The sequence below is a fragment of the Myotis myotis genome, unplaced genomic scaffold (assembly GCF_014108235.1).
Source record: "Myotis myotis isolate mMyoMyo1 unplaced genomic scaffold, mMyoMyo1.p scaffold_m19_p_18, whole genome shotgun sequence".
NCBI lineage: Eukaryota > Metazoa > Chordata > Mammalia > Chiroptera > Vespertilionidae > Myotis > Myotis myotis.
Genome location: NW_023416322.1, coordinates 16,669,306 through 16,730,253, shown reverse-complemented (window position 1 = coordinate 16,730,253; position 60,948 = coordinate 16,669,306). Strand labels below are relative to the sequence as shown.

At 38.8% G+C, this 60,948-nt stretch overlaps 1 protein-coding gene across 1 annotated transcript; it reads right to left on the bottom strand.

Annotated features, from left to right (window-relative positions):
- Positions 1-23,059: 23,059 nt before the first annotated feature.
- PDC (phosducin) lies at positions 23,060-28,963 on the bottom strand. Its single transcript, XM_036343564.1, has 3 exons — positions 28,903-28,963; positions 26,287-26,438; positions 23,060-23,584 (listed from the first exon to the last, which is right to left on the bottom strand). The coding sequence occupies exons 1-3, from the start codon at positions 28,961-28,963 to the stop codon at positions 23,060-23,062; spliced, it is 738 nt and encodes a 245-aa protein (XP_036199457.1).
- Between the last annotated feature and the right edge of the window lie 31,985 nt (positions 28,964-60,948).

Genomic DNA, 60,948 nt, shown 5'->3' with positions numbered 1-60,948 from the left:
TCTACTATTGATACTTTCAATGGTGTTTTTTATTGCAGCTATATCACTCTTCATTTCTTCTTGGGTCTTACTTAAGTTGTTGATTTTTTCATCTGTTTCTTCTAGCTTCTTCCATATGTTATTGATTTTTTCATCTGTTTCTTCTTGCTTCTTGCATAGGTAGTTGACTTTTTCATCTGTTTCTTCTTGCTTCTTGCATAAGTTGTTGACTTTTTCCTCCGTCCGGTTTATGCACTCTAGGACCCTTATTCTGAATTCTTTTTCTGTCATGTTGCATGCCTCTGTATCATTTAGCTGCTTTTCTGGCGAGTCCTCTTTTTCTTTCCTTTGGGGTTTTTTTTGGTCTACCCATGTTTGATCTCACTGACATATCTAGACGTTGAGTCATTCAGTGGCTGCTCCCTGGGTGGCAGTGACTCCTTGGGCTGTGGTTGCTCTTCGGGCGGCTGCGGTAGCAGCTGCTCCTCAGTTGGCAGCAGCTCCTCTGGTGGGTGCTGTTCACAGCTGTGGTGGCTCATCTGGCTGGTGGGGGGGAGGTTTCACGTACAGCTGCTGTTCCTCAGACAGAGGGTGTGGTGCTCAGGAGGCTTCTGTTGCTTGGATCTGCTGTGTTGATTTAAAGGCACAAAATACAACACAACAAGGCACCACGTACCAGGCACTAAACACAAATATATTCACGATATTAATAACCCCAAATAAGGGTGACCACCCGAATTAAGAGAATTAGGGGATAAGGAAGAAAGAAGAGAAAAAGATAAAAGAGAAAAAAGAAAAGAAAAGTAGGGACCAAAAAAAAGGAATTCAAAAATGAAATTGTGAAAAAGGAGGGGGGAAAATAAAAGAGAGAAAAGAAAAGAAAAAAAAAAGAGCGAAAAGAGAGAATGAAGTGGAAGAGGGGAAGAGACTATTAATATGAGGAGAAAACTCCTATAGAACTGCCACTAATACCAATAAATTCCAGCAACAGCTCCCTGGAGATGAATGTAAACTAGAAACAACCAATAATATCAAGAGAGGCAAGGGAAAACAGAAGCACAAAAATAACCAGGGGGGATGGGTGGAGGGAGGGGAAAAAACAGCAGAAAAAAAATAAAAAGAAAAAGCAAAACAGCCTCACAACAAGTCCTAAAACACACACACACACACACACACACACACACACAGACACACACAAAAAAACAAGCAACAACAACAACAAAAACAATATACTCAACAATCAAGCAAACAGCAACAAAACAATAGAAAGATAAAAGAAGAAAGAAAAAAAATTTTTGGATAGTGAAGAAAGATAAGGGGTATGTGTATAAAGATTTAGAGCAGTGAATTGGAAATAGGATATATAAGTAGGGTGAAATTTTGACAGGAGGTAAACAGAAGGAATAGGGAAAATCTAAAGCAGGAATAGGATAAGAGAAACAGGACAACAAAAGGGGAAAAGTGAGGGAGAGGGTTTTAGCATAGAGGTAAAATTGAGGTAGGGAAAATTGTTGCTAAAGGAACGATGAAAATAGAATGGAGAACACTAATCCCAAAATAAAATAAAGAGAAAATAAAATGGCACTTTAAAAAATGGTAGCAGTAATAATACTGGTTAAAAATAAGAATGTAGTAATTAAAAGGGTAAAATCAGGTGATGGAAAAAGAAGAAAAGAAAATTGGTTTCTTAGTTAAAAGGTGAAAAAAGAAAAAAAAATTTGCAGTAGTGGAGGTCCTTCGGTTCTTCTACTCGTCAGTCTGGCTCGCCTTAGTCCTGCCAGGTATTCAGGAGAGTGTTGAATTTCCCTGCGATACCCTGTTCCTCTGTGTTGTAAACCACAGTCCTTATTTTAAAGCAGGCCGTATTTGTTTCCCAGACTGCCTTATTTTGTGTTTAGCAAAGAATCAGTTTGTGGCTCGGCCTCTGGGTGGCAGTGTTCTGGGGTTGGCCTCTGAGGCTATATGGCTTCTCTATTGCTGGGATTGAAAATCCCTCTATAGGCCAGATCCTGTTAACTCCCAGGGACTGATCAGATTATTTTAATCCTTGATCTCGTTCACGGTGGAATCTGGGTGTGGCTGTGCTCCTTGCCTGGGGGCTAGGTAGGGGAGTCCCACCCTCCGGAGAGAATGGCTGCCCCGATCCTGGGCCCAGGGGTGTCTCAGCACTCAATTCACTGCCACCTCTCCCGGCCGCCCCCCCACCCCACCCCCAGTCTCTCCCCAGATTCCACTCGTCCGCACCTTCTTCCTCTCTTCAGCACAGGTGAGTGTCTGTATCCGCGATGTCTTATGAACAGGATTCAGTGAAAATAAATAAGGAAACGCTGGCCGCGGAAACGGGGAAGGCTGACTTTCTTACAAGCTCTTCTATTATCGGCACTGCATGCTCTGGTCAGCTCTTCAGGCTGCCCCCTTTAGGCTCAGTCCTCCGTGATCACAGAACCCAGCTCTCAAATCCCCAGGCGGTGCCAGGAATCCCACGGATCTCCTTTCCCCAGTCAGGGGCTGTGCCTGTCCCAGGAGACGCGGCTGTCTGCTGTGCGGTCTGCCTCTATCCCTCTGGGCTCAGAGGTCTGGCAAACTTTCCTGCCCAGATCCCTGGTTTTTTACCTTTCCAGGGGAGCTCTGCCCTTCCCGGCTGCAGACCGTCTCACCAGCTGAGTAGTTTTGCCAATTTGGGGTGGGTTTTATTAGTTTCAGCTGCTTACTCCATTTGCTCTGGGAGACGACCTGGGACGCGTCTGCCTATATCGCCGCCATCTTTCTTCTCCTCCCCTCACAAAGATTTAAACTGGCCCCCAGTACCTTAACAGACAGGATCCACAATTAAATTTCTGAAATCAGTGAGAGAAAACAGAGAAAGAGTGAGAGAGAGAAAAGAGCCAAACTTCCCACCGGATACCACTCAAACAAAATTTTAAAAGCAATCAAAGTGAGGAAAGGATCAAGGAAGATGAGACAAATACTGAGTAGGCTTCTTTATGGCAACAATGTATATACCCAAAAGATGGTAAAATAACACCTTCAAAATTCTAAAACAAACTAATCAACTTAGAATTTGAGCCAAGCAAGACTGAAAGACATGTTCAGACATGACCATAAAGACATGTTCAGATGAAAAACAGATTTTGCCATCAGTAGACCTTCATTAAAGAGACTGCAAAAGCATGATCTCAAGAAGGAAAAGGATTCCAAAAAGGTGATTGGAAATTGAAGAGCTAGTGAGCAAATAAAATAATAAACATGGAAATCAAGTGTTCTTTAACACTTGTAACGAAAACAATTGTAACGAAAGAAGTGTTTATAAGAAGTAAAGTTGTAAACAAATGTAAAACAGTATTTTATGCAATATTAATGTGTACTTTTAAAATAGAATATAATTAAAAAACGACAATGGCTTATGAGAGGAAGGTGATTAGGATTAAGGTATTTTGAGGTTCTTTTATTCAGAAAATAGGGAAGATATTGTTTAACTTTAAAATTGTTAAATATATATGGTAAAATGTTCAAGTATAACTGCTAAAGAATAGATATGGGATGAATCATTGTAGAGGAAAATAAGTTTAAAATATGGAATAGGAAGTACAAAAAAGGGGAAGAAATTATGGGTGGGAAGAACAAAAGTAGATAATAAGACATCAAATAATTAAAATATATATGAATGGACCAAAATAAATTAACCAACAGGTTGATTTTTAAAAATTTTGCTGGGTTAAAAAAACAAACATTAGGCAAATAGCAAAAGAGAATACGTGTAGTTTTAATGATGTTAAAATTAGATTTTATGATGTGTAAAGATGGAGAAGGTTACTAAATGGAAAAGGATAAATTCACTAGGAATATATAACAATTTTAAATTTGTATTTCCTCTATAAAATCACCTCAAAATGTATGAACTATAGGGCTAAATCAACAAATTGAACAACATAATGGGAGATTTTAATAGCTCTTAATTATAGATAAATCAGGCAGACTGAAAAAATTAGTGAATATAGATTTGAATTTAATTTTCACTATTGAGCCAGTGAACATATTTAGAATAATCAACAGAGAATATTCTTCTTAATCATTGTATATCAGCAAAAAATGACCATGTGCTACACATGAAATAAGTTATAATAAATTTCAAAAAGTTAATGTTAAATGGATAATCAGAAATAAGTTAGAAGTCAGTAATAAAAGTTAATTCTTAAAAATCTTATATTTACAAGTTTAATAAAACTTTACAGATGAAAGAAGAAAGCATACTTAGAATCTATAAGTACTACATTTGGAAAATTGGGCGGTGCAGCAGAAACTGCACTTTGAGGGACATGGTTTTAAACTAAGGGACAAAACTAAGTGTGTAACTTAAGGAAAAGAACAACAGAATAAATAATGTAGAAGCAAGGAGACACAGGCAATGGAAGAAATGAATGAGTTTGAAAATAAAATCACAATGCCAGAGTTTTCATGACGGAAAACAGGACTCAAGTAAACAACATAATGATTGAAAAAGGATATAATAAAGTACCTATAGATATAATAAAGATGAAAATGATAAGAGACTACCAGGAGCATCTTTATTTAAAAACTTAGACAAAATAGACCATGGTCTAGGAAAATGCAGGTCCAAAGAATAGATAAAGGAATACTCCAGCTCATTTTATGAGGTCAGTATAACTATTATTGTACTGTATTCAGACCCATTCATTAGGAGAAAATAAAGTTCCAGATGAATAGCACTTATGAACATAGATAAAAAGTCAAAATACTATTAAGTGAATTCAGCATTATGTAAAAGAGGATAATGGGAGAACCAAGATGGCGGCATAGGTTAACGCCGGAGTTTGCTGCCTTGAACAACTACTTCAAAAGTGAAACTAAAAGACAGAACGGACATCACCCAGAACCACAAGAACGCTGGCTGAGTGGAAGTCCTACAACTAGGAGGAAAGAGAAACGCATACACACACTCAGAGGAGGCGCAGTGCTGAAGTCAAATTCTGAGGTGCGGAGTGCGCGGAGTGGGCTGGCGGCGGAGGGCGCAGTTGGCGTTTTCAATCGGGAGGGAGTCGCAGACTCTGAGCTCCAGATACGGGCGAGTCTTTAGGGACCCAGACTCAAACGGGAGAAGCGGGACTGTCTGGCTTCGGTCAGAGCGAGTGCAGCTTTCTCTCCGAGGTTTGCAGCGGTTGCTGGGACTCAGAGAGGCAGAGCCCCTGGGGACAGGACTGAGAGCCGCCATAACTGCTCTCTCCGGCCCACCTGGTTGATCCTGTGCGACCCGCCCCGCCTAAGCCCTGCACAGAGGCATTTGCCGGATAGCCTCAGGCAAAGGCTAGATTAGCACCTCCCTAGAGGACAGAAGTTCTCTCACTGCAGACACAGCTGATTCTCACAGCCACTTGGCCTGGAGGTCAAACCCTCCCTGGTATTAGCTACAACAGTCGAGGCTTAACTACAAGACTGCGCACAAAGACCACTAGGGGGTGCACCAAGGAAGCATAACAAAATGCGGAGACAAAGAAACAGGACAAAATTGTCAATGGAAGATATAGAGTTCAGAACCACACTTTTAAGGTCTCTCAAGAACTGTTTAGAAGCCGCCGATAAACTTAATGAGATCTACAAGAAAACTAATGAGACCCTCGATGTTATGTTGGGGAACCAACTAGAAATTAAGCATACACGGACTGAAATAACGAATATTATACAGACTCCCGACAGCAGACCAGAGGAGCGCAAGAATCAAGTCAATGATTTGAAATGCGAGGAAGCAAAAAACACCCAACCGGAGGGGCGGAATGAAAAAAGAATCCAAAAATGCGAGGATAGTGTAAGGAGCCTCTGGGACAGCTTCAAGCGTACCAACATCAGAATTATAGGGGTGCCAGAAGATGAGAGAGAGCAAGATATTGAAAACCTATTTGAAGAAATAATGACAGAAAACTTCCCCCACCTGGTGAAAGAAATGGACTTACAGGTCCAAGAAGCGCGGAGAACCCCAAACAAAAGGAATCCAAAGAGGACCACACCAAGACACATCATAATTAAAATGCCAAGAGCAAAAGATAAAGAGAGAATCTTAAAAACAGCAAGAGAAAGAAACTCAGTTACCTACAAGGGAATACCCATACGACTGTCAGCTGATTTCTCAACAGAAACTTTGCAGGCCAGAAGGGAGTGGCAAGAAATATTCAAAGTGATGAATACCAAGAACCTACAACCAAGATTACTTTATCCAGCAAAGCTATCATTCAGAATTGAAGGTCAGATAAATAGCTTCACAGATAAGGAAAAGCTAAAGGAGTTCATCACCACCAAACCAGGATTATATGAAATGCTGAAAGGTATCCTTTAAGAAGAGGAAGAGGAAGAAAAAGGTAAAGATACAAATTATGAACAACAAATATGCATCTATCAACAAGTGAATCTAAGAATCAAGTGAATAAATAATCTGATGAACAGAATGAACTGGTGATTATAATAGAATCAGGGACATAGAAAGGGAATGGACTGACTATTCTTGGGGGGGAAAGGGGTGTGGGAGATGCGGGAAGAGACTGGACAAAAATCGTGCACCTATGGATGAGGACAGTGGGTGGGGAGTGAGGGCGGAGAGTGGGGCGGGAACTGGGAGGAGGGAAGTTATGGGGGGGGAAAAAGAGGAACAAATGTAATAATCTGAACAATAAAGATTTAATTAAAAAAAAGGATAATGATTAAATTATATACATAAAAAATCGGACACACAACAGCAATGCCTGTTATCACTACTTCTATTCATCATTATCCTGTGTAAAATGAGCAAAAGACAGAAACCAGATACTTTCAGAGGATATGACTGAACACATGAAAATATGTTTAATCTTGTAAGTGATTGAGACTACAATGAATACCATTTTAGATTGAAAAATTAAGAAATGATATGGCTATGTGGTTGAGCATCGGCCTACGAACCAGGAAGTCACAGTTTGATTCCTGTTCAGGCACGTGCCTGGATTTCAGGCTCGATCCCCAGTAGGGGATGTGCAGGAGGCAGCCAATCAATGATTCTCACTGATGTTTCTATTGCTCCCTCTCCCTCTTCCTCTTTGAAATCAATTAAAAAAAAAAAAAGACATCTATAGGTGGGATTGTAAACTGATACATTGGAAAGCAATTTGGCATTATCTTGTAAAGTTAAGCATTCACATATTCTAATACCTAACTATTCTACATATATACCTTAGAGAAATTCATGCATATGTGCACAGTAGTGCAAGTGAGAATGTTCAAGGCATCCCTATTTGCAATCACCCAAATGTCCATCAAAAAGAGAATAAAAAATAAATTGTGGGTTTTGTATTCAAGGTCTGATGTTTACTGGCAGTGTGACCTTGGGCAAGTTACTTAACCCTCCTGTGTCTGTTTCTCATCTATAAAATGGAGATAATGGTATCTATCTCATAGAATTGAGTATTAAATTACTTTGTATATATCAGGCATGTAGAGCAGTGCCTGATATGAAGCAAACATTCAATAAACATGAGCAGCTATTGAAAAAATATTGTGTGTTTTATATTTTATTTAGCAGGGAGAATTACTGAAAAATAAAGTGATAATTAAATCCAGTCTCAGAAGCCTACATGTAGTGTGATACAATTATTACAAAGCTTAAAAACAAGCACATTTAGCCCTGGCCAGTGTCACTCAATAGTTAGAAAGTCACTTGCATGGAAGGGTTGTGGGTTTGATCCTGGGTCCCAGTCCAGGCACATGCAGGAGGCAACCAATCTCTCCCACTTTCTCTTCCTTTTCCTCTCTGTCTCTCTCTCACTTTCTCTCCCCCTCCCCCTCCCACCCTCCCTTCCACTCTCTCTAAAAGTCAATGGAAAGTCTGGCTGGCATGGCTCAGTGGTTGAGTGTTGACCTATGAACCATGAAGTCACAGTTTGATTCTTGGTCAGGGCACATGCCCAGGTTGTGGGCTCAGTCCCCAGTGTCGCAGGGCTGCAGGGTTGACAGGCAGCTATTTCTGTTTGCTCTGCCCTGGTGATTCCCTGAGACCCCACCCCATCCAATTTGCAGCCTCACCCAACCTGTGTGCAGTGGCTTTTGCATATGAGTGGCCTGTCCTTGCTCAGGCTTCAGACTTGGCTAAAATCTCTCAAACAAGCAGCAGCTGGGCCAAAGAGCCTCAAACCTATCAATAAAAGGCCAAAGATCTAGCACTAGCACCAACCTGCCTTGCTTCACAGTTGGGTCTTGCCTGGGCACTTCTAAACCAGATACAAATAGAAGGAATATGCAGATTGCTCTGTAGCTCCTGCCTGGTGGCCCCAGGCAGTGGTTGACTTTGCACCTCCCTGAAGACCTAAGAGCCAGTGCACTCAGTGGTCAGGGTCAGACCATAGAAGATTACAACTCTACACATCCACAAGCGACATACTCAAGGGGCTGACTTAATGAGCACCAAAGTCCCACTGAAGCAAGTCCTGCTCCATGGGGGGTTGTCTCCTGCATATCAGTTCTCCCACTGTTGTTGCAGTTGGTCCTCACAGCCAATTGATCTGGAGGTCAATTCCTCCCAGTGACACCAACAGCAATCAAGTTTCAACTACAGTAAGACTGTGCACACAGCCCATAAAGGGGTGCACCTAGAGTGCTCAGCTTAAGTGATGGGACGTTAAGCCACTTGGCCCTATAGGACACCTACTATACAAGGCCACTCTACCAAATGAAGGAGACAGCAGCTCTACCCAATACATAGAAACAAACACAGGGAAGCAGCCAAATGGGGAAACAAAGAAAGATGAAAGAAATAGAAGAAAGCAAACTAATGGATATAGAGTTCAAAACCACAGTTATAAGGTTACTCTAGAATCTTCATGAGACCTTCAGGGGACTTACTGAGACTTTTAAGGATCTTAGTGGAATGTCAAAGACATGAAAAAGGATGAGTCAGAAATTAAGCACACACTAACTGAAATAAAGCATAATTTACAGGGATTCAACAGTAGAGTAGAGGATTCTGAGAAATCAATGATTTGGAAATGAGGAAGCAAAAACCCAATCAGAAGAGTAAAAGGAAAAAAGAATCCAAAAATATGAAGATAGTGTAAGGAGCCTCTGGGACTTCAAGTGTACCAACACTCGCATTGTGGGGTGCCAGAAGAAGACAGCAAGATATTGAAATCCTATTTGAAGAAATAATGACAGAAAACTTTCCCTACCTGGTGAAAGAAATAGACTTACAAGTCCAGGAAACACAGAGACTCTCAAACAAGAGGAACCCAAAGATGACCACACCAAGGCACATCATAATTAAAATGCCAACGGCTAAAGACAGAGAATCTTAAAAGTAGCAAGAGAAGCGCAGTTACAAGGGAGCGCCTATATGACTGTCAGCTGATTTCTCAACAGAAACTATACAGGCCAGAAGGGAGTGGCAAGAAATATTCAAAGTGATGAATAGCAAGGACCTACAACCAAGATTATTCTACCCAGTAATGAACAGAATAAACGTGAATAAAATAGAATCAGAGGCATGGAAACATGGGACAGACTGATGAATCTCGGAAGAGGGGAAGGAGGAGCCAGGAAGAGATTAACCAAAAATCTTACATGCATATATGCATTACCTATGGATACAGACAATAGGGTAGTAAAGGCCTGGAGTGGGGCAGAAACCTGGTGGAGGGGGGTAATGAGAAAAAAGAGGGGCATCTATCTCAACAATAAAGATTTTTAAAAAAAAGAATATGAATTGAGTAATCACATGGTTGGCAGTGTATCTGTTTCTCCTTCACATGACCTTTCCATAGGGCTTGAGTTCTCACAACCTGGCAGTTGAATTCCAAAAGGAGGAGCCCCAAGAATCAGTGTTCAAAGAAGTGGAATTTGTTAACCTATTAAGGCCTGGGCTCAGATGTCTCAGGGTGTTATTTCTCGGTACTCTATTGGTCAAAACAAACAAGGCCAGACTAGTTTCCATGGACGGGAAAGAAGAAGCACATTTCTCAATGGGGGAATAGTAGTACATGCATATAGGGAGGGAAATAATTGATGACATTCATCACTGTATATTCTTTAGTATATGTCACATTTTAAAAATGACAAAAATACAAGAGAAAGGAGAGACAATTAAGTTCCCTAAGGCACAGCTCGTATGGTTCAGTGGTTGAGCATCGACCTATGAACCAGGATTTCACAGTTCCATTCCTGGTCAGAGCACATGCCCGGTTGCAGGCTCCATACTCAGTTGGGGGTGAGCAGGAGGCAGCCAATCAATGATTCACATTATTGATATTTCTATCTCTCATTCTCCCTCTCTGAAATAAAATTATATAATTATATTGAAAGTATAAGTATTTTTATGAATATTTATTAAAGGTAACCAATGAGTTCTCATACAATTCATAACCTATTATGAGGTAAATTTATACATTAATACATTTTGATTTATTGATTAAGGACAAGAGATAAAAGTGGAGTTAGAAATCACCAATGTTTGTCTCTACTTTTGCCATTTCTAAAATGTTGTCACAGACGTTATCTCTGGGTTTTTACAACACTCATGTAGTAAGCAGGGCAAAGATTTGTTGAATGTGTTCAAATTTGATGGATACAATTGAAGGGCACATTAATTGCGTATTGTATCCAAGGACCACATAATTAGGAAGAGTAGACATTTGTTTAGCTATTATCTCAATAATTGTAAATAGATTATTTATTTTTTCACCTTTGCAAAAATATTTTATAAATATTTAACATACGTAGCACCATCAAGTGAAGTTAGACTTTATACTGTACTGTGAAACTTCTGAACTTTTGATCCCAAAAGAGTCCTGTACAAAAATTCTTAATTAAAAAGACGATCCTTTAGGGAAAGATTTTTCACTCAATTTGTTCAGTTTGTTAAGGAGATCTTTTGTTTACAGAATTGTGAAGGGGAACTTCATGATAGGGATGAAGGTAGTTTAATCAGCTCTTAGGTTCTATTTTAGTCAAATCCAATTTAGTTGTAGATATACCCCAGATGCCAGTCCTCAGGATTAAAATTCTGAATGTCAATAAGCTAAGATATTAGAATGTAATATCAGTATTTAAACAAAAGTAGCAAGGTTTAAAAGTATTCCTATGCTTTTAACTTGGCACTATTGAAAGTATTTTCTATATTCTAATTATAAATGAAATAATAGCTAATGATTATGGAGAATTGAGTAGTTATATCCTTAGATTTTTCAATGAAGAAACAATAAAGTCTTGGGAAGTTGCTTAATTCCTTTGATTTTTAGGTAAAACAATTTTTTAACAATATGAAACTAACTCATTATATAGTATAGTGCTTTACAACTTATGAAGTATTTTTATTTTTATCATGCCCTTTTAATATGTAACTGAGGTTCAGGAAAGTGACTTGCTAAACCTAGTAGCCAGTGGGGCATATACACAAGGATGTGATGAAAAGGAGTGATAATTGTATATGTAGAGCAAGAGGGATGACTGTATATGAAGTAAAAAATACAACAAAACATGAGTATAACATTCCTGAGAAAGTGAGAGGGGATGGTTTCTAAAGCATTGGCAGCTACTGGCCATGGAAGAAGGAGCATCTAATATAAAACTTAAAGAGAGGAGAAAATTGGTGCAGGTGTTTATGGGCTTGTAGGTTTGGTAGTGGAAAGCTGACGATGATTTCATCTGATGCCTTCAGATTTCTATGAAGTCAGCAAGGTTATCTCCTGATAGTGAAGAAAGAGAACAAAGACTTCAAATCGTTGTTGCAAAGAATGGGAGATCAAGTTGACCAAAGAAACATATTGGGGTTGCCAGATAGTGGCAAAACCCCATTTGAGGTTAGTAATAACAAATAAATGAAATTGTGTGATTCCCCCTTGCCCCAGTAGTCTTTGTCTTCTCAGTTTTAAGAATAGAAAAATTGAATAGCAGTATTTGGAAGTGTTGTCTAACAAGTTGAAAGCAAAGAAGGGCTAGGATATTGGCAAGAATTTTGTTTAAAGAATATTTAAATGATGAACTATGAAATCCAAGCTCAATAAAAAAGGAAGGGAGGGGGAAGAGAGAGAGAGAGCGAGGGAAACAGAATGATTTGATGAATTGTAAATGCTATGTAAAGGCATCAGTGTAGTGATAATCCAGAAGAAATCAAGGACCCAAAATTGTGATAATAGTTGAAAATAAGGAGACATGATCGTGATTGAAAGTAAGGATGCTTGGAATAATTATTTAGGAAAAAAACAACACACAGATGCTAGCAAATGAAATGAGTGGCAGAGGTGAAGTATGCTACTGAAGGTCAAGGAACAGAGAGTCCAGATTATGGATGGGTGATCTGTTTGAATAATGTGATAGAACGTGAATCAAAGGAAGGCTGTGTGAGTTAAGTATCTCATTTTTGAAAAGTGAGGGAAAGCGACTAGGTCAGTAGCTGACAGTTACAAGGGTGGAGGAAAAGTGATACAGACAAATACCCTGAGTCTTTTAAAAATTAGATAGACTTTTACACAGGCAAGTGAGAATAATGATCTGGAGTAAATAATACTGTCAAGAATGATGTTTGGATTTTGAAAGAATAAGCAGTCACCACTTGAAAATAAGAAAGGGAAAGTGAATCTTCTTTGAAGAATCAGGTTTCAGTTATGGCAAAGATGTGGAAGAAATGCTTAGAGAAAAGATTGAAAACAAGGAAATGTGCAACTTTGAGAGAGAAAGGGGAATGGATGGGGATGGAGATGATGGTGCAGTAGAATATTATGGCAAATAGCAAGTTGGGAGTGGGCAAGTAGTAGTCAGTGGGAAGAGGTGCTGGAGCTTTCACTTTATTTATTTTTTAATATTTTTATTGGTTTCAGAGAGGAAGGGAGAGAGAGAGATAGAAACATCCACGATGAGAGAGTCTTTGATTGGCTGCCTCCTGCATGCCCCACACTGAGGATCAAGCCCATAACCCAAGCTTGTGCTCTGCCTGGGAGTTGAACCATGACCTCCTGGTTCATAAGTCAGTGCTCAACCACTGAGCCACACCAGCCAGGCTAGAACTTTCACTTTAGATGTTGACTGGATGAATGAAAGGTTAAGAATCACGGCAGATTTAATCTCAGTGTTTTTGAGGAGATTGGATTCTGGATCCAACCATCAGAGGACTTGGCTCACTCAACCTGAGTTAGTAATTATTGCAGTTGACATAAGTTTTGGTAGCTGCACCTATATTGCTTGGAGGTGGGAAGGGGCTCAAGTAGTGATGCCAGCAACTAAAAACAAGCTAGGGTAGGTGCATAATCTGAAGTTATGAGCTTGATATAGTCAGCCTTAACTTCCAGGCTGAAATCTAACTTGGCCATGTTTTATCTTTCTCATACTGTTGAACTCTATTTGCTTATATTTTATTTAAAATTTTTACATCTATATGAGTAAGTGACATTAGCCTATAATTTCCCTTTCTTGTCCAGCTTTGGTATAAAGATTATACTCATACTAATTTCATCAATGAGCTGGTGATTATTCTCTGTTTCTGTCCTCTGGAAAAGCCTATATAAAATCATCTGTTTCTTGTGTGTTTGATAGAATTACATGTAAATACACCTGGGCCTTTTTTTTGGGGGGAGTAATATTTGTAAATACTTTGCTAGTTTATTTGCTTAAAGGATTACTCAGACTTTCTGTTTTTAAATCAATTTTGGTAAGCTGTACATTTTAGAAATGTTTCCATTTTACCTGTTTTTCAAATTTGTTGGCATTAAGTCGTTCATAATGTTTTGTATTTTTTTAATCTCAGGTATCTGTATATATTTTTTAAAATAATTACTAGCATTATTTATGCTCCCCTTCCTTGCATCAATCTGGCAGATATTCCTCTATTTATTCTCTTAATTTATTTTTAAAGAACTAACTTTTGGCTTTTCAGATTCTATCCGTAGATATAGTTTATGTTTTATTCATTTCTGCTCATATTTACTCATTTTTCTGCTTTGTTGGTTTGCCTAATTTTTTTTTAACTAGACACTAATTTTTTTAAAATTAGACACTGAGGTCATTTATTTTTTTCTTTATTCTTTTGTAATTTATGTTTTTAAGAATAAAAATTTCCCTGAGATAGCCTTTTTGCTCTATCCCAGAAGTTTTGATGTAAAGAATTTCTATTATTTTTCAGTTTTAGTTATTTGGAACTTCCAGTATAATTTTATTCCTTGACACAGAGTTGTTTAGTAGTATATGTATATGTATATGTATATGTATAGGTATAGGTATAGGTATAGGTATAGGTATAGGTATATGTATATCATTAGTAACAAATTTATATTGATTACTAATTTCCACTTAATTGCATTGTGGCCCTAAAATGTAATCTGTTTTATAGTGCCCTGGTTGTTAACTTTTAAAAATCTTGTTTTTGTGCAGAAGGAGGAAATGATTAGTTCACTAATTATTGGTTGCAGTGTTTTATATGTTCCTTAGATCAAGCTTGTTAATTATGTGGCTAGTATCTACACTGATGCTACTTTTTTGTTACTTGATCAAAAGAACTGTATTGAAATCTCTGATAACGGAATATTCATTTTCCCTCTGTATTCTACCAGTTTGTACTGTGTATAGTGAATGACTTTTTATTAGGTATATATAAGTTTAAAACTGATAGATCTTGCTGCTGAAATTTTATTATTATGTAACAACCATTTCTGTATTTACTAGTAATAATGCTTTTTCGCTTTAAGCTTATTTGTCTGCTATTAATTTAGTGATAATTGCTTATAAAAATAATTAGCTTGTTATAGCTTTCTCATCATTTTACTTCCAGCTTTTATGTATCCTGATGCTTTAAATGTATCTCATAAACAGCAACTAACTGGATTTTTTAAGTCTAATTTCACAATATGTGCCTTTTAACTAATGCATTTATATCATTTAGGTTTCTTATTATAGTTATGTTTGGCACAATTTCTATTTTAATTTTCACTGTAAAACTGAGAATAGCAGTACAATCACTGTAGTTTCAACTGTATAGCAATTCACTGCTGCTCAATCTCAGAAAAAGTCAAATGGAGGTTTAAAAGTTGTCATTCACCCACCAAAACTTAAGCAAAAACTAAATAAAATTAAACATCCTATTTACCTTTAAATGCTCAAAGTAGGAAAAATGATGGGCAAAAATGACAATGATCTGTATTGCTTTTCAATAAAACATAAATGTAATGTACAGTTGTAGTCTTATGCTTCTAAACTTCTGTAGAACTTACACAATTTATTGTGTGGCTCTCTGTAATTCAAGATACCTGGCAAGTTCAATTTTATGTGATTAGTATAGCCTGTTGAAAGAGCATTAATTTGTTAGAACAAGAACCATGTATGGGAGATAATTATGTGTTGTCAGTGATGAATAAATGTCAACCTTTAAAAATGAAATATTGTTTTTGAGATAAGATGAATAAATCAAGCTAGTATGTGTTCAAGGATTGGGAATTGGGAGTGGACACTCTGAGAAATAAAATTGCCTAGGGTGAAACACCTGGTTTTATGAAAACTAATTTTTAAGAGCATTGTCTTATGTACTATGGCACAAAAGCGAAAAAACAAACCTGAAAGAGAAAAATAATTTGATACTTGTTACAGCTAAGAGTCTCAAGTAAAGATACAATTTAATGTTTTCCTTAAATGCTATTGCCCAAATAAGGAAATTCCATAATTGAAAACTGGGATTACTGTATATGTAGTCTTGTTGTCTCTACCAGGGTCATGGTCACTACATTAGTTGTTGGAGTTATGAGACCTCCTGAAGCTTTATCTAGTAACTTTGTGTGTGTGTGTTTCTAAAGAATTTACATATAGACTTGAAATATATTAAGAAAGATCTTCTAATCTTAGGAAAATACCAAATTTGGTTATTAATGTATTTTTTGTGTTAGAGTCTGCTAGGTAAGGACTATGATATAATGTAAAGAACATAGGCACTAGGATTCTATACTTACTAGCTGTATAAGTCTGGACAAGACAACTAACCACAAACACTTCAATTACTTCATCCTTTGTGTTACTTAGCTGAACTGGGAAGGGGGTGTAATCCTTTCACAATGTATGTGTATATCAAATCATTATGTTGTACACTTTAGATGTCTTACAATTTTATTTGTCAATTATACCTCAATAAAACTGGAAAAAAATCTTCATTCTTGAACTGGACATATTAAAACCATTGCTCTAACTCACAGAGCAATTGTGAGAATAAAATGAGATAATGTATGTGAAATTGTTATCCTATATAATAAAAGGCTAATATGCAAATCGACTGAACAGCGGAATGACTGGTCACTATGACACACACTAACCACCAGGAGGCAGACACTGAATGCAGGAGCTGCCCCTTGGTGGTCAGTGGGCTCCCACAGGGAGAGTACCGCTCAGCCAGAAGCTGGGCTCACGGTTGGTGAGCGCAGTGGTGGTGGCAGGAGCCTCTCCTGCCTCTGCGGCAGCACTAAGGGTGTCCAACTGATGGGGAGCAGGCCTAAGCCGTCAGTTGGACATCCTCAAGAGCTCCCGGACTGCGAGAGGGTGCAGGCTAGGCTGAGGGACACCCCCCGAGTGCACGAATTTCATGCACTGGGCCTCTAGTAATACTATAAAAATGTTAGCTATGTTGTTTGGGGTCTCCAAAGTCACTGTTTCACAGCACAGATGGCCTGGCCTTCATGTGAATTCTTTTAGTAATCATGACTTACATAGTATTTTGACTTCTTCAATGTTTCAGGAATTTAATATTTAACTTCTTTGTGAAGTGTTTTATTTTCATAACAGGATATGCAAACATCTGCTCATAGCACATGTATTTGTTCTTAAATAACTTTTCATAAATTTTTTATTAAAAGCACTGCGGTTATTAAAATAAATCTACCTGCCATAAAAATAATTACTTTTGTCATAAAACTACGTATCTTTATCTAAATTTATGTCAATGCCATAATAATCTTTATGATCTTTTCAGGTTTCAAACTTTCAATTAGAGATCAAACTCTTGAAAATTGACTAGAGAAAGATTGCTGTTAAATTTATGGTTTTTTTGAAAGAATATATTTTTTAGTAATAGGAGGTACAATATTTCTGTACACAGCCTCTGTACTCCCACAAGTCACGGCTCATTAAGAAGTGTCTATATCTGCAAATGTTTCATTTACAGGTCTACTTCTTTTTATTTGTTTCACAGATGTTCCAAGATACCTGAAAGCTTTGGGATTTTCTTACCCACCCACTATCTTTTTTGGAACATAAGAGAAGATCTATATTTTATAGGTAAAGGTAAGTAGTTATTGAGTGGAGGGTGATTTTGACTTCCAGAGGACACTCAGCATTGTTTGGAGATAGTTTTATTTGTTGCAGCTGGACTAGGGGTGATACTGGCATCTAGCGGGTAGAGACCAGGGATATTGCCAAACATCCTACAATACACAGGACAATCCCCACAATGACGAATTATATGGCCCCAAATATCAATAGTGGCAAGGCTCAGAAGCTGTGTGTAGGTGGTACCTGAAGCCATCAGAGTGGATAAACAATACAAAGGGCTTGGGAAGCTAATCCTATAAAACATCAGTATGCCAAGGAAGAAGAACCAAAAGGTAAAACTGAGAAAGAATGGTTTCAGAAGCATAGGAGAATCTGGATGGTAGTATCATGAAAACCAAGAGAATATAAGCCCTTAAACAGTAATAAAGAAACAAAAATAAGCCCCCAACTCTTCTAATTTCAGGAATGTGTGTGTTCCCTTCCTAGACTGTAAATCCCTTGGGAAGAAGGGATGATTATATCTTACCCATTTTTATCACTCCTCCTCTATTATTGGACATAATTCCTTGTATATGTTAGATACTCAAACTTTATAGAATATTTGAAAAAGAGAACAAAGAAATATAAATCCATGAGATAATTTTCAGCATTAGATAACAGTGTACTAGATCTATTTGAACAGACAATTATAATCATAATTTTATTCTGCAATAAATTCAGTATAAATTCCTTAAAATTTTATACATTTCTTATTTGTGTTTTAATGTTTATTTTACACTTCTAGTTTTTATAACTAATTTAACTTATACTTATTGTGGTATCTACAGTCAATTTTATTTTTAAAAAATATATTTTTATTGATTTCAGAGAGGAAGGGAGAGGAAGAGATAGAAACATCAATGATGAGAATCATTGATTGGCTACCTCCTGAATACCCACAACCTGGGCATGTGCTTTGACTGGGAATCGAACCATGATCTCCTCCTGGTTCAAAGGTTGACACTCAACCACTGAGCCACGCCGGCAGGGCCTCTGCAGTCAATATTAAATGGCAGTTCACTTTCTTACAATTCAAATATATAGAATTTTTAATAAGGTCCTCCTATTTGGAGGAATGTGGATATTTGTATCTGACATAGATAAGTTGCACCCCAACTTCTTAAATTACCTTTATTTATGTATATTTAAGATCTTACATCAATATAAGCTATGCACCATTTTGCTTCATATATATCTATTAATAATAATAATCATAACTAACATTTGAGTAAGACATTATGTGACAGGCACTATTCTAAGTAGTTTACACAATTTACTTATTTTTTTCTTCATAACAACCCAGTGAGGCTGAGCCTATTATTATTTTACTAGTAGCCCGGTGCACAAAAAGTTGTGCACTCGGGGGTGAGGGTGAGGGGTGGGGCCAGACCTCTCAGCCCGACCTGCACCCTATGTCATGTTCCGGGACCCGGGCCACTCCTGGCCGAGGCACAGGCCTATAGGCTTGGGCAGCCTGGCTCCCGAGGCCCCATTTTATCAAGAGAACAAAGTCGGCGTTAGTTACAGCCCTCACCGAACCCAGTACAGTGCATCTGTGCATACAACTGCCTTGTTCATGTGCCTGCTTCGCCCTACTGAATTACTGACATCTTGAGGACATAGCTCTGTCTTATCCTGCTTCACCTTCAGTGCCTGGCCTGGTGCCAGGGACCTGAGAGGGTTTGCTGAGTGAGTGAATAATGAGTGAGTGAATGAGTGAATGAATGAGCTAGTAAGTGAATGAGCAAGCAGCTACAGGGTGGGAACTTCTGCCGCGTTGCCATGGCAATACGGCAGAAGTTCCGGCCCCACTCCTGGCTGCCTGAAGTCCACCCCGGGAAAGTTCCCTCCCTGCTCCCAGCAGCCTGGTGCCCCTCTCCTGGCTGCATACTGAATTACTAACATCTTGAGGACATAGCTCTGTCTTATCCTTCTTCACCTTCAGTGCCTGGCCTGGTGCCAGGGACCTGAGAGGGTTTGCTGAGTGAGGGAATGAGTGAATGAATGAGCGAGTGAATGAGTGAATGAATGAATGAGTAAGTAAGTGAATGAGCAAGCAGCTACCGGTCGGGATAGTTCACACTCCGCTCTGGGCTGCCTGACACAAACCCTGGGAAGTTCCCGTCCTGCTCTCAGTGGACTCTCACCCCTCTCCTGGCTGCATAGTTTGCACTCTGCTCTCGGCTGCCTGATGCAAACCCCGGGCAGTTCCCGCCCTGTTCCCAGCGGCCCCACTCCCCTCTCCCACCTGCATAGTTTGCGCAGGGCAAAGGCGGCCCGGGTGTGCGTGTTGGCAGATCGGTGCATTAGCAACTGCCAGCCTTGGTTCCCCGCGGGAGGGCCGTTTGTGGGCATGGCCGGTGGCCAGCTCTGGGTCGGGTCCTATGTGGGCCGCCTGCCGCCCAGGTTGCAGATAGCAGGCCCGGATGGCAGCGGGGCAGGCGGGATGGCGCTGTCCCGCCCTGCCTGCAGTATGCAAATTAGCCAACATCTTTGTTGGCAGTTAACCGCCATCTTGGTTGGCAGTTAATTTGCATATCGTCCTGATTAGCCAATGGGAAGCATATCGGAGGTATGGTTAATTACCCTATTTGTCTTTTATTAGATAGGATAGTTGAGGAAACAGGTACAAGAGAGGATAATGAATGTGCTCAAGGTCACAAAAGTAGTGAGTGCATTCAAACCTAGGAAGTTCAGGATACCAACCACCACTACTAATACAGACATAGACAGAGATACAAATGTAGATGCACTTGTCATCTATTCCTTATGTGCCTGTTTCCTTTACTTTGTGCTCCTTAAGGTCAAGGACCCTGCAACTTGTCAATAAATATTTTGTGAACAAATGAAGGAAAGATAATTTTGCTATTCCCTACAGATTTTTTTATTATTTTCATTTTATTTTACAAGTAACACTTTTGGCTGTTATTTCAAGTCTATTCCAGTATTATTTGGGTGGTTTGTTATGACATGTTATGACACTTTAAACCTTTACATTTAAGACGTCACTCTTTTGCTGAGACAAAAATGAGCTCTTCCTCTCCTCCTGCCTAAAATAATAGCAGATTAAGTGTTTACAGGAGGCGAGTGTGTAACCCAGGATTTCTGCAGCAGCGGGTTTCAAATATTCTAGTCAAATCCTGCCTTTTGTCCGATTCTTGCTGACGAGTGTTACCATCAAGATTTACTTTGGTATCCATTAGTCACCAAGTACTTATTTTGAGAATGGTTGCTATCATCACTTATTCCCTACAAAGGTGCCACCTAGTTACTTTTGTTTTGGCAATTATGGGTTAAATACATTCCTGGGGTTAGTCCTGCTGAAGTTTGCATTAATTTCAAATTAATGCTTGGTAGGTTATTTCTCATAAGAGGAAAGCTTTCATTGAACAGGAATCTTTCAAAGCTCTTGCTTTTACCCTTCTTTTCCATCGATGAGAGCCTTCTTTCACTGTGTAGCTATACTTTTCTACCCCTGCCCTACAAAGCTGTATTATATTGTGGTTCATAATGACTAGTGATTGAAAGGAACTTATGTTTTCTCTTTATAATATTGTTCTCTTTTGAGATACCCACTTGACTGTTCTTCTTCACTGCTTTGCTATCATCTTTTACTTGCTACCCATCCATGGAATTAATGTCAATCTAAACAATTGTTCTAGTAAAGAGTTTTAAGATGATAAATATCTCATATAAGGCTCCTGTGTTTTTTTTGCTGTGGTTTCTTTAAATTCCAGTAATTCCATTACAGAGGACTCTGTAAGGGATTAATTAAATTTGATATCAATTAGTTGATAGGAGAAAACATGTTTTTTAAGCTCCTTATTTTATATATCTATATTACCTTGCATGTCTTCATTCTAGGACTTTTCCGCTTTGTGTCTAGTATTCATCAACCATAGGGTATTTAAAATGCCTTTCTCTATTAATAAAGAGGGATATCATGAGCAAAAACAGTATGTATTGTAGCAACTGTATGTCAGGGACTGGTCAATAATAAGGCCTGATTGAAATGGATGAAAAAATGGGAAATGAGGAATAAAGATAGAGACTTTGGATACTTCTTTCAAGAGACATGATCATAAAGAAAAAGCAGAGAAATGAGGGATGGTTGGAAACTTTAAATTATAGATGGGCATATTTTTTAAAAATATATTTTTATTGATATCAGAGAGGAAGGGAGAGGGAGAGAGAGATAGAAACATCAGTGGTGAGAGAGAATCATCGATTGGCCAGGCTACAGGTACACATTTTAGATTGGTAATGGAGAGATGAGGTAGGACTCATCTGATAACTTCTATCTTCTCAATGAAGTATGAGCAAAGTGAAGTGTTTAGATTGGGGGGAAATGGTATTAAAGGTTTAAGGAAAGAAGAGAAGCTATAAAATAATAATTTAGAAGGGTGGAGACAGAATTTGTTAGAAATATCTGTTTTCCACATTGGTTCACTAGGGGAACATGTACAAACCTGAACTCCTACTTCACTTCAGTTTCATCATTTATAAAGTGAGAAGAATATTATCTACTTGCAGGACTGTAGTTAAGAATTAGAGATTATATATATATATATATATATATATATATATATATATATATATATATATATATAAAATTACTAGCCCATAATTGGAGATTATTATTAATATACTAAATGTTATTCTTTTGTCCCAAGAATAAAAAAGCCTTGCTTCTACACTGTCTTTTTAATAGAGAAGGTTAACCTCTGAAATTTTATGTCTAACAAATATTTCTTTTTTTCTTTCTTACAACTTTAATGCTCTACAAAGTTTCTAAGTTTCTTGTGCATTACTTTGGTTGGAATATATCTTTCTGAATGATATTTCTAAAATTTTAGGTTATATAATGTTTTTAGGACCTTGATGTTGTGATCCCTGAGAAAGAATAGACTTCAAATAGAATATTTATTTCCTTATGAGACTTTATTCTTATTACATAGACAAAATGATAATTAATGATATATTTTTTATTTTTTTCGCATATCTTTATTGATTTCAGAGAGGAAGGGAGAGGAAGAGAGAGACAGAAACATCAATGATGAGAGAGGATCATTGATCAGCTGCCTTCTCCACGCCCCATGCTGGGGATCGAGCCCACAACCCAGGCATGTGCCCTTGACCAGAATCAAACCCGGGACCCTTTAGTCCGAGGGCAATGCTTTATCCACTCAAGCCAAACCGGCTAGGGATTAATGATATATTTTTTAAAGTCCAAATAATAACCTTGCAGAAAATAAAAGAAGTAAAAAAGTTAATACATAACTTGAAAGGGATTTTTTAAAAATATATTTTATTGATTTTTTACAGAGAGGAAGGGAGAGAGATAGAGAGTTAGAAACATCGATGAGAGAAACATCAATCAGCTGCCTCCTGCACACCCCCCACTGGGGATGTGCCCACAACCAAGGTACATGCCCTTGACCGGAATCGAACCTGGGACCCTTCAGTCCTCAGGCTGACGCTCTATCCACCGAGCCAAACCGGCTAGGGCTTGAAAGGGATTTTTGAAAACAATATTATCCATTTTCTCTTTGTCTACTAACATGTTTCTGAAGACTACAGTATTTTGTAATAAAGCATTATATCAATTTTAGTAACTAATACTAAGAAATGCTATTCATACAACCTTAGTGTCAACCTGATTTTATTTCCACATTAGACTAGCTATGTCCATACTTGGTATTCTCTAAAAGAATATGGAAACTACCAAATCAATGTTCAATATGTAAAAGAGAAATATGAAATATTGACATAGGGAATCTTATTCAATATCTTCTTCCATGTTTTTCTGCTCTAGGGCATGTATCTCTCTTTCAGGTAGTAACCCATATTCGTTTAGGAAAGACTCCACATCCCCAGCAAAAAATTCTTCAGCAAACTGTTCAGCAACACTAATAAAATTGCTTATGAGTTCCCCACCCTTGTAGACGAGCAGTGTGGGGAGTACATCAGAGGAAAAGCGGTCCTGGGCCCCTGTATGAGAAGCTTTTATTTTACAAAACTTGACCATAGGGTATTCGGCTGCAAGGCATGTTAGGCTACTGTTTAGAGCATCACAGCCTTTAATGCCCTCTTCATAAATGTGAACAACGATGGTGGTGATTTTCTTCTCCTTTTCAATGGTCTCCAGGAATTGCTCCCCAGTTTCCAGCTCGTACATAAGCCCGTATCTAGGCCCAAAACTCAGCTTCCGGTGCATATCCTGCATACACTGTCTACGGTATTTACGAAGGCAAGTTTCATCTTCTTTGTCTTGGTGGATTAGTTCATATTCTTGAATGCTCATCTGGGAATACATAAAAAGAATTATAGAAACCATTCAGCCAGAAATTCAACTTAAAAAAAATATTTTATTGATTTTTTTACAGAGAGGAAGGGAGAGGGATAGAGAGTTAGAAACATCAATTATACAGAAACATCGATCAGCTGCTTCCTGCACACCCCCTACTGGGGATGTGCCCGCAACCAAGGTACATGCCCTTGACTGGAATCGAACCCGGGACCCTCTAGTCCGCAGGCTGATGCTCTATCCACTGAGCCAAACCAGTCAGGGCGAAATTCAATTCTTTAGACACACCAAACCCATCCTCACTCAGAGAGTTTGCATTTGCTATCCCCCTACAGCCCCAATGTGACCTTCTCCTTTACCTTATTCAAGCTTTTGTTCAAATGTCACCTTCTTTGATTATACCTAAAAGAATCCCTGCCCCAAGCTTTCTATTCCATATATGGGTTTAGTTTTCCTTCATAGCAATAAACACTATGTGATATTGAATTAAATATTTATTTGTTGAAGTGTTTAATATTAATAATTGTTTTTCTAACTGATACATTCTGTGAAGGCAGGAATTTTATTTGTCTCACTCACTATTCAATATCTGCTATAATGTCTGACACAAAGTAGGGGCTCAGTAATTATTTCATGACGTAAATGCACACATAAATATTGCTGAGTATAGCTGAGCCATGAGATGATCACAGTCTCAGTCAGAAATGTGCCATTTAACTGCCCATCACTTCAGGTGAGAACAAAAACTCACAAACAAACCAGCAAGGTCTACTCTGGAGTGACTTTCATAAAGCGTGCACGACACACACACACACACACACACACACACACATACACTTAAATGTGTCCTCAACAAATGCCTTTGGACATTGGTGTCTCCTCCATGAAAGTTATTAAAAAGGTTATATCTTATCACTTACTGATTTTTTTTGGATATGTAGACTAAGATCCAAGACAGCTTTACTACTATTTAGAGTTCATCAGATTAGCCAGGAGGTTCCTGCTATACCAGCATCAGCATCCCCTGAGAAGTGCTGGGAAATGCAAATTTTTGGGCACCACCCCAGATCTATCAAATCAGAACCTGTAAGGGTGAGACTGGGTGAGCCCTATTGAAACAAGCCCTCTAGGCAATTCTTATCCACTGGTTTAGGCTAAAGCAAGAAATGGCCTTTCATCTTCCAATGCAGCTACTTATCACTACAGATGGAATATAAAATTATTTGCAGAACCTTTCTTAAGAGCTACACTATTATCAACTTATTCAACAGAATGTTAAAAACACATTCCCTACAACCACCCTTAAAAAAAAAGAAAAGAAGGCGGAAGTAGAAGAAGAAAGGGTACAAAGGAGCAATAAAGGGTCTAAAGAGCTGTGGAGCATCCAAGAACCATGGAAGGTGGACAGTTCCCAAGGGGATCAATCAGCCTTCTCACCAGTAGCCTCTCAAACAGCAACTGCTGACAGTATTTCAAGTAGACAATTGAGAAGGCAAGAAAGTGGGATTTAAGAAAAATCTATATCTAAGGCAATTTGCATAGATTATTTTACTTAATCCTCACAACAAACCTATGAGGTAGCTGTTAATACATACTTTTACAGAAGATACTGAAGTTCAGGTTAAATGGTTGACACTCAACCACTGAGCCATGCTGGCAGGGCTAATTTGTTTTAAACCTAAAAATTGTTAAATGTATAATTTTTAAGTTGCTACTATAATTATGTTAATTTAAACAAACTAAACCACACAAATACTGACTTAAACATTTGAGCATTTTTATGAGAACTTGTTCCATTCACATATTCAAGCATATAGATATTTAATGATTAGACACATTGCTAAAGCTTAACCTTAGTACAGCTTTAACAATAATATCTCATGTTTGTGTAAGCATTATACATATTTCAAAAACACTTTTACACTTACTTTCTCTTCACATCCCTGTAAAGCAAGTGGAGAAGATGTTACAGTTCCTAAGATGGGAAAATTTAGTTGTCTCTCCCACATTACATAATGACTCAGTGAAGGAACCAAAACCAACATCTTAGACTTTCACAGTGGCCAGAAGCCTGGAAGCAAATATATTCCTGAAGCACTGTCTGTTAAGAATCAATATACAACAACTCAAATATACTAGTTTGAAGAGAATCCACTGAAGTGATTTTTCCCACAGTGAAAATCACTTTATTGTTTTTAAAATTAATATTGTTGTTGCCTGGCAGGTGTGGCTCAGTAGTTGAGCATCAACCTGTGAACCAGGAGCTCACGGTTTGATTCCTGGTCGGGTACATGCCTGGGTTGTAGGCTCGATCCCCATTTGGGGCATGCAGGAGGCAACCCATCAATGATTCTCTCTCATCATTGATGTTTCTGTCTCACTCTCCCTCCCCTTTCCTCTCTAAAAAAACAATAAAAATAAATTGAAAATATTGTTGTTATATAAATTAATACATGCTAATGGTAAAGATTCAAAAATAAATGATAACCTAAAGGCAGAACGTAATGTCACTACTCTGATACTCTGGGATAATCTCCATTAACATCATAGAGATCATCTTCTAATGTATCTTTTCATGCACATAGACATACACCTTATATAACAAGTACATAAGTAAGCTGAAAAAAAAACGGTGCTGTAAAAAACCATGACTCATGTTTACACATTGTAAATTATTTATTGATTTTTCCTTAGCTTACCTTTCTGCTGAATCTTTCCTTCGAGTCTCTGTCATCCCTACTCTGAGGAGAAGACATTTGTCTGAGAATCTCCTTCTTGCTCGGTGGGACTGAGTCGTTATCTTCGCTCTCTAATTTAAACTTTCTCCAATCATGTATTACTCCTTTGGGTCCTGAAATACAATTAAAAATCAATTGTTTCCCTTTTTATTTTCAAAAGGACTTCATACATTGACATTTGTGTGTCACCATGGGAATAGACTTGTCATGTTCTGAATCAGAAACAAACATCTTGTTTGGGCTAGAAATTTCAGACTACCATCCTCGTAAAAATGTTTTCTCCACATTAATCCTGTTAAATAGGTTTTGGCTAAGAATCTGTCTGAAACATCTGCATTGATGAAAATGCAAATCGTGGGCTTTGAACTATTGTCAAAATTTGGGGGTAAAGATATTAAAAATTTAGAGTGTAGAGAGGAAATTAGAATTTTAGAAAAACAGCATTTTTATTACATAACAGAGATGCTTCAGCAATAAACTAAAATTGGCACCACGCCATAACAGAGGAAACTAGGATTATTGGAGAAACAAATTAAAATATATCAAGACCCAAAATAACAATAGCATGTAAAAGAAAACCAGTGAGAGGGAGGCCTAACCTCAATAAAAATCATTATATGATCATCTAATACCTCCTAAGATTCTAAAAATCTTTTACAAATATAGAAAGGATGGGATTTGCATATTTATATCAATGGTGATCCAACTGCAATTCTGATATTCAGTTGCCCTGATAAATAATAACAGTGTTTGGAAGAAGGTCTAAATTCTTGAAAATATGCAGTTTTACATATTCTTCACGAAAGGTTAGCCATATCCATATCTTTAATATTGTGTTATATATGAGAACATATTTTCTTTTGCCACATATTTTCTAAGAATTGTTATTTATATAATTTTAATATAAATTTATTTATAGTGTGGGGGCAAAAATAGATATACAGTTGTGAGGACATGAAACAGTGTATTCTTGTATTATTATTTATTAACGCGAGGCCCAGTGCACGAATTTGTGCACAAGTGGGGTCTCTCAGCCTGGCCTGCAGGGATCGGCTGAAACTGGCAGTCCTACATCCCCCGAGGGATGTAGTAGTGTGTGAAGCGACAGGCAGCTGGAGAGGAGCCCGAGCCCGGGGTTAGTCACCATGCTGCTCCCGCTCATCCTGGCCCTGCTGTGTCTGCTGCTGCTGCTTGGTGTTGCTTCGGAGGTGGGAGAGGCTCGCATCTCTGCAGCTGCTCTCACCAGCCTTGAGCCCAGCGTCTGGCACCTGTTGGTCAGCTGAGTGGCGCTCCTGCTGTGGGAGTGCACTGACCACCAGGTGGCAGCTCCTGGGTTGAGTATCTGTCCTCGGTGGTCAGTGCATGTCATAGAAACCGGTCAAACGGTCCACCGGTTGATTAGTCGGCCAGTAGCTTAGGGTTTTATATATATAGATTATTTTCCGTATGAACAACTGTAAACCTACTTTTGCCCACCTTTGCATTCATTATATTTAGGCAATTAATGTTTTTTGTTTACTTGTGTCATCTTTGTCTTCCAGGTATGTTCTACAAATACAAAATATGAACATTTATAACATGTGTTTATCCTATATAATAAAAGGCTAATATACAAGTTGACTGAATAGCGGAACAACCGGTTGCTACAGTGCACACTGACCACCTGGGGGCAGACGCTCAATGCAGGAGCTGCCCCTTGGTGGTCAGTGCGCTCCCACAGGGGCAGGGCCGCTCAGCCAGAAGCCAGGCTCTGCAGCAGCACTAAGGGAGCGGGCCTAAGCTGTCAGTAGGACATCCCCCAAGGGCACGTGGACTGTAAGAGGGTGCAGGCCGGGCTGAGAGAACCCCCGAGTGCACAAATTTCATGCACTGGGCCTCTAGTATGTATATAAAAAAATAATTTTTCAACTTGTTTAAAAAAATGGTAGTATATTATACATACTTTCCCTTCCTTGCTTTTTTTTTTACCTCATAATATATCTCAGAGATATTTTTCACATACATACATACAGAGATGCTTCCTTTTTTAAAAAACTGGAGTAATGGTATTTCATTTTATAGGTATTAATTTACTTAAGCAGTTTCTTTTTGATGTACATTGTTGCTTCCACATTTTTTTCTGACAATCTTGTCAGGTTTTTCTGGAGAAATATTGATTTAAGAATGTTTTATCATTATCTTTACTTTTTACAGAGTAACAAATTTAAAAACTTAATTTATTTATCTTTTGGTCTATTATTGTTTACAATTGCAAAGAAAGTCTGAAAGTCCATAGTGGGGGGTATCAGGAGAGAGGATAGTGGCTCAATTTTAGTGTACATATGAGAGCTGGCAGCAAGAAATCCTCAATAACTAGTGTTTCAAATTAAAATTCTCATTCCTTAACTTCTAAGTAAAACTTTTTTTTGAAGTACTTGATCTCACATTAATGTACCCACGCAATTATTTTTAGATGATTCCATCAGACCACTCAAAGGTATAACAAATTCCATACTGAATAGTGGCAATAAGAACATTGGAGATCTTCAGGTTTAATTTTAATTTAATAATTAGTTTTCTTCCTATTGCTTTGCTTACCTGTATGTGTCGCCTGTCCTTCAAAGTCTTCTTCCAAACTTGGGTTTTTGGCTTCTTCCATTTTAAAGATTAGATTTGATATAATCTATAGGATGAGCAAAGAAGTAATGATAGATCAGAAATAAATAGATAAATACATAAATATTCCTCTACTGTCAGGTTCCATGGAGGCTAAGGATTATCTCAAGTGATAAAGTCTTTAAAATGTTTCTATCTGCTTGTAAAAGGACATTAATATCTGTATTACAGATATTTGGACCTAAGGATTTTATATAATTCGTAGTATGTCTTTTACTTTAAAAGCCTTCAGTTTTGATCTATGCACTCAGTGAACATTATTTTTTTAACATTATTTTTATTGATTTCAGAGAAGAAGGGAGAGGGAGAGAGAAATAGAAACATCCATGATGAGAGAGAATCATTGATTGGCTGCCTCCTGCACAACCCCTACCAGGGATCGAGCTCGCAACCCCGGGCATGTGCCCTGACTGGGAATAGAACTGTGACCTGCTGGTCCCCCATAGGTGGACACTCAACCACGAGCCACATCGGCCTGGCTCAGTGAACATTATTTATTATTGATTTTCTTTCTTTATTATTGTTTATTACTGAATTTGTAAAATTATATCTCAATATTTTATATAATAAAAACGTTTTAATTCATAATAATTATTACTATGAACATTTACTATGTACCAGGCATTGTTTCAATCATTTATGTGTCAAAAATCACTTAATTTTCACACAGACGTATGTGGCTGGGCTAGTTATTAATGCCACTTTACAACTGAGGAAGCTAAAGGATGGAATTTAAGTTACTTGCCATTTTTTCTCAATATAGTTTGACAAATTCAACTTCTAAATTGGCATTAAAGAATGATGGTCTAAGGTACAGTGCTATTCAAAACCTCACATCATAACATCTCTCTGTTCCAGAGCAAGTTCTGGGATGTTACCCAGTAAGCAAGTGAAAACCAGTAATTATACCTATAGATTTTGAAAAACTGTAAGATACATCACAAAATCTAACAAAAGCACATGGAGTTTATTCACAGGAAATCTCTTGTTGCGCTCATGTAGAATCTATTTATTCTTAGTTCACACTCAAATCCAACCTATTTGCTTATTTATCTTTCCATTTTCTGGAAAACTGTATTATATACATACTAACACATTCCCTAAGGGGTTCATATAGTTGTGATTTTCTTGAAGTTTTCAAGTCCTGGAAGATATATATTAACAGAAAATACTAGTACACTATTTTTTCACCCTTATTTCTTCTACCTTTTCCCTTTGCCTCTTTCAAAGTCAGTTTTAATCTATGATCCCCCTCCAAAAGTATTTTTATTGGTTTATACTTCAGCCTTGGACTTGGTCTATTTGGTGCTTTCCCAAGGAACAGAATGGTAAACAGAACTCTTTGTTTTGATTAATTTTTTTGCTTTCAGTTCTGCTCCCAATGTTTGGACTGGTCTCATAATTTTGTTTCCCTCACTACAGTCCCTTTGCATCTGGAGATACAAAACCCCAAGAGTGAGTTGATTACACTGAGGTCAAAGGTCTTTGCCAATTTAATTTTATTTACTTGAACAGAAAAGGCTTTTAAGAGAAGGCTGTCAAGGGAATACCCATTCATTCTTCAATATGTATGTAACTTTAAGTGTAATAAAGAATACTAAATTAACTTTGAATGGATTTAGTAATGAAAAAGAATAAAGGAAAATGGAAATCAGGGAAAATAGAAATAAGTAAATCTTGTTGGACAAAAGAAGCTACTTAATGACTACAATTATTTAAAAATAATTTTTGCATCTAAGAAAAATGAATATTATTGTTTTGCCTCAAAAGAACACTTCAGAGCAAAGTAATGGAAGCTTATTTGACAATTTCAATAGCTGTTTAGTCCCCAGAAAAGTAGAGACTCAAGCCAGTGTCTTTTATTTCACTATTAGATAGTTAATCTGAGGTAGTTACTATTTGCAATGAATATGCATAAGATTTTTTAAAATATAAAAATAAATTTATTTCAAATGTTGAAGAGACATAAGCCTAGCTTGCTTCCTGCCATCCTAGTTGGCAATCTAGTGGAGAAAAAAAAAAGTAATTTCATTTTACAAAAAGACTCTTGACAATTTCAAAGAAATCCCTTCACTGAAAAGATAATTCAGTTACTTGGGGAAAACATGATTCCCTGATTATATTAATATACTAGGGGCCCAGTGCACGAATTCGTCCACCTTGAAAAGAACTGTGGTCCATGAGGCTATGGTGGGTACAGGGACAGGTCTCGGCCCATCCTCCATGCCCCTGCTCGGCACCTCCTGCTGCAGCCCCTGGTCCCCTGTCTGCTGGTAGACCCACTCCTGCCGCCGCCACTCCCATGTGCTAACAGCGCCCGCCCTGCTCGCACCCACTGACAGCACGGAGTGATTAGGGCCAGCACCAGCAGCAGGTACGAGCGGCAACTGCTACCCCGATTGCCCCTCAGGAGCAGGGAGAGGGGGAGAAGCCCTCAGGGGCGATTAGGGCTAGCAGCCGCTGCTTGCACCTGCTGACAGCGCCAAGCATATATAATGCTTTTCCCTATACATACATAACTATGGTAAAGTATAAATTAGGCATAGTGAGAGATCAACAAAAATAGCTGATAATAGAATAATTATAACAGTATACTGTAATAACAGTTATGTGAGTGTTTATTTCTGGAATTTTCCATTTAATATTTTCAGATTGTTACATTTGAGGATAGATAATCAACATCTGAATTCTTAGGACTAGAACTCATTCTATAGCACTTGGCTTTGACTTCTGTAAAGAATTACCTCAATTATGTAGATGCTGGCCACTATGTCTGTGTTCTGGGTCCTGACACAGACTGCCTTTTCCTCAATTTCTCCTAGTCAAGCTTTGGTGACTCTGTATTTCTCAGGGTCCCCTTTGATCCTTTAAGAATTATTATTGGGGAAAGGAGGCTCACCTAGGATTAACTAGTTGATTTTTGGATTCTTTTCTAGTTCTTTCCTTGCTCCCGCACCCACACTTGGATGCTGCAGAAGAGCCTACAAAAATATGGGCCAAGAAGCCCCTGCATGTCAGGTAATACAAATGCCAGTTATTTCCTTGGCTAGTGTCTGGGTTGTTCTGATGTCCTAGTAATAGTTTCAATAACTATTATTTTCTGTTGAGAAATAAAAGGCATGGATGCTAGGGGAAAGAAGACTCAATAGAAGTATTCTGTTTCATTTAGTAGGCTGAGGTTTAGATAAAAGTATCTTCATTCCTTTTTTTAAAAAAATTGTAATTATGCCCTGCCGGCGTGGCTCAGTGATTGAGTGTCGACCTATGAACCAGGAGGTCTTGATTCAATTCTCAGTCAGGGCACATGCCCGGGTTGCGGGTTCAATCTCCAGTGTGGGGCATGCAGGAGGCAGCCTATCAATGATTCTTATCCTTGATGTTTCTATCTCTCTCGCCCTCTCCCTTCCTCTCTGAGATCAATAAAATATATATAAAAATTGTAATGAAAAGTTTTAGATGGTATACTAATACTAATTTCCCTAAGTACAGAGTAAAAAGATTAAACAACCAAACGTTAAGCATAACCAATGGACATAAGACACTGGGGGATAGGGGAGGCTAGGGGACTGTCAAGGGCGGGGGGAAAAAAAGGACACATATGTAATACCCTTTGTAATACTTTAAGCAATAAAAAAAAAAAATTATCCTCTACCTAAGACATGCATGGCTTCTTTCCACAGACATAAAAAATAAAGAAAACATTGAAATAGCTCTAATGTGAAGTTTTCAAAATAAGGATTTTTGTTGTGCAATTTAAAACAAATACTCTTCCTTCTCCCTTATACATGAATTCATGTGTTTCCTTTCGGAAACAGATAAGCAGCTGTTTCAGAGAAAGCGCTGTACTGAACATGACATTATTGTATCTGAACATGACTAGCCATGAATAGAAATAACTTGACTGGGATTCCAGTACTGAAGGGCTTGATTAAAATAATTTTTTAACTCAACTAGAGTGGAATTTAGCAAGTTATCTTTAAGGCCTACCTGAAACCAAGCAAGACTGCCAGGTGGGAAAATCTGTAGAAATCCCGCTTCAACTGCACTTTGATAGAAACCTAGATTCTGTCTTGATCTGTGCTCCGTAAGGTATCACACGCTCTGTGCCCACCTTTGCAGGGCTCCATGTCTACCTTTCTCTGTCTCTAACCATGCATCTCTGGGGGGCTCTGCTCTCCTGCCTTTTCCAAGGTGACTGTGAGCTAATCCGATCAACTAAGCCAGGCCAATGTTCTCACCAACGCTGACATATTAGTGTCAGATGTTTTAACCCCTGCCAGGACTGTCCTCCCAATGTCACATTGGACTCCTATAGAAAACAGTTCAGCCATTGCTTTCTTATTAAAAAATGATTAGGAGTGGGAATTTTACATCGAATAGGTCTGACAGCAGCACCATGCCTGATCATGGGAATCATCACTAGGCATGTGGAGATCTCCATTAGCTCTCAAGTCATAAATGCAGCTCTAATGAGTTTACCCAAGCCATACTTACCCCCCAAGGAGGACCTAAGCTTCTTGTGGCAGGAGCCATGCATTACAAATGCTTCCTAGGGACAGCAAAGCATAATGATGAACACACAGGGTGGGGCAAAAGTAGGTTTACAGTTGTTCGGGTGGAAAATAATACAATAATTAATAATAAATAAAATAGTAAGTAATTCCAGAATACACTCTGTTTTGCATACTCACAGATGTAAACCTACTTTTGCCCCACCCTGTATAAGCGCATAAACACTTGGGTTCAAATCTAGCTCTGCTAGTTACTGGCTGTGTTTCTGAGCAAATCACTAAAACTCTCTGTGCTTTGATTTTCTTATCTGTAAATTGGAGTAATAATAGTATCTACTTCAAAAGGCTGTGTGAGGATTAAATGATGTAAAATTATTATGTAAAATGTATAGTACTTAGTAGTAGGAACCTAACAGGTATTGAATAAAAATGATAATTAGTAAATAATTGAAAATTTGTAATAGTAAAACCAAATATTTAAAATCATAATAGCTGTAGTCAGATTAATACAAATTTTATTTAGGAATCAATACATATATGTATTGATTATGCCTAATTATCTCCCCCACCTAAAATATGTGTGTATGCATGTGTGTGTTGTACATAGAAAGCAGAAATGTCAGGATCTTGCAGGGAATTCAGAGCACATGCATTGTTTTGAATATCTCTATATCTCATGTATACATTATTCCAGCACATATGATTTGAATTCCATTATAGACATTATTGTGAATGGTTCATATATATTTTGACAACTTATGTAAAACCAAATCCAGTTTATAAACATACTATTTAGGCAAAGAATCACCATGATGAGTTAGATTATCTCTAAAAAATTTGCTGACTTTTAATGTTAGGTGATTCTAAGTAGCATGTATAGTAGTAAAAAATATGTTTTTAAAATGGATACTATAGTTAAAGCTGTTTGTGCAGTTAATAAAAACAATGAGAAAATATTACTTCATTTTCATGATGGAAACTGTAAAACTTATTGTATTAATAATCACCTCACCCTAGCCAGTTTGGATCAGTGGATAGAGTGTCAGCCTGTGGACTGAAGGGTCCCGGCTTCGATTCTGGTCAAGGGCACAAGCCCGGGATGTGGGTTCGATTCCCAGTGTGGGGCATATAGGAGGCAGGAGGCAGCCGATCCATGATTCTCTCTCATCATGGATGTTTCTATCTCTCTCTCCCTCTTTCTTCCTCTCTCTGAAATCAATAAAAAAAATATTAAAAAATAATCACCTCCATGCATGCATTATAGCAGCAAAATGAAACCAACTGAAAGAAATATTTCACCTAATTTAACAAATATCAACAAACCTCCTGTGCTCTTTTCGTTTAAAAACATCATTTCTGTTTCATTAAATCTTTTTTTTTTTTTTTATCTAGTCCCCTTGCCACAGGGATTTATTCTTGACCCTGTTCTATTTGTACTCTTTTTTTTAATTTTGTTTTATTGCTTAAAGTATTACAAAGAGTATTATATATGTCTCCTTTTCCCCCCTTTTTGACATTCCCCCGGCTTCCCCTATCTCCCAGTGTCGTATGTCCATTGGTTATGCTTATATGCATGTTTCATTAAATCTTGAAGTAACCTTCTGAAGCAAATACCTGTATTATTATGCCCACTTTAAAGGTTAAAACAAAACAAAACAACAAAAAAATGTAATATTAAGGAAAAAGCCCGAGAACATACAACTCATTTAGTGTTTGGTTCAGAGATCTGAGTGTTTTAGTGTTGAATGTAATATTCCCTCTTACAACCCGGGAATCAAACCTTCAAATATAAAGTGCAAGATATCACTTCTTTCCTTCAGTTCTCCTTTCACTCAAAGGGAGGAATGAAGAATTAAAAATTTTAAAGCTACTTCTCTATGTGTGGTTTTATTTCAACTTTCATGAATTATCAGACTGAAAATTGCGTGTTTATCCTGAATTTACATTAGTGAAGATATCTGGTACAAAGAAACACATTATTTAATTGTCTTTATAGTAAATTATTGCTTAATGTTACTTGCAATATTTTAAAAGAACACACCATAATACACAAACAGTAAAATCATTATTCTTTCCCTGAAGGTAAATTTTTAGAAATTATCAAGAAGACTATCTGTGACTTACAGTTTGGTTCTCTGTGCCTGGAGTCCTTGATTATGTTCAGTGGATAGGAATCCCTGGGGACAGAACTCCTCTTGACCTTGGACAGGTTTAAGCTCAGATTTAAGATCCCTGGATATTGATGACCCTTGCAGAAATAGCTCTGAATAGGTAATAGGATTGACGTAAGAGAATTAACAAGCCTATTCATTAATAGTAAGGCAAAAACAGGCAAATAAACCGAAAAAAGAGCTTCAAGTCCTGTGGTAAATGTAATCTTCGTTTACTTAGTGTATGCTTGAGAAAAAAATGCTTCTCTTTTCAGCATGGACTGATCTATTCTTGCCATTTCTGAAAGAAAAAAATTAGTTTTTTGATTAAGAAATTTTTCTTGATTTAACTATAATAACTATCCTTCTCAACAACATTAGGCATGGTACATTTCCCTCTAAAGTTCAAACAACTACTTTCTTCTCTTTTTTTGGTGCCTCGAAATGTCTCATATTAAAATTTCTGCCGATCCTTATTTTTGTTTGTTTGTTTGGTTTTGGGGAAAATCCTGGAAAAGTTTGGATACCATCTTTAGCACTGTTGATGACCTCTGCTTTATTGTATCTTTTTTAGTCCTTGTTTGTTCCATTATGTTGCTCATTTCACTTTTCTTTCATGAACTTTTATTCAACAATTTATTGACTACCTACCCTTTGCTTGGGAAAACTTACCAAAACTTATTGCAGTCTTCAGAAATTAGACTTTTGCACTGAGATGGTGGGTCAAGGCTATCCCAGAGAATGACTATTCTGTGAAGTAAGAATAGTAAGCTTAGAGTTTACAGGATGTGTTGAATGGATGAGAGATAGAAATTACATGAGTGCTTAGTTTTGCCAAATAGAAACACAGAAAGGAAAAGCCAAGAAACCAATAAGATTGGCTATCTACTAGGAATGAATAGAAATAAAGGATTGGGTTTGAGGAAGTGACTTCTTTCTAAGTGTAATTTTGTACAGTATGACTTTTGTGATGATGATAACATTTTACACAAACTAAACCTTCAAAGTAGTGTATAGCCAGTAAGAATGAGTGGCCTTTAAAATGGAATACAAAAAGAAGCAAGGGAAACTAAATATTTCAAATGAAAAATATAACTACATTGAAGGAGAGGGGGGGCAATGAGCCCAAGTAACTTTTGAATACACTATTTTGAAAACTTAACTTTAGAATAATGACCAAAAGAATTGTACACAAATATTGAACTCTAGTCAGTAGGATTGTTTTTTTGCAGTGCTGCAGGTTAGCATTCTGTTATCTACTTTGTGTGGCATCCTCATGAGATTTACATATGCAACATTATTTATAATAACCAAGATTGAAGCAGCCCAAGTGCCCATCAGTAGATGAGTAGATAAAATAGTTATGAGATATGTATACAATGGAATACTACTCAGTCATAAAAAGAAGGAAATTTTACCTTTTGTGACAGTATGGATGGACCTGGAGAGTATTAAGCTAAGTGAAATAAACCAGTCAGAGAAAGACAAGTGCCATATGATTTCACTTAGATGTGAAATCTAATCAACAAAATAAACAAACAAAATAGAAACAGACTCATACATACAGAGAATAGACTGTCAGATGTCAGAGTTGAGGAACTGTGTGAAAAAGGTAAAGGGATTAAGAGAAAACATATGTAGACCCAAACAACTATATTGTGATTACCAGAGGGAAAGGAGGTGGGGGCAGGAAGAAGAGGGTAAAGGGAGGATAAATGGTGATGAAAAACGACTTAACTTTTGATGGTGAACACACAATACAATATAGAGATGATGTAGTATAGAATTGTACACTTGAAACCTATATAATTTTATTAATCAACGCCACCCCAATAAATTCAATAGAAATTAAAAAATACATACAATCACTCAAAAAAGAGAATAAAGTAACATTAGTAAATATTCTTTTCTGAAAATAAATTCTGTATTTAGTGTCTGTACTTCTGTAAGAACTAAAAGGAACAGGCTGCCAGACCTCTGAGTATAGCAGTATTCTTGGCAGGAAGCACAGCTTTAATTACACATACAGCTCTTCCCATCATCTTTTTTTCTTCAAGTGTTTTAAAAACCAACCTTTATACATGAGTAACCAATCAAGGCCTGGGTCTTTCTTTCTTCCTTTCTTCCTTTTTTCTTCCTTTCTCCCTTTTTTCCTTCTTCTCTCTCTCTCTCTCTCTCTCTCTCTCTCTCTCTCTCTCTCTCTCTCTCTCTCTCTCTCTCTTCCTTTCTTTCTTTCTTCCTTTCTGCCTTAAACTAGTATGTTTTAAGAACTATCATGGTAACATTTCATTCAGGTGAGAATTTTAAGTGGATGCTAAAACTATTGTGTGACAGTTTAATGAAAAGTAGGATATCTACAGTCTCAGAGTACCTCCCCACAATTTACGTGTTACAAAGAGAAAAGTAAGAAGTTAAGAAATCTGTGAAAACTTCCTATTAGAGTCATTAGTTAACATCATCAGGAATGAGATTAACTGACATCGTGTGTGTTTGATGCTGAGAAAGACCCAGCATCATGCTTGTGGAATTCTAACCAAAAATGCATAGTCTAGATTTACTCATGAGAAAATATCAGACAAAACTGAAATTGAGAGACATCTACAAAGTACCTGGTTTGTCCTGAGGAGGTTGTGAAAGACAGAGAATGAACAACTGTTTCAGATCAAAGGAGATTAAAGAGATATGGCGGCTAAATGAAATATGTGATCCTGGATTATAGGATCCTGGATTACAATAACTCTTGGCTCTGTTCCTGGACATTAGGGAGACAATTGCTGAAATTTGAATAAGGCCTGTAGATATGATAATAGTATTATATTGATATTAGCCCTCTGTTATTTCCAACTATACTGTGTTTATAATAGAGAATGTTTTTGTTCTTTTCAGGAAATACACATTGAAGTAGTTTAAGGTTATCCAACACATCAAACACTAGGTATGTAATAGTTCAGTGAACAGATTTGATTCAAGCCTTTGAATGTGTTACTAAGAAACATTAATCTTTTGTACCCAATTACTCCAAATTCATGGACTAGCCCATAGTGTGGTTTGTATAAATCTGATGTACAAATCAACCACATAGCAGTGGACAGATAATTCTCATCGGACTCTAACAGAATTAGCAATGAAATCAGAAAGCAATAGAATCTTTTAGGAATTAGATAATCAAAATAACAGCATGGGGCCCTCGCCAGTTTGACTCGATTCTGGTTGCAGGCTCCTCCCTGGCCCAGGCCCTGGTCGGGGCTCGCGCAGGAGGCAACCAGTCCATGTGTTTCTCTCACATCAATGTTTCTCACTGTCTTTCCCTCTCTTCCACTCTCCTTAAAAATCAATGGAAGCATATCCTCGAGTGAGAATTAATGAAAAACAAACAAACAAACAAAAAAAACAAAAAAGAAAGCAGCATTGGGATAAAATGGAGAGAATTTGTTTCAGCTTCTTATTCAATTAGCCTGTTCCTCAATTTTAGATAATGAGGATAAAGGTATCACAACCAAATATCTTCAAACTAATAATTTTGATTAAGGACAAACAATGTGTGTAAAAAATACACACTCTGTTAAATTCTGTAACGTTTAAATTTGAAATAATTTCAAACCTAAAAGTTGCAAGAAGAGCACAAGGAACTTTGTTTGATATATCTTCCCAAGATTCCCAAATTGTTAACATTTTATCATATTTGTGTAATTCTCTTTCTCTCTTGTCCTATTCTATTTTTTTTCTAGGAAAGTCATTTTTTTAAATTGAATTATTTTGGGTGACATTGGTTAATAAAATTATGTGGGTTTCAAGTGTATAGTTAATTCTTTAATATATCTTTTGTATATTGTATTGTGTGTTCATCACCCCAAGTCAAATCTCCTTCCAACACTGTAAATCCTAGGTGTGCTTGAAATTACTTCAAAATAAAAAGCCACAAAATATTAAAAGAGTGAATAGTTTCTACTTGTTTTTGCTTGCTTAAATAGCATAAGGTAGTGGTTAAGAGCATTGTTTTTAGAGTAAGAGATGCCCAAGTTCAAACCCTGGCTCTTTTGTTTACTGTTGTGATAATCCTCTCTGAGCTTCGGTTTTCTTATGTTGAATGATAGGAATACTGACCTTAGGGATTCAGTGTGAGAATCTAATGTATGTTAACTATTTCACACCACTTACTGTCACACATTAATCAGGCAATATTCTATTATTATTTTTGCTTCCTCTGTTTCTCTCATTTTTATGTATCCTTTTTCTTCTCCTGATGTAATTCAAATAATTTGTGTTTACTTTTAAAACTTTAGCCTTTCTTTTTACTACAGGGTGTTGAAGACTCATTTCTGTTCTGGGAAACTAATTTTGCATTCTCAGACATCTATATATCTGGCCTTCAAGGAGTAGAAATACATAGTTAATGAAAGTATTTATGTTTTTTTCTCTTTGGGAGTTTTTACCTGAATTTTTCATTTTGCATTTTGAGTCTATAGTTACAACCTATTAGTAAAATTTATGTTATTTTTAGGAACTACACATTGTTAAAAGTCAGATGTTGAAAAATAAGTAGGAGATATACTATTTTGTTGGGCTGGATTATATTTCTTTTAGCTATTTGTTTATTTTTATTCTGGTTTAGAAATATGACCAATATAAAAATAACATGGAAGAGTTATTTTTTTAATTAGGTGAATATTTACTTGTTATTACTTTTGTAATAGATAGTTGGCTTACTAGGAGTTACATTTGATTGAACCTCAAATTGCTCCTGGAAAACCGGTGGGAAAAGGGCTTGTCAGTGATGTTGCAGATATTGTATTATGTTAAACACTCCACCCAGAAAAGGTGAATCCTCTGTATTAGTGAAAATACTACTCATAAAGTAAGAATTACTTTGTAGTTCAACTCTCTGAAACCGAGCAGACATTAAATGTAAGTGTGAGTCTACAAAGAACTCAGCTATTTATATCATAGTAATTTATTAATTGAACTAATAATAGTAAGGCTGCTCAGTGGTATTTTATCCTTGATTATATATTTCTCCTCTTCTTCCTCCTTCACTTCTTTCTCCATCTTCATTTAAGCTAAATTATATAACAGTTGTTTAATTGAGACAACATGTGTAGTGACCAATTGATAAAGAATATGTTAGATAAGAAAACAGGTTTATTTTTGACCCAGACAAGAATGACAAAACTTAGGAAAACCAGTACATTTGATGCTGTTAAATAATATCTAAACTCAAGGAATAAAGAAAATGTTGACTTGGAAATGATTTATCTGATGTTTTCTTTGTTGTACTTATTTAGAGTTCCTTCACTAGATTATTAGCTCCATGGTCAATTCTGTCCTTCAGCGGTGACTTGTAATAGCAGGATCTTCTTATGTATTTGATAAATCAACGCATTTTAGATAAAGTAATCTCAATTATACTTCACTACTGGAGGCCCGGTGCATGAAATTCATGCACAGGTAAGGTCTCCGGGCTTGGCTGGTGATCAGGGCCGATCTGTAGGGTGAATGGTGGGGCGATTGGGGGGCCCCCGCTGGCACCCATCTTGGCCGGCCTGGCACTGCCCACTCACCAGCCCTGCCCCCCCCACCACCGCTTGCCTCCCTCTGTGGAGCAACTGGGGGGGTGACTGGGGGCCCCTGCTAGTGCCCGTCTTGGCTGGCTTAGGGCCTGCGGGTTAGGGGCAGCTCCTGTGTTGAGTGTCTGTCCCTTGTTGGTCAGTGCAACTGGTCATTCTGCCGTTTGGTCAATTTGCATATTAGGCTTTTATTATATAGGATAATGGAGAACTTGGAATTGATTATTTCTTAAATCATTGGCACATAACTTGCTTATAATCCTCACAATCAATAAATTAATGAATATCAGGAATGGTTTATTATTCAGCCTACTACCAATGTTTTGGAAAAGTATTACCTCCCCTTCTGATTAACGTACCTTGAGCTTTATGAATTGATCACATTGGATTCCATTGCAGGACAGAATAAGTATTATTGGCTAATAGTATAAGAATAACTTTGCAAGGGCTAGAGGACTATTTTTTGACTGACCAAAATGGTGGCTAAAATTAAACTAAAGGCTCAATTCTAACAGCAACAACAAACTACATTGATATATACCAATTTTGATATATGTTTGGTTAGGAAATTTGTATTTCTCCAGCTGGTAAAATAAGAACAACAACAAAAACCAACAAACATTGGTAGAGCTCATAAACCAGAATATAGATGTACTATTTGGATTGCTCCTCTTTCATATACACCCTTCTGGACTGTCTTACCATTTTGCAATTAAAATAGTTTATTCAAATAAAGCATTTCTGGACAGAATATATGAAAAGAGCATGTAGAGTGACTTGCCTATGATCTTTAAATATATTTTATTGATTTTTTACAGAGAGGAAGGGAGAGAGATAGAGAGTTAGAAACATCGATGAGAGAGAAACATCGATCAGCCGCCTCCTGCACATCTCCTACTGGGGATGTGCCCGCAACCCAGGTACATGCCCTTGACCGGAATCGAACCTAGGACCTTTCAGTCTGCAGGCCGACGCTCTAGCCACTGAGCCAAACTGGTTTCGGCTGCCTATGATCTTAACTCCCTTTGGAATAGCCCTAGACTTTAATGACTCTAGGTCTGGTCAAAGAATCTGAAATACAAAGCTGAAAATGATGAAAAGTTAGTGGCACAAAAGCATAACACTCCTATGTATTTAAGGAGAAAAGTGTCTTTTAGTGGGTATCTCTGGTGTTTCAGGATAATCATTTAAGATGCCCGATGAACCAATGAAAATAACTTCGAGCTTCATGAATAGTTGAAAGGTTTAAATGAAAGCTTTGTCTCAACTTCAAAATATTGAAGTTGGCAGGACAATTCTCTAATTACCATAATCAGATGCTGGGGCCCCAAAACCACTGTCATGTTAAATTGAACCCTCTGACTTCTCTGTCATCTTTCTGCTTCTTTATGTGGTGGAGAAAGGAGAGTTCAGAGATAGTGCTGGTAAATCCTGAGTGGGCCCCTACATTGTACACATTTTTATTTCAGGGAGCAGGTCCAACATAAATATTTAAAACTTAAATTCTCCTACAAGGGATGGAATTTTCAAGTGAACAATTATTTACAGGATCATTTTTAAAGTGAAAGCCCAAATCATAAAGAAAGCAACGGTTCACCCAGTTGTGGTGGCCTAGTGGTTGATTGTCGACCTATGAACCAGGAGGTCATGGTTCGATTCCCGGTCAGGGCACATGCCCGGGTTTTGGGCTTGATCGCCAGTATGGGGCATGTAGGGGGTAGCCAATCAGTGATTCTCTCTCATCATTGATGTTTCTGTCTCTCTCTAAAATCAATAAAAATATATTTTAAAAAAAGAGAAAGCAGTGATTGGTATCAAATTAGAAAAAGAGCATCACCATGAAAACAGCAATGCAAATATGTAGATGCAAAGACTGGACAATGTTGCTGCCCTGGGAAAAGCTGAAGTTTTAAAAATACCTTATTTGATGTATTATGGATCTGATCTTTATAGAAAGGAAGATAAAAACGTACTCAGAACACATCACCATACCGTCACATGGTACAAAGTTAGTCTGGCCTTCAGTGATGTCATTGCTGGTTTCAGACCATTCTAGGAAAAGACTCTGTGGATAGATAAACATACATGGAACCTTCTGGTTTATGGTATTGGAATTCAGACTACATAAATTATAGTTTGTTTATGTCTGCTCTTTGTGTTGAATTAAAAGAAATTGAATTTCCTAGACAATGAGTGTTTTGTTTGAGTGAGGTTTTAAAAAGAAGCTAGTATTTATAATGTAATGATTCACACTAAAATGTCCCTTTATAAAAGGGGGAAAAAAATCAAAGCAACAGTAGATTACAGATTGAGTGAAACAGACTGAGTGATTAAGAGGTTGGGCTCCACAGTCAGACAGACACACACTTAAGTCCTGGCTATGTCACACACAGCAGTGTAATTTTGGGCAAATTACTTAAACTCTTCACATTTTGGTTTCCTCTTTTGACTAATAATACCACCACCAACAAAAATAGCAGCAAAACCAATTTCATAGGTGCTTTATGAAAAACAAAAGAGTTGCTACATATGCACTGCGTAACTGCTCAATGAATAGCGGTTGGTGTGATTATGGTTGCTGGATCAACTTTCTGGTTCAGGTTGCAAAGACTCCAGTGCTCTCTTCCCAGCAAGGCAGGGGCAGGTGTGTGTGTGTGTGTGTGTGTGTGTGTGTGTGTGTGTGTGTGTGGCGGGTGTGTGTGTGTGTGTGTGTGTGTGTGTGCGCATTGTGGGAAATGCCATCAGCATCAAAAGCTTAAGCATGTAAATGTCTTTGTGATGTCATCTATGAGATCATCATAACTTTTACCAAACAATTTTGATAATACATTTATATTTTCTATCTATAGCAGATATACCAAGAAATATCTTTTAAATTTATGTTTAAATTTAAAACAATATTTTCTTTTATCTGACTTTCAAGACACTATGAATTTAAATATATTTTTTTCATTGATTTTTTACAGAGAGGAAGGGAGAGGGATAGAGAGTTAGAAACATTGATGAAAGAGAACCATCAATCAGCTGCCTCCTGCACATTCCCTACTGGGTATGTGCCCGCAACCAAGGTACATGACCTTGACTGGAATCGAACCTGGGACCCTTGAGTCCGCAGGCCTACGCTCTATCCGCTGAGCCAAACCTGTTAGGGCAAGACACTATGAATTTAATGCAAGTTTCCTTGACTTAGGATTTTATGATTAGGGAATAAGTTTAAATATACTTTTTATACTATTCATACCTAAAAAATCAACAAAAAATCCCCACCAAACTTGTTTGAACTCTTACTGTGTTGCAGGTATTGCCTTAGGCATTTTACATACTTTATTTTCTTTAATCTTCAAAATTGTCTTATGGTACCTGTTAGGCACTAATGTTCTCGATGTTTTCAGTCTTTATCCATATGGCAGCCTTCTCATCTACTGTAGTTTTATTTTGCTTGACTTTAACTATCCAGAGCTATATATTAAAGGCAAAAGCTGTAAATTATGAAAGACTGGTTTCAATCCTGATTGCAGACTAGTGTTGACCCTGGGGAAGCTGTTTTTCTAGATTTTATTACTTCAATTGTAAAATGGGGCTGAGGGTACCTACTTCATAGATTTATTTTGAGGATTAAGTGACTCAATTAATGTACTGAAAAATGGACATAGAGCCTGGCACTTAATAAGCACTGATTTAATGGTAATCATTGCTTTTGATAAACATGCAATGGACTACTGATGGGTAAACACACACACACACACACACACACACACACACACACACACACACTGCTAGAGACCATAGGAAATACTGAATTAAGAATCACATGCTTAGAGTCTTAGAGTATTTGGACTTACAATTTAGTGAGAAACCAACACGCATGTGTGAAAGAAGTGCTTCTTTGGGAAAACAAAGAGGGTTTTATTAGGGTATAGGAAATAGTGATAAGTTCTTAGTGTTAGGATATAGCTCAAATGAGAGAAGGTGGTAAAAGTAGTACCTGAACTTGGTTGAGAGACAGCAAATAAATAAATAATATGTTATTATTTGGAGAAGAGAGAAAAGAGCTTTGTAGGTGCAGGGAACAGCCTGACTAAACCTCCTGAACTATGGTGTACAGTGTTCAAGGAATAGGAGTGGTGTGTGGTGTGACTGGAGAATAAAATTTGCAGAGACATCAATTTAGAAAGAAGTTTGATAGGCAGATGTGACCTAGATTATTAAATGCCTTGCTAAGGACTTGTAATCTTGCTGCCATACTGCTTAGAGGACTCTCCATTAGGAATGTGGAAAGTACATTTGGAAAGGGAGGCAGTCAAAACAGTTAAGACAGATGATTTAGTGAAAATTTGATGAATCCCTGGACTAGGACAGTGACGACAAGAATAGAACAGAGGATTGAGTGAGGTAGAAACCAAAAGCTTTTGTTAATTAATGGCTGTGGTGGGAGTGAAGAAGGGATTAATGATGATGTAAAGTTTTTTGTGTGTGTTTTTTTTAAGATGCAGATTGTGAGTGGTGATGTTGATTCATTTTATTTATTTAGAATATGTTTTTTATTGATTTTAGAGAGAGAGGAAAGGAGAGGGGGAAAGAGAGAGAAACATTGATGCAAGAGAAACATCAACTGCCTGCCTCCTGTACCTGCCCTGACCAGACATCAAACCCAAAACCTGGGCATATCCCCTGACCGGGAATCGAACCAGTGACCTTTGGGTGCATGGGATGATGCCCAACCAACTGAGTCACAGCAACCAGGGCGATGTAGAGTTTTAACCAGGTTAGAATGATAGTGATACCATTCACTGAGAACAAACCCTCATGAAGGAGGATTGGGCACAGCGATGTTTCTGGACATAATGAATATGAAGTATCTTTGGATGGTCCAAGGTGTTGGGGTCCAGAAAACAAAAAAGGGGGAGAAGAATGTTATATGTTAAATTTTTTTTTTTTTAAATGTATATTTTTTATTGATTTTAGAGAGGAAGGGAGAGAGATAGAAACATCAATGAGGATCCTTGATCGGCTGCCTCCTGCACGCCCCCCACTGGGGGGAGGATCGAGCCCGGGCATGTGCCCTTAGCCGGAATCGAACCTGGGACCCTTTAGTCCGCAGGCTGACGCTTGATCCACTGAGCCAAACCGGCTAGGGCAGAAGCATTGTTATTCTTATGAAAAGTAAAAACACAACGGATCAGGCCCTAGAAAAGAGTGCAGTGCTTTAAAATGTGAAGAGAAGGTCGTTGGCTGCCCAGCAGGGGAAACAGGTCTCTTCTTGGTAATTGGCAATGAGTTTGCTTTGCCATCCACTGTCACCAGGATTGCTCGGCGATCCGTGGGTGGACGGTCAGCTGACAACGGCAAGGCCCCAGGGTGCAGACTGGGGTGTCACCTTGGAGGTGCTTACCTAGCCACGTCTTCCCTCCAGAAACCGGACTTCTGCAGCCGGCCTTTATAGCATAAGCACTCAAATGAGTAGGAAACAAATTCACTCTCGAATTGTGATGGATAATATTGCCCAGGCAAGCTCATCAAGCACTTTGTAAACAGATTCTTAATTTACATTTGTCCAGAAGCAATTGGGGGAGTTCAGCTTCCTGGCCTCAGGACAGACATGAATCTACGAGTTGAAAAAGGGGGGGCCAGTTATGTTTTAGAGCAGTGGTTCTCAACCTTCCTCATGCCGCGACCCTTTAATACAGTTCCTCATGTTGTGGGGACCCCCAACCATAAAATTATTTTCGTTGTTACTTCATCACTGTAATGTTGCTACTGTTATGAATCGTCATGTAAATATCTGATATGCAGGATGTATTTTCGTTGTTACAAATTGAACATAATTAAAGCAGAGTGATTCATCACAAAAACAATATGTAATTATATATGTGTTTTCCGATCGTCTTAGGTGACCCCTGTGAAAGGGTCATTCGATCCCCAAAGGGGCCGCGACCCACAGGTTGAGAACCGCTGTTTTAGAGTCACATCTTCCTGAAAGGCGATTATGATTTCTTCCCATCTGTGGATGAAAGGGGCCACATGCTGACCTGACAAGCTCAGGAGAGGCCTGCGTGGCAGCCTAGCAGACTCAGAGACCTTTTTCTTCCTCTTCCTCTTCCTCTTCTTAAAGGATACCTTTCAGCATTTCATATAATCCTGGTTTGGTGGTGATGAACTCCTTTAGCTTTTCCTTATCTGTGAAGCTCTTTATCTGACCTTCAATTCTGAATGATAGCTTTGCTGGATAAAGTAATCTTGGTTGTAGGTTCTTGGTATTCATCACTTTGAATATTTCTTGCCACTCCCTTCTGGCCTGCAAAGTTTCTGTTGAGAAATCAGCTGACAGTCGTATGGGTATTCCCTTGTAGGTAACTGAGTTTCTTTCTCTTGCTGTTTTTAAGATTCTCTCTTTATCTTTTGCTCTTGGCATTTTAATTATGATGTGTCTTGGTGTGGTCCTCTTTGGATTCCTTTTGTTTGGGGTTCTCCGGGCTTCTTGGACCTGTAAGTCCATTTCTTTCACCAGGTGGGGGAAGTTTTCTGTCATTATTTCTTCAAATAGGTTTTCAATATCTTGCTCTCTCTCATCTTCTGGCACCCCTATAATTCTGATGTTGGTACGCTTGAAGCTGTCCCAGAGGCTCCTTACACTATCCTCGAATTTTTGGATTCTTTTTTCATTTTGCTTTTCCGGTTGGGTGTTTTTTGCTTCCTCGCATTTCAAATCATTGACTTGATTCTTGCGCTCCTCTGGTCTGCTGTCGGGAGTCTGTATAATATTCGTTATTTCAGTCCGTGTATGCTTAATTTCTAGTTGGTTCCCCAATATAGCATCGAGGGTCTCATTAGTTTTCTTGTAGATCTCATTAAGTTTATCGGCGGCTTCTAAACAGTTCTTGAGAGACCTTAAAAGTGTGGTTCTGAACTCTATATCTTCCATTGACAATTTTGTCCTGTTTCTTTGTCTCCGCATTTTGTTATGCTTCCTTGGTGCACCCCCTAGTGGTCTTTGTTCGCAGTCTTATAGTTAAATCTTGATTGTTGTAGCTAATTCCAGGGAGGGTTTGACCTCCAGGCCAAGTGGCTGTGAGAATCAGCTGTGTCAGCAGTGAGAGAACTTCTGTCCTCTAGGGAGGTGCTAATCTAGCCTTTGCCTGAGGCTATCCGGCAAATGCCTCTGTGCAGGGCTTGGGTGGGGCGGGTCGCACAGGATCAACAGGGTGGGCCGGAGAGAGCAGTTATGGCGGCTCTCAGTCCTGTCCCCAGGGGCTCTGCCTCTCTGAGTCCCAGCACCCGCTGCAAAGCTCAGAGAGAAAGCTGCACTCACTCGCTCTGACCGAAGCCAGACAGTCCCGCTTCTCCCGTTTGAGTCTGGGTCCCTAAAGACTCGCCTGTATCTGGAGCTCAGAGTCTGCGACTCCCTCCCGATTGAAAACGCCAACCGCGCCCTCCGCCGCCAGCCCGCTCCTCGAACTCCGCACCTCAGAATTTGACTTCAGCACTGCGCCTCCTGAGTGTCCGTATGCGTTTCTCTTTCCTCCTAGTTGTAGGACTTCCACTCAGCCAGCGTTCCTGTGGTTCTGGGTGATGTCCCTTCCGTTTTTTGGTTTCACTTTTGAAGTAGTTGTTCAAAGCAGCAAACTCCGGCGTTAACCTATGCCGCCATCTTGGTTCTCCCGGAAATTCTGGATATATGTTAAATTTTTAAAAAATACAATGCAGAGGGTTGTACAGCAGCCAAAAGGCATTGGGCCTCCTTTACAATAGCCTCTGCCGACTCAGTCTGGTAGGAGGATGCACAAACCAGACAAGAGTTTTACCAGATCTGGTGATGATGTGGGGAAGAGGTTGTGTTTTGTATCTTTCCAGAAGGAGCAGCCTCTGCCTCCCTCCTGGGGACCGTCACCCCTGGGAGGCCAAGTTAGCACACCTGACCAGAGCCCATCTGCAACAGATGTGCAACCCTGAGCTGGAACCACCGTCCATTGGGAGGATCACATGTGCCTCCTTTTTGTCTGTCCATAGGTCCCAGCTTTGCCCCACATCTCCTTTCCTTTTTCTTTATTTTTTCTTTTTTTAATCTGACTACTTGTTTGCTGGTTCTTTGGCCTCTCTCCTTCTCTCCTGAACACAGCCTTTTCTAGAATCTCCCTACCCTACTGTTCCAGGAAGGGAACCTCCCTTTTCTGCTGTGACTGGGGGTGTCTGGTATATACCCCATACGTGGAGTTGTCTTGTGCCAACAGCCTGACATCCTGGCCTGAGAAAGCCCTGTCCCGGGACTACATGCTGACAGGCCGTTCCTCCCTTGTCCTGTATTGGCCCCTCTTGCCCTTGTGTCAAGAGGGACCCTCTTCTCACAGTCCATTTGCAGGCGAGGGGAGCCCAAGGCAGGTGCTGGGTGTGGAGGCCACGGGTGCATAGGCTACCAAGGAGACAGAACTGAACCTCTTGCAGGGGGGCGCTGCCCCTCCCTCATTCGCACACCTCACATCACCCTGCTTGGCCCCAGAGGATGGCTGGCTAGCCAGAGATGGGTAAGATTCCTCAGGGAAAGAACAACCTAAGACAGGCACAGTCACAGAGGGGCCATTAGGAAACAACTTGGGGGTCAACAGAGGCGGGGCACAGACCCTCACCCCCCAACTTTGCAGAGGCCTGAACCCTCACCCCTTCTGAGGGAGGTCTCCTGCCCCCATGGCTGCTTCGCTTCCCACGCCCAGCTCAGATTGGGACCCAGGTAAAGATAGAGACTGGCTGATAGCAGCTGCCCTCTCACTGCAACAGGACTTGTTTCCCATTTCTACCTTGAACTCCAGGGAAAGGGGCAGCTGAAGGAAAGGGCTGTGTCAGGATGCTGCCTTCTTCCTTTTCTTCTCCCTCTTTTTTCTAAACACTTCCATGCCTTGTAGTTCTTTTGCTTTTTCTTCTTTTCCTCTCTACTACCCTCCATCTCCGCCTCCTCCTCCTCCCCAGGCACAGCTGACTCCTCCATGGACACCAACACCACCATCAAGCGCAGCCCTGATGGACCCTTTGATCCAGATGTTCAACACGCTGACACTTTGGAGAGCCCATTGCCAGCAATGCTGCCTGCTAGCCAGATCAATGAGGACAACCAAACCACCAACTTGGCGACAGCTGAAATCCCTTGACTGAAGAGGCCAGCAACCTTCTACAGGAACAAGGCTCTGTGTGCACTCCATTCACTATGTTTATTGCTATGCTCCCTATCATTGCTTGTCAGTCTTCTTCCGAGTCTTAAACAACCCAATCCAAGAGGTGGCCGCTGATTTACATGCACCATCATTTAAAAAATAAAAAAGGGGGAATTTACCTGAAGCTGATCCACCCTTGCTGTGGGAAGAGCTCAGGAGATTTATCTCAGTGCAGTGGCAGATGCAATGGCGTGAGCGCACTCCGCCTATACAAGCTTCCTCGTCACACCGGGAAGTGGCAACGCCCGCCTGAGTAAGCCCCCTAGAGCCCCTACATAGTACCCTGATCTTTCCTACCATTGGTTGCCCTAAGGATGTTGTAAACTTCTGATTGGTCCAGAAAGTTATCTATATCCCTGTACTTAAACAATAAAGTTCAGACTGCGTCTTGAACCTGTCTCCGGAGTCGGGCATGCTTCATTAGGACTCCGTCGGCCTCACCCCCGCGGGACCCCCTGCCTCATTCTGGCGCCATGAACAGGGACCCCGGCAAGCGTTGGGATGGGTGAGTGCCCCTCTGTAACAATGGAAAACCTTCCCCCCTCAGCCCGAGCCCCTCAGGCTCGGGCACTCCACGCGCTGTTACAGAGCAGGCGAGTAAAGGTAACGGAACGGGAGACATTCCCTCTTGCCCCCGCCGCTGCAGCCTCGGCTGCCGCCCCCACCGCAGCCTCGCTGCCGCCCCCACCTCCTCAGGTGCTGCTACCAATGCCTGACGTGCTTTCAGCCTCGGTAGAGGCTGGGGGGGCGTTTAGTAAGCCCTCTGCCCCCGCAGATTCCTGGGCTGTTTTCAACAAGCCAAAAGTAGTTTCTCAAAGCTCAAGGAAGGCTGAAACTGAGACAGAAAAAACCTCAAGCAAGGTGAAAGCAGGGAAGTCTCACCAAGAGGCTGCCTGCCGGAGTCACTCCCTCGCTCCCCTTGCAGAAGAAACAAAAAGTTTAACTGCCCAGTGGTCCCCAAGTAGCCCTTTCGTGGAAGACACAGATAATAATCCATGGACGGGGATATATCAATCCTTGTGTAGCCAGAGAGATAGAACAAAGAAGTCCTTAAGGCTAGAGACCCCTGGACTCTTTCTGTAAATGTTAACCCCACAGCTACAGCAGAGAAAAAAAAAGGGGGGGGAGGAGAGCCGTTGCCATGGAGAGAGAGTTTTTTGTTGATTTTGCTTATCTAAGGTATACGAAGACGCTAGCAGCTAGCAGGCAAACTTATCTCTGTCCAGTTTTCTTCTCTTTAACCCTTCCAATACTAAATTTGACTAATACACTATACTTAAGATTACACAAGAAAGAAAACAGCTACTCTTGTTAATCTAAAGAAATGCTGAATGTTTAACTTGCCAGCTAAGAGTTTAAAGTTCTAATTAAATTGGGAAAAATTATAATTGTAGTAACTAAATGCCTAAAGTATAGAAAGAAAATCTTGTCAGTTTTAATTTAATTGATATCTCTTAATAATTATAAAAAGTACTATAACCAAGGAATGACTTTGAGATATTTCATGGGCCCTGAAATATTTTCAAAAGTTTATTCTCTCAAAGGATATTTTTAATAAAGCCAATTTAATGTGCTTGAAATCACATGGAAGGCTTTATCAAATAAAAATTAATAAATACATATCTTGAGTTTTTGCCTCTAAGAAAGGGCAAAACAAGTTATTTTATATAATATTTCTTAAAATACAGCAGTAGGATTTTAAGATATAATTTAAAACAACAAAAGCTCTCTGTTCATGCGGAGGTTGAAGCCTCATAGTGGCTAGTACCATAAATCTCCCAGATAACAGAGACTTGGCTAAAAGCAGCTTCCCTATATCGAAATCCAGCCTAACACCAGGAATGCTCAGGGTTTTCTCAAAGGATGCAAAATAATCCTTTCCATTAATATTAACAGTGTAAACTAAGATTGTCGTTAGAGTATTAAATTTGACAGTAAAATAGTAGTCAAGTTTTCAGATTAATTAAAAGTGGCTCAAGAAGTATTAACCAAAATTTTCATTTCATGGAAAAATTGCTTAACATGCAATGAACCTAAAGCAGTCATATTTTTATACAAAAAAATTAAAATTTAAAGTTATCTAGACTGCATTATAAATTTTCCAAAAACCTCCTAATATTAAAAAATAAAAGAGAGGATAGTGGAAAAATACCATGTAAGGAAAAATATCCTGTAACTAATTTACATCTAGAAAAATTTTTCATTTATAATGCTAACAGCAAGACACCCATGAAAAACCTATATGGTGTCAACATAAGCCAAAGGAAATTCATTTAAGCAAAAATAAATAAAACTCCAAGTAAAGTTTCCTTTATTAACCTTTGGTCGAGAATACGTTTGTATATTTTCAGAAAACAACTCCAAGACCATGTGGATTCCTGCAACAGAGAGAAATTATCAGGAATGCTCCAGCCATGAAGACAAGAGGAAAAACAACCCAGAGATAAAGGCAACTAGCATGCACAAGCTATTTCCTCATTTAACCCTCTCTAGCTGCAAGCATCTCATATGGGCATGCAAAATCTGTGGCCTCCTATTGCCTTTAGGCCCCCTCCAGCCACAAGGGATCAACCCCCGGGGGCTCCAACCCAATGCCTTATGGCAAGCAGATGTAACCCATATTCCAAGCTTCGGTAGGCTCAAATATATACATGTAATCATTGACACTTGCTCTGGAGCCACGTATGCTCAAGCTCACATAGGTGAAAAGACTCGCCACGCAATAGCAACCCTCAAGGAAGCATTTTTAACATTAAGCTTCCCCTGAAAAATTAAAACAAATAATGGTCCCTACTACACTAGCGAGGCTTTTCAGCAATTCCTCACGAAACATAACATCAAACACGTTACTGGCATACCATATAACCCACAAGGACAAGCCATAGTAGAACGACAGAACAAAGAACTAAAAACCCAGATTCAAAAAGAAAAAGAAGGGGGAAATACAGGCACACCCCAACAACTAATACAACAGGCCTTATTAACTCTCAATTATTTTCATTTTGCCCCCGACGGTCTTCCTCCCATTTTCAAACATTGGGGAGGTCTCAGAGACATACCAACACCTCTCCCCTTGGTCCAGTGGAGAGATCCACTAACCGGGGCTTGGAAGGGCCCCGACCCACTCTTAACCCAAGGGAGAGGGTTTGCTTGTGTTTTTCCAGAAGGTGAGAAAAATCCCGCGTGGATTCCTGCCCATAACATCAAACCCTGCACCACCAGCGATGAGCCGTAGACCACCACCACCATCACCCCCGGTAGAAAAAATGGAAGACCTGACCATAGAGGACAACCAGCCCCGACGGCAGAGACGACCAAGACATCGACGAGCCCACAACATTGCCTGGGGAGACATCAAAAACCTACAGGACCAAGCTGCACGCATGACACCAGAAGGCAATCCGTCAGAAGGGACATTATTCCTATTAATGTATGCCATCATAACAGCGAACTCTCAAGCGCGAACACAACATGTATGGACAGCCATACCTCATCCAGGGTTGCTCATGCCTGTCAGCGCCGACAGCCTACAATCCCCCGCTGTCCAAGTGTCTGACTGCTCTGTGGACTTACCCTGTAGTGGAGCGGAACTGGTCTCATTGCCATAGAACGGGACTATATGGGCTGAGAGAAGTAGCCCTAACCTCCTTAAGTGGACTCTAAATAATGGGACTGCCCCAGAACAAGGGTGGATATACCTAGCACCTCATGCAATAATACCCAAGTGAAACCCGTTGAGTTTAGCTTATTAAGTGATGCCATCAACCGTCTAACTTCCTCATTAAACCCAGCCAACCTCCTCATTTGGGAAGTCATGATAGTAGGATTCGTCATAGGAATAGTATTATTTCGCTGTTTATACAACATGTTCAAGAAGCTAAGTGCCCAGCAAGCCATGATCATACACATCCAGCAGGCGCTAATAAGAAAAGAAGGGGGAGATGTGGGAAGAGCTCAGGAGATTTATCTCAGTGCAGTGGCAGATGCAATGGCGTGAGCACACTCCGCCTATACAAGCTTCCTCGTCACACCGGGAAGTGGCAACGCCCACCTGAGTAAGCCCCCTAGAGCCCCTACATAGTACCCTGATCTTTCCTACCATTGGTTGCCCTAAGGATGTTGTAAACTTCTGATTGGTCCAGAAAGTTATCTATATCCCTGTACTTAAACAATAAAGTTCAGACTGCGTCTTGAACCTGTCTCCGGAGTCGGGCATGCTTCGTTAGGACTCCGTCGGCCTCACCCCCGCGGGACCCCCTGCCTCACCTTGCTGCTTGACACAGTTGCTGCAGGGAAGAAACATCTGCACAGCTTATGTTTCAAGGGACCTGGCGTATATGGCATATGTTTGCTCCCCCTCTTAACGCTATGTGTTTTAAACAGGACCACCTCCCCAAGAAAGGTTGTTTCCCCAGGTGAGGATTTTTCCCTGGAGTTAGGGAGGGAATAAAACCCCTTAACTAAGTGCCAGGCGGGTAATTAATCACTTTAACTATGAACAATCATGCTTAAGCTACATAATCTTTACTATGTACTCTTACTTTAGGATAATCTCCTTCAGTTACTTCCTTGTTGCTTAATAGAACAATAGAGTAACCTTGGAATGGAGATAAGAAACACCCTAACCTTTGGAATAGAATTGATAGGATTAAAATCAACTGGTATAAATACAGATGTAACAAGATAATAGACACAGAACTTGGCTAGAGATCCTGGCTAGAGAACCTCGCTATGCTGATCAACTGAACGTTGTCTCCGTGCCATTCCTTCTTAGCAGACTCTGTCCACACCTTTGGGAACCCCTGGACCTGCTGGGGTTGGACCCCAACACCAAGGAAATTGGGCCTGGAGCTTAAGGGAAGAGTCAAGTTTGGATATAGAAGAATATTGTTATAATTGACAAAGAATTGTAATTTACTTTGAGATACCTTTGAAAACATCAAGCAACCTTTTGAATTCTTAGTACAATTTCCAAAATCTGGTTGTATAGAACATATATATTCTCTGTGTAACTACCAAACAATGTATTTTAGGTGAAATACATCTGTTTAATACCAGGCTTTTATTTTTTGTTCCTAGATGGAGGATATATATTTTTTGGATTAGAATAGGGTGTGGGAGAGTCAGCGGTTCTGGAATTCACTTCTACAAGTGCTTTGACAGAACCTGTTTATCAGCTTGCATAAACCCTACCCGTTGGGCCTTTTCCTTGACTGGCAGGCATGTAATCCTCTTGTGAGAATTAATTGGGCGGCTTTATCTATAAATAACATCCATTTTCAGGTGTGCGATACAAAGGTGTAGTCATGGTGATATGAGAGATTATGTAGCCTCCTGCCTTTTTAGTCCAGGGTTAATCCCTAAAGCATTTGTCAGGCTTTTACATTCTTGTCACGTTTCTCGTACCTTAAGGCATAGTACATGAAAAACAAACTTTTCTTTGGTAAATTATGAACCTATGTTGAAATTTAGCTTATTATTATTATTATCATTATTCTGATGCTTAATTAGGTAATATTAAATTACTTTTAATAATTTACAATATAGCCTGGCTGATGTTGCTCAGTGGTTGAGCGTCGACCTATGAACCAGGAGGTCATGGTCCAATTCCTGGTCAGGGCTCTACCCCTGGCCGAGAAGAGACCTAGCTGAGGCGTTAGCATTTCCATATCACTTGTTATTTCTATGTACAAAATGTTTAATCGTTAAAGAGTGAGAATTCATTTGTGATAGAGTCATCATTTTTTCCATTTTTACCCTTTATTTGCTTTATTTAATCTGTAAAGTCTGATTTAACAAATTTGGATAATTTCTGTCGTTCAGTTTTGGTCAACAAGGCCAGATCCACATAAAATTCTCAAGAAGTCCAATTTGCTTAGCCTCTTCCCCCTTTCCCTTTCAGTGCTTGGCTTCGCTTGATTACGTGATCTTCCATCGATCCCAGGTCCACAGCTCAGAGGCTGTTCCTCTCGGCCTTTGGTCATCCCTCCATCCTCCTGTCCATTAAATACTACCCGCAGCTGCTCCTCTTCTCACAAGGCTCACTTACTGCTTTTCTTTTGACCGTAAGTATGCTGATAATTTAATCCGTGCTTAAGAATTTGTGATTTATAGTGTCTTATCTCTCCCGATGATGTTGAATTTTGATATTTCAAAATCAAACTACCAGCGAAACTACCAGAGACATCCTGTTGAAGTAGAAAAGAGTGTATTTGTGGCAGGAACCCTAGGTCTGGAAGCAGGCCCTTTGAGAGAGAAGTTGGAGGCCTTTTCGTAGGCTCAGATGCACATTTTCTAGGCAGCTGCCTACATCATCTAGGGTAGAATTTTAATGTTCTGTTTTGAGTTTTTAACTCCACATTTGATGAGGCTACCATGTGAAATTATGACCCAGGGGTAATTCTAACCGTACATAGCTTTTTTAAGCCAAGGACTGTTTCTTCAAGGAAAGGGGATCCTTTGGAGAATTATCTGCCTTGGGTTTTGTTGAAGGGTCGGGTCTCTGCTGTTTTCTCTCATCAACACGGGCTCTTTCCATTCTCATAATGATGAATAGAGGATTTAAGTGAATATTTTAAAGTCCATGTTTCCAAGATTCAGATCTTAAAACAGCAAGCCCTGTAAGGTTGTATAATTAAGTGGGTAAATTACATACCCCTTTGGAGAAATTTTGAGAATTTCACAGTTTTTAAAAATATAATTTTCAATTTAATATATTAACGCTCTCTGTTAGCATGTAGAGTTCACAGGGAGAACATTTTGGATATTTCCTACTGCTAGATTGTAAATGTAAATAATACCTGTAAATACATAGTATTATAAATGCCTGCACTAACTGGATAGTCTCCCACTTTGTTTCTTCTGTGAAAACTGCATTGGCTTTTGAGAATGATCAGTGAACAGGTAATAACTCTCAGCTCCTCAGAGTTGGGCTGCATAGTCTCTGCTAGTCCATTCTGCTTGCAGTTCACAGTATCTATCACATGAGGGCAACATAATCTCATACAGGCCTTCTGTCTGGTTTGATCTTAAATCAGAGAACTTGGTTACAAAGAAAACCACAAAGCTCAAGAACATGTAAATGGGGTAATTTTTTTTTTTTCATACACTCTGCTCAGTGGATTGAAACACAAGGTGACAATATTAAAAATATATTTTAAAATATTTTTCTATGATTAAAAATCCTTATTGCCCTAGCCAATTTTGCTCAGTGGATAGAGCCGTAGTCCTCGGATCAAAGGGTCCCAGGTTTAATTCTAGTCAAGGCCAGGTACCTCAGTTGCAGGCTCCATCTCCGGCCGCAAGTCGGATGGTGTGTGGAAGGCAACCAATCAATGTGTCTCTCTCATATTGATGCTTCTCTCGCTCTATCTCTCTCCCTTCCACTCTCTCTAAAAATCAATGGAAAAAATATTCTCAAGTGAGGATTAACAACAACAAAAACAAAAATCCATATCAAAAGGATATGATTTATATTAGGAAAATAATTTATGAATTTAAAATTTAGGGTTTAAAAAAGAACACTACTGAGAGACAGAGAATGATTTATTTCTTGTTAAACCATTGGGCATTAATGTCAGATTACATTGTCTTAATCCACCATAATATTTTGAGCAAGTTACTAAACATTTCTCTGCCTTAGTTTTTTCAAATATACAATGGAAGAAATCATAGTATGTATTTCTAGAGTTGTTAAGGATTAAATGAGATAATACAGGCAGACCAATTTGAATATACTCTATACATAAGTGCAGCATAAATGTTAGTTTGCATTTTATTCACGAGATAAATGCTCTTTTTTTTTTTTTTCAAGTTAACAAGCCCTAAGTGTCAGAGCCCAAAGTACAAGAAAGAATTTGCGTGAGATGCTTGGATTGTATTTTATGGTATTTAGTAACAAAGATCCTGGAAAAAATAAGTCATTTAAAAGAGGAAAATATTATAAAATTTAATATTTAGGGGAGAGCCCGACCTGTGTGGCTCAGTGATTGAGGTGGACATGTGAACTAGAAAGTCACAGTTTGATTCCCAGTCAGTGCACATTCCCAGGTTGCAAACTCGATCTCCAGTAAGGGGTGTGCAGGAGGCAGGCAATCGATGATTCTCTCTCATCATTGATGTTTCTACTTCTCTCTCCCTCTACCTTCCTCTCTCTGAAATCAATAAAAACATATTTTTAAAAAGTTTTAGGGGAGGGATCTCACATGTGCTTATATAGAAGAGAAATTTTTCTTCTCAAAGACTTGAACCATTACTTTTTAGTTGTTAACAGAGTAGTGACTTTTTCTGACACTTAGCCATTGTCTATGAAAACCACATTATCGTAAATATGACTGTGAAAAATCTTTTCAAAATAAGACAATTTAGACTGAGGAAATTCAATCTTGTTGAATTTTTAATCCATATCAGTAAATTCTTACCAATAATTTAGAGAGCTTTAAAGAGCTTAAACTTTCTGGGAATAGAAGAATTACACCAGGAAGGTGAAACTATGCAAATGCCAATGTGAATGAGGTCAGAGCTTAGAAGAAGAGGGAAAACTGAGGTAGAATGATTAGGTGGTAGCCTGGCAAGAGGATTTGAACGTGGCCTTAAGTATTGGAGAGGAGGAAGAAGAAAACTTAGGACTGAATTTCAAACCCCCTCCTCCCACCTCAAATTCATATGTTAAAGTCCTGATCCCCAGTACCTCAGAATGTGACTATTTGGAGATAGGGACTTTAAAGAGATAAAGTTAAAATGAGGTCATTAGGGTGGGTGCTAGTTTAATATGACTGCTGTTCTTATTATAAGAGGTGATTCTAGCCTCCAAGATTGTAAGAAAATACATCTTTTTTGTCTAAGCCAATTCTGTTGTGGTAGCCCACAATGGTGGAAATTATGAACAAAGTTGTGGAAGCAGAAATATGTGTTTCCTTAAAGGAGGACTAATAAGAAAATAGTGGTTTAGCACTGAGAAACATTTACTTGACTTCTTAGAGAAGCAAGTTGATGTGATTCTGACCTGAAAAGGTGGGACTTAACCCAACAGGGTCTGCTCAGAGATGTGGGACAGAGGTGGAATTATGAATTCTCTGTCTTTTGAAGTTGAACCTGGCAGTGGTATGAAGGTTTTCATCAAACAAAGACCAAACGAAAGCAAAAACCACATATGTTGAAAGGGTGTGACCAAATGAAGGAGTGGAGTTACATGTAAGTTATAATTTAAAGTAAAAGTAGATAGTACTTGATGGCGAAGAAAGGAACACCTGAATGCACTAATGTGGTTTTGAGCCAAGTTTACCAGTGTAATCTGGTGCCATTGATAATGCAAATATACTGAATCCAGACCCTGTCCCATAGCCTGCTTGAGACAGCTAAGAATGTTATTGTAAATGACGGAGCTAAAATAATGGGTGGAATCTATGTGAGAGTATTTAAAAGGGCAGAGGGCTAATCTGGATGGCTAAAGGACTTTTAAGGATGTCTTCTATTTTACAAGGATGCCTACTCTACTAGGTGTACCAGTTAATGTGGATTTTGTAATCAAAGAAAACATGAAAATTTCAAAAGAAACATCAAAAGTGCTTTATTCAAAGCACATTTCCCCCATCTTTAGGTAATTTGTGGATACCGTCCCAATAGAACTTTTCTTGTTTTGAGGCACATCATTCAGAGACTCAATTTTCCACTTCTTCGTACATTTTGAAGTGCTGCTCAGAAAGTGTGTGTGCCATCGATCGGAACAAGTGGTAATCTGAAGGAGCAAGGTCTGGTGAATACGGTGGGTGGGTTAATACTTCCCAGGCAAGATCTTTAACGTGTTTTTAACTGGTTTTGAAGTGTGTGATGGTGCGTCATCATGAAGCAAAATTACTTTGCTGTGTCTTCTGGCCCATTCTGGTGGTTTTACGATCAAAGCGTGGTTCAAATTGATTATTTGTTGTTGATAGTGATCAGTATTAATGGTTTCATCTGGTTTTAGAAGCTCATAATACACCTCCTGATCCCACCAAATGCAGAGCATTGTCTTCTTTCCGAAGTGATTTGGCCTTGCAGTCGATGTTAATGGTTGACCTGGATCAACCCATGATTTTGTGCGTTTGGGATTCTCAAAATAAATCCACTTTTCATCACCAGTCATAATTCGATGCAAAAAAGACTTTCTTTCATGCCATTGAAGCAACATTTTACTGATGACTTTTTGGTTTTCCATTTGTCTTTCATTCAGTTGATGTGGCACCCATTTTCCTTCCTTTAAAATCTTTCTCACTGCTTGTAAATAATTGGAAATTGTTTGCTGAGCAACATTTAATCTTTCTGCAAGTTGCTTTTGACACGCGTCTTCATCCAATAGTGCTTGTAATTGTTGGTCTTCAAACTTTTTCAGTTGACCTGGATGTTCTTTGTCTTTCACATTGAAATCATCACTTTTAAAGCATTAAAACCAGCGTTCACAAGTATCTTGAGATGGAGCATGTTCATCATAAGTTTCCTGAAGCTCTCAGCAGCACTTTTCTTCAAAATAAAGTAATGAATTAAAACTTCCCACAAATACTCTTTT

Bases quoted from the DNA above. Each gene is read 5' to 3' on its own strand.
- PDC (XM_036343564.1), bottom strand. From the start codon at position 28,963: ATGGAAGAAGCCAAAAACCCAAGTTTGGAAGAAGACTTTGAAGGACAG. The intron at 26,439-28,902 runs GTAAGCAAAGCA...ATTGTATTTCAG, and splicing joins AGGACAGGCGACACATACAG to GACCCAAAGGAGTAATACAT. The intron at 23,585-26,286 runs GTAAGCTAAGGA...ATGTATTCCCAG, and splicing joins AGGAAAGATTCAGCAGAAAG to ATGAGCATTCAAGAATATGA.